General features: G+C 42.4%; 1 protein-coding gene across 1 annotated transcript; it reads left to right on the top strand.

Annotated features, from left to right (window-relative positions):
• Positions 1-25,404: 25,404 nt before the first annotated feature.
• KCNJ5 (potassium voltage-gated channel subfamily J member 5) lies at positions 25,405-47,391 on the top strand. The gene is made up of 3 exons (XM_026071719.1): positions 25,405-25,557; positions 34,240-35,186; positions 46,639-47,391. Exons 2-3 carry the CDS (start codon positions 34,247-34,249, stop codon positions 46,983-46,985), a joined length of 1,287 nt encoding a protein of 428 aa, XP_025927504.1. The 5' UTR covers positions 25,405-25,557; positions 34,240-34,246; the 3' UTR covers positions 46,986-47,391.
• The last annotated feature ends 24,698 nt before the right edge of the window (positions 47,392-72,089 follow it).

The following is a 72,089-nucleotide window of genomic DNA, read 5'->3' as shown; positions in this document are numbered from 1 at the left end:
CAATTAAATCAACTTATCATGGTCAGAGACCAGTATTCAGTACGCTTTATTCTTTGCTATTGCACAGTAAAGAGTAAACTTAGTGAGCATATTGTGCCTCAACTCATAAACAAAGCTAATCTGTCCTCATAAGAAGGCTTCTTACTGCAGCACTTCAGGAGCATAAGTGATAAAACATTGCCTAGAGAGCTCAAATATTTAAGCTCAGTTCCTGACTTTTGTGTTTTTGTGTACTATGGGACAAGTGTTCTCTCCCTTATTTCCCCATCTACTCMTAATGTGGAAGGGGAACTAGGGTGTTGTGTGGATGAGCTCAATAACTGCAAAAAGCTTTGAGACCCCTACCTCCCCCCAGTATGTGTTGCTGTGGACTGGCAGTATAGTATCAGCCTGTTGTAGCTAGAATTTTAATAAAACTGAGATTTTTAGGAGAATGCCAAGACAAGAGATGCCTGATTGCCATCTCAGTACAAACTTGCATGTTATCTAAGGAGAAGAAAAGCTTCTGGGTGCATAATATCTTAATAATCTCAGCAAGGAGTGAAAAAACAAGGGAATATACAATGGCTTTTTCGCCTGGACAGATATTAAGCTGATTTGAAGATGCTTTTGCAATTGGAAGTCTTAAGTTTAAATTTACTAAGTCTTTGGGCACTTAGGTGACATTGTAATTTAAATACAGTGGCCCATTCTGCCTCTTAGTGTTTAGCATCTAATGCATGTTTTGCAGGAGGTGCTTATATTCCAGACAACTGGACATACAGGTGAGAAGAATGCTGCATTCTTAGATGCCCTTTATAAAAAAAAACCTAATGCCTCACTTAGTGGAATATAGTTTAACCTTCACAAACATTTTTCATCTGTCGCATTTCTTTAGGAGCTCAAGTCTCACTGGAAATCTTTTCTAAGGTCTGGATTCATTCAACCAACCTGAGGGAACTTACTGAAATGCCYAAACTAGGAGCTGAAGTGCCTCAGAGTTCCTCTGCTGTTCTTAGAAACTGACAGCTCAATGTGAATTGCTTCTATCCAATTGCTTCTGGAGCTTATCTGTCTCTCCAGCTACATGAGCGGCTCAGGGTACCAAGACTCCTATTCTGAGTGCTTCTGTTAAGTCCCTAATCTTGATCTTGGGGCTAAGTCACTTCCAAAAGCCAGGCTCTTACTTCAGTTATTAACAGGCTGTTAAAAATCTTATATCAGTTCTAGTTCATGCAGAATTCAATATGCAGCAGACCTCAGGGTGTGATTTGAGATTTCCCAATTAGTGAAATGGCTTAAAACCAGGGAAGGATTCATCTTGCCTCACTTTACCCCTGAAAATGTTAGAAAAGCCCAGACAGTTTAAAAGAGATGCTAGAGTTAGCAGAGGACATATGAGGACAGGACAAGTTTCTCTTCAGGTAGTCTTATTTCACCATTGACTGCATGGGGAACTGAGGTGACAAGATTAGACAACCTCCAAATTTTAGATGACTGAAGGAAGTGAGATGAACTCCCCTGTCGTATCTCTTGAGGTTAGCAAACATTCAGATGCTGGGTGGCCATTCAGATCTCAGTAACTGTACATGTGATGTGAAAAGTTACTTGTACTGCTTTTTTTCTTTGCGACAAAGTCCTAGGGCTTCAAACAAGCAAAATTTTGCTGTTTRTTACCTGCTCCATCGTTACTCTGTGTGCACCCTTTGCCTTACAGCACAGAAGGTAGTTGAGAGTGTTTATTAAAGTATTAGCCAGCTTAAATTACTTGGCATTTACTGTGGGATATTGCACAGAAAGCAAGTTCACATGTCAAAACCTTGAGTTGTGAAATGAAGAAACAAACAAAACCATCTTACCTCTGTAAGCACTCAGTATGGACTGTACAAACTCATCAACCACCCACAACCTGCATGTGCACCAAGTTACCTGCTCTGTAGAAAAGACTTTTGAAGATATTTAGAGTGGGCTAATATTAAATATTGAATAAATATAAATACTGAATATTAATTATGAAGCTACTTCTCTGATTAGCAGGCTGAATTACAGACCTGTTTAGGGGACAGGAAATAGAGCCTCAGGGTATATAGTGCTAGTACCTCATTTGGTGGATTGTGCTGCCAAGAGAAGAGACAGTTGGCATTTCTGTAGTAACTCTGCTTTGTCTTGTAGTTACGTAAAGGAAGGTAAAGCTACATCCCTGCTTCAAGCTCCCTTCATTCCTGCTATAATCCAGAGACTTAAGGATACACCTTAGCTGCGGGAATGTTGAGATGAGTTGCTGTTTACATTTGAACCTCAAGAGACCATAGTTGTGTTCAGGTGCRGGATGCATAGAACTGCATGGCTGGAAGTGTTTTACCCCAACCATCCCCTTCCAAGGACTGCCCAGTTACCTATCATGACTTACCAGCTATTGGGGTAGCTCCACAGAACTTCGGCCAAGAAATGCGAATTCCTGCAGCTGCTCTTAGTTACATTTCTCCTGAAACAGTCAAGGACAAACAGCAGATCTGGATGGAGCTGGAAACCAGCAAGAAACTCAATGAAAGGAAATGAGGCATGAGAGCCTCTTTTCCCCAGCTGTCTCCTTCCCCCCCTCCCACCCTGCGGAGTAGCTGAGGGAGGGTCACCTGCTTGTTCTGCACGAGTTCTGAAAACAAGGTTAGCTTATGGTTGGTAGCAATGCAATTTGCCCTTTGTTACTAGGGCTGGTGGCTGAGCCAAGTGAACGGATGCCAAGATAAATATCACAGGGATATAAAACATCAGCATGAGCGTGGTAATGAAGAGCAATCTAGAAAAACAGTAGCATCAACAAGTGTTTTCCAGGAAAGGTCAAGGAGGAACTTGCCTTATAAGCCAACTTATGTACAGAGTGGACATGGGGCAGAAGCTGCCTATTTCTGAAAATGCAGAATGAACAAGTGGCAAAGAAGGGGCATGGGGAAAGGCAGGTCTAGCAAGGCCAGAAAGGGTGTGAGCCAATACAGGAAATCCTGTCTGTTGTCTTCCCCAATAATGGGAGAAGGTTTGGGGAGGTGGAAAAGAAGACTTTGCTGGCTGCATCCCCTTCAAAGAGGGAAGTAATCAGTAGAGAGCTTGCATATCCCTTGAAGGGATCTGGATTTGATTCCAGTGGGAGTTGCGGACATGAAGTGGCTGCAGAATTGGTTTATGATAAACATCAAGTATTCCCTCAGTGACATGAGCCAAAAGGAACTGAATTGCAGGTGTTTTAAAGAAGGCTGAAAGATTAGTGACACAAGAACCAGCGACACAACACCAGTAAAGAAAAGAGGCTAAAAGCTGAGAAGGGAAGGAATTAAATGACTCTTTGCTCCTGATTCACAGCTTTAAGTCAATTTGACACCAGGCTGATTCTGTTGCAATCAGATGAGTTGTACCTGCATTCAGTTTCATTGATTGTCCCTTTTGTTCATATCTAGTTAGACTATGTGGGGAAGTGTTTGGGGGAAAGGTTTTAAAGAACCCACTCCCAGATGACAGGTCAGGTGTTGGAGCCTGCAGGCTCTGCCCCAGAGTCTGAAAGACTCCTGGGAAAACCATGGAGGGCTAGAATGCATATTTAGGTGGTAAATCAAGTATGAAGAAAAAAAAGTAATTCAGGCCAGAGGAAATATAAACCCACATTTAAGTAGTCTTGCAAATCTTTTATGCAATCAAACAAGCTTTTCTGTGTGTATCAGTTACCCAGTTTCTTTTCTCTTGGATGTTCATATGCAGAATAACCTAATGCTTCCCCTCACCTTCCCCATTCCTTACCACATTCCCTATTTACCCCCTCCCCCAAGCCCCCCCTTCTACTTCACACCCAAACACAAATCCATAATTCAGGACTGACTTTTTTGCCCTTCCCCACTCCACCCAAGTCTTTGCAGACACCCCCCAGCTGCTTGCCTTCTGCTTTTTCAACCCAAGAGGCCAAACCCTCTGCTCATCCATCTGAAGCATACCCCTCTTCATCCCTGTGCTTTGTGCTGCCTCGTTCAGCTCCTGCATCCTCGTCCAGGAGCACAGCAGAGCAGGGTCAGGATCCAGAAGCCTGAGCTGCGCTGGTATGCACAACAGCAAGTTATGTCTGATCAGCTGTATTGGCATGTGTTGAGGCTCTTATGCAAAGGCACCTATAAGACTGCGCATACAAGGAGAGTGTGTTTGCTGCTACTGCCCAGCACAAGCAGACTATTTTGATGTTTGTGTAATGCTGGAGCACGTAGCACTGCTCAAAAGCCTCTGGCATAGTTAGATGTTAGACAAAAAGAATCAGTCCTTGGGCATTGCTGTAGTTGAATTAAAACTGTGCTTGTCAATTGCTATTGTATGTATGCATAATGTTTACTAACAGAAATGAATGACCAAAACCACTATTATACTTAGGTTTTATACCTCATTGGGCTTTTTAAACAGAATTTAAGAAAATGGTTGCAGTTATTAGGTAAGCACCTATGGGAAAACGTGGTGTAGGAAACAGAGGCGATCGGTGCAGAGAGGGCACCTGTTATTTCCTGATGATTCAAACCATTAGTTATTTTCTTAATTTGATTCTGTAGTGAAGATTTTTCCCTTCTTGTGTGGTGAAGCTGCATCATGCAGAAAATTGGTTTAAGTAAGGAACTCTTGGTGTCTATCATCAAATGTTCTTGGAGAACATTGCTAATAATTCATTAAAGGGGCACTGTCAGCTGGAACACTTTTAATTACCATTTTCTGACAAGTCAACCCTTAAGTAGTATGTCCTGATTTTTAAATTTATTACTAACACTAGTGCATATTTTTCTCTTTCCCCGCTGATGTTTGGGTTGAAAAAAGTGACTGAGATTAACGAAGTGATCCATGCGCTATATGTTGTCACGCCCAAAATGGAAGAGGATTTAAGTTTTTTTTCTTTTTTCTTTTAAACAGTAATTTTGAGAAACTCATTACTGTAGCATCTGAGGATCTTAAAGTACATCTGAAGGTGGGGAACTTCTGTTATTCACACATTACTGCTGTGAAACTGAAACACATTGAAGTTAGGGTCTAACTGCAAAAATCATTAGCTGCTTCTTGTTAAATGTAYCCAGTGACACATGCTTACCCTTTTGGTAACTATGAGATGAAGACAGGCTCTCCTGTACTAATACAGCCTTAAAACARCAATACTGACAGTTACCACACTAAAAGCTATTGTGCTGTGTGCTTGTACCAGCTTATCCCASTGTAGTTTGTCTGCACAGCCATACTTTAAGGCCCTTCCAGCCCCATATCGCTGTCAGAAATAGCACTCCTCTCTCCTTAGAGTAATGCCTGAACTCCTACATTCTGCCTTCTGTATCTGAGATGACTGCAGTAGATGCAGACATTTTATTTGGCAGTGCTCTTTTAAACCTCAGTAACCTTGTTTTATTGGAGTAGAAACTGTCAAGTAGGTTGCCCAAGGAAAGGGTAAGTCAGTGAGCAAGCAGATTAAAATCCAGATATCCTGTACCCCCCAAAAGGACTCTCCAGTTCCCTTGCTGTAGTCATGAGGTGACAATTTTGTGTACAGAGGGGTGAGAACACTGAGTCAAAGAGCTGCTTTGGTATGGCTGAATCCCAGTGCCTGGGAAGCAGAAGGAACAGTCTATCTGGAAGTATCATGGATTTGTCCCCAACAGCTTTCAAGAAAACAATATGGCACTGAACTTCTTACCTTGTGTGATAAGCAGTGAGGGTGACTGCAGAAGGGAGGTGGGGGGAGAAAAAAGCTGCCCGGCTTCCTGTGTTCTCTAGACCATGCAATTTCCACAGTACCTTGGTCCAACAGCTTCTGATTCAAAGGAAGAGAGCCCAAAGCCCTCTTTGGTATTTATGTGTGGCTGTGTGAGCTCAGACTGGTTGCCAGCTCATCTATATGCAAAAGCTCATTAACATTGTGGCTCAGTTTATATATTCTATGTGAAAGGCAGAGGAGTGGCTGTTGGATGGGTAACAAAAAAAAGCTTTGAGCTGCCAAAGCTGATTAGGTAAAGTACTGTTACCTGAAAAAGGTGGCATTACTATTACTGTCACTACCAGCTCACAGTCTCTTGCCCCTGATCCCTCCAGTATGACCACAATAGAAATGGCTTGACTGTTTGCCAGGATCGGGTAGCCTTTGTTTATATGGGCAGTGTGCTTTAGGAAATAACTAGGTGCCTCTTGATACTGCCCTTACTCTGCAGAACCCTTGCAGTTTGATTTATTTGATCTGTGCTCTACTAGACACACATGAACCTCTGCTCAAATTCCTTCTCAGAGTTTCTTTCCTAGATTTTAGCTGAAACCCAGAGTCCATTTGAAGACTTGGCAGAGGACTGCAGAAGTTCACTCACTGCTGTAAAGTTGCTGCCATTCTCTCTTTATAGCTGTGGTCTCAGAGCTTAAAGATATGTACCTCTTTTGCATTTCTCAGTTCTTTGGTTGAAAGAAAATCTTTGCATCAAGGTGATAAGGGATTGAGTGCTTTAAGCTTGGAATCATCTTTTTTACCTGCAAGCACTTAAAAATTAGTTGTCTAAGGTAATCCTTCTGGTTCCCACTATAGTTCAGAAGATGTTTCCTCACATTGTAAGACAGGTGTCTGAGGATGTGTTGCCTTCTAGAGGTGCCCATCCTCCTGCATCACTAGAGGGAGGATTCGGATGGCTGGAGCAGTCTAAATTTGTCTTTTACAGGCCTGCTATTGGTAAATGAGTTCTACCCTCAGTGTTAATATCTCCAGATTGGAATTTGACCTTCTCTCGGTTACACAGTATTTGGAACCCCGTGCTTCTAGCTAGCCAACAGGGGTGGGTGAAGGAGATCCTGCAGGCAGGATCTTCTCTCAGTCCCTCTGAGTCAGAAGAGGTTAGGAACAGGCTTTGTATGTAAAGAGTCATTTAACAGAGCAAGATCCATCCACACGGTTGAAACCAGCAAGAGCTTTGCTGCTCAATTCAGCAACTGAAGTGTTTGCCCCACAGCATTCTGAGACTAAAAGCACCGATATAAGGAATGAAGTGCTATTATTAGCCATCCTATTGTTCTACTAGCTCAGTCATTAACAATAAATCCAATAATACTTATGCAGTACTTCTCATCTTCAAAACATATTAATCCATTGGTTATACCTCTTAARATCCCTGTGAGGCAGGTACATATTGGCATCATTAACAGCATATAGGCTTTTGTTGCACCCAAATATGTGATGATAGAATCGGTCCAGATACTTTTATTGAGAGCTAAGTAATTGATGTGCTATATTGTGAAATAATTAATCTGATTACTTTTTATACAATACCTAGTATGTGTGAGAATCCTGTCATTGTCACATCTTGATGGCACAAATTAATTTTCTTATATCACACAACATTTTGTGGCTTGTTTAACATAATTTTTCAAAGAAAGGAGCTAGGTCTCCTGCAATGAAACTCAACAGGAATTTTTTCCACTAGCTTCAAAGAGCATAGTTGAGCCCTTAAAGGGATTTACTGCTGTTAAATATTATCCCCAAAACTGAGGAATTAAAAGCGTATGGACTTTCTTCCTTCTCCCTCTAAGACATGTCAAAAGGATATTATAAGAATTGAATAGGTTTCCACAGCTTTCAGAAACTTCCCAAGTGAATTTCAATTGCAGGTTTTTAGGAAAGAGTGTAATTAGCAACTTTAGTCTGAAGCCAGAAAATTCTTTCTGTATTTGGCACGGAAAAGACAGAGCAGGAGGAAGGGARTAAATGACCTAGATTTTCACAACTGACAAATGACTTCTAGGTGCTTTGTCTGAGACCCCTTAAATGACAGTAATTCCCATAAAGGATCGAGCATTTATGCTGCAAAATGACTCTATTGTCTCACGTTGGACATTCTAAATCACCCAAGACACTCTTGAAAAATTAAGCTATTGTGTTTGTTAGGCTGATTTTATTTGCCTAAGGTAACACTTTCAAAAATGCATCCATGATCACAGAATCAAATGCCATTTTCAGAAGTGGTCTAGGTATTCAGAAGCAGTCGTTTTCAGCAGCCAGCAGCTTCCCTAAYGCACAACAGTTTCCCCTTTTCTGAGCTACTTCATTGTTTGATGGGAAATGTATGCTTTGGGAGCTTGTCCCATAAAGAAGAAATGGGAAATAAGAYGTGACTGAACTAATGTTCTCAAAATGTACCCTGGTATATTTTCAAATTTTTATTGTTCTTCAGTGTTCTGCTTTTCAACATAAAGTTAACATTTTCTGTAGAAAGCAAGTACTCTGAAAAACCTAAGTTTGCCTAGTAGCAGTTTTTATGTGAAAATGTTGATAATCTCTATCCATTTTGTCAAAGGAAAAGACTTAATGCCTTTATCTTTAGGAATGATTATTTATAGAAGAAGAGGTTTCCCTAAGATGTAATCAAAGATGCATATTTTAAATATAGTAGGAAAGTCAGTACTGCAGGCAGTTGTTTATTCATTAACCTCAGCGTAGCTAGGCTGGCAGCTTCCCAGCAGTAATTTACTTAGTGCTTACCATGGGGAGGGATTTGAAATCCACTGCAGTTTTATTCTGGGTCCCAAGAGATATGACTTTGTCCTTCCAGTTATGTCTCATTTTGTATCTGTAAAATGCTGAGCATTTTTTAGATAGTGTAGCAATGGATGTAGAAGAAAGAGGAGGCTGAATATTCACTGCTGTGTATGTACATAGTGATTCCTTCCTAAAACTTTCGTTCCTGTGAAATAGAACTGTGGTAGCTGAGAGAAAAATGTGAGAACTGGCCTTTTTGCTCTCCATTGCAAGGAGGGCGTTGCTATCACCCTTCCTTAAATAAATAGCCACACATGCTGGTGTGCAGATAAGCTTGAAGAATGGGTAGTCCTCTAGAAGGACAAGTGATGCACTTCTGAAATGGAGAACAGCACAGATGAAGGTTGTACCCCATATCCCTTCCTGCAGCTTCGGTCGTTGCTACTAAAGAGAGCAAAAGACTCCTAATTATTTTAGCCTTCCTTGTTCTGAGACAGTAGGTAGTTGAAGTCCTTGATCTCCTCTGCTGTTAGCAACAAAATTTAAATACATAGGCTATTTAACTTCAAGAACAAAGCTGGTCATAGTGCTGGCTGTAGCAAAGAACATGGAAATCCAGAAAGGCAGAGGTCTGCGTTGCTTAACTCCTTGAAGTTATAGTCAGAAGTTGAACAGCAGCACAGGCCTTTTTTACAAGATGCTGTCTTCCCTACGCTTAATAGAGCAGTGCAGGTGGGCTTGGGAGAAGGGAGGAGTACTCCTGACTTCAAAACATGGTAGGGGAATGGTACATAAGAGCCAGTGCAATCACCTAGAGAGCCATTCTGAAATGCATCCATAGCAAGCCTTGTAACCCTGACCAATTCCGAGAGCTAACCACCAACCAAATGTCTTAGAAAGCTGTGGTATGAAATTAATGCTATTATTTTGCTCAGTTTTTCTGAACTGTTGGGTTTCTGACCCAGACCAAAGCCCCCATTGCCATAGGCATTTGTACAGTCCAGATTGAGGGACCCTGCTGCAAAGAATTTATGCAGTGGTAATGTCAGAGACTGACAAAGGAGCAGGCAGTCTCCCTGAGAAGACTTTTAGCTGTGTGAAAGCCTCCCGAGTCCTAGGATGATGTGGCTATAAGCAAGGGAGAATACCTCCTACGAAGCTGATCCTAGCAATAAGGAGTGCTAGAGTGGAAGTTCCCCTCTAGGAGAAACTTGGCTGCCTGCTGATGAGTTGTTTTGTGTCTTTTAGATGCATTCTCACACTTTTCATAGTTTTTCTCTGACTTTTCAAAAAGCAGAGAATTCGTGACAAGAGCTTAGCGCTGTCTTTAAGTTTTATGATAGAAGAACATGATTGCAAGACAGATTTCTTGGCACAGTGTGGCCTAGAATCCCCCCCAGTCCCCTGGCAGATCCTCAAGATAAAACGCCTCTGCTGATAATGCCACATGGGGAAGGTGTTTTTTCATGCAGTTCTGTTCGTGGAGGAAATAATGCCAAATTCTCGCTAGAAGGAGTAAAGCTCATTACTTACATGTACTTTAGAGAAATTTAGCTGCTTGCCAGGGAAGGCTGGTGCCAGAACTCCTTACTTCCCCTGAAAATGTAGGGCACGGGTGGACTGCAACAAAGGCACTTCTTTCCTTCCCCTGTGTAGTAAGCTGGGTGTTTAGCACAAGGATGTTTGGCTCCTGGAGAGCCAGCCTGCCAGCACAGTGCAATATGTGGAGCAGTGCAACTGGATCAGTGAACTTGACAGCACCTCCACGTAGTCTTCAGCTGGATAGAGGGCTTATAATAACCCATGCAAAATATAGTGAGGGATGGTGAGAGTCATGTATCGTTTCCCTTTTTCTAGTTACTGAACGCCCCATTTAAAAAATTAAAATAAGTATACAAAGGAAAAGGCAAGAGCTGTAGTCTGTGTCACCTTGTTGCTTCTCTTCTGCACTCCTAAGCAAAACAATCTGGGATGAAAGTGCATGTGTCTGATGCCACAAACCTGGTAATTGCCCAGAACAACAAAGTTGAGGGCTGGTTCGGGGGGTGTCTCAAACCTTTTTCCATATTGATGCTAGGAAAATAAAAGGTTCAAACACTACATACAGAGAAATATCTGTCTGATGTCATTGAACAACTGGTGTCATCAGTTAACACCTGTTAGTTTTGTTTCTACATTTTCATTAGGGTTTGTGTCTTGTAGTAACAACGTGTCAGATGTAGATGTTAGAGCTCCCATCCCTCTGTTATTTATGAAGGTATTAAAATCAGTAGCTAGTTACAACTCAATGACAATCCATCTTAATTTGGTAGAAGAACAAGTACCAATGTCTCAGGTAGGCACTGTGCTATAACAAGCTTTCTGAGCTGTGATTGATCAAATAGTACGAAGCCTTAAAATGTTTCATCCTCTGCGTGTTTCCTCTCTCCTTCTGTTTTTCCAGAAAAATAAGCATGCTTCTGTAAGCTCTAAAAAGGTATTTATAGAAGTTTAAGTTGTTCTTGACAGTATGAGATATTTTTTAAAAGTTGGTCTCGAGAAGGCGTCCCTACACCAGCCTTTGAGAGGCCCTGAGGCTCTCAAGCCTGGGTTTTCTGCGAGTACAGATGTGTCTAGCTGAAGGTGCTCTCTGGAGCATGTGATACCCTGCTTGCTTGAGCAAACCTGATTGATAAGGAGCCGGGCGGCACAGTGCACAGGCGGGCATTCCTGCATGGGGGCTGTTTGCAGTCTGCCTGCAGGCAGCCACATGGATAGGAACAAGCAGATCAGGGTATATTGTACTTATTTGCAGTTGCTTTTCTGGGGCTGTGTTAGATATTGCCAGCAAAATTCATTTTCTGATGTTCTGGAGAGCGGAATATGAACTTTGGATAAGCCTGTTATTTGTGCCTCATTTTTTCCAGCCGTTGCACTTGGCAGATGAAGGAAGAGCTCTATGTAAATACAACATAGCGCATTATACTTTACACAACAGCGACTGTCTCTTGTGCCATCATTCTTTAAAGTCCCTTGACAATCCAAGAGTTGATCTTATGGCTCACCAGAAATTTCCGTATTTTACCATACCTCTGGTGTGCTCTGAGGCAGGACCTCCTGTATGGAGGTCATTTGTCCCTTTGGGATGCATCTCTAGGGTTACTTTTTACATCAACGCGCAATTGACTGTTTTGACCTCCTTTTTACTCCAGCTTTAGGGATTCATTCCATTCTTTGTCTGTTTTCTGGACAGCACTCAGCTGCATTTTTATAGACTGTTTGTTTGTTTCATTATTATTACTGCTTTTATTTTGGACATCATCCCAGTTGCCTAGCAATGTCAGTAGGTGCTTTGAAAATAAATAGTAAAGCATAAGCTTTTTGGTAGATAGAACATTATATTCTGCTTCAAATTGAGTCTTTTATCTGGAGGTCTCAATGGACTCTATCAGCATTAATAAATGAAATTTACCCACTCTGTTTAAGAATGCAAGGGGAGGGAGAGAGGAATAAAGGGAGCAGTCATCATCCTATCTTTCACTGATGATAACCAAGGCAGAGAAAGGTAGAAGGCCTGGTCTGATATCCTGGCACGCTAAAGTCAGGCATTGATCTCTCATGGGTGTCATGAAGAAAGCTGAGAACATTTTGCTTGAAAGAATTTAAGCTTTGTTGAATTCCCTCTGCAACTAATGGGCTCACAGTAAGTATTAGGCAGAGTAAGGAAGTGAGCAAAGTTGTGTGGAGTGATTGTTTATTTAGTTATTTTCCAGGATGGGAATATGGTCCCAGAGGCAACACAGACGCATATAGGCCTAGAGATTGCCAGGATAGTGAGAAAAACAAAATATTCTCTTTATATGTATTATGCTGTTTGTTCTGTTCTTTCATGGGGAAAGGGGTTATCATTGATTGTTGTCTGAGTTTAGCTTGTAGTCCTGTGGAGCCTGGCCTTGTTGTGAAATGTAGGCAATCTGTCTATAGGGAGAGCTGGATACAGGAGGCAAGTTTGCAGAGCCGCAAGCATGACTGAGTACATATGACATGTAGGCAATGCTAATGTGAACTGTAGCCCCTGCCCTTCCCCTGCTATATCCACATCTGACTACCTTACTAGGCATAGTAACAAAGCTGGATAGTGACTTTGTCATAGCTTCCAAGGGCAGCAGAATAAGCTGATAGTCTCATGTTGCATGTATAAAAGATGGCGTTGATTTTGTGTGTGGTTGCTATTACCAAAAGAAAAAATATGAAGCATCCTTTTTTTTCCCCTAGCAGGGAACAGCAGATACTTCTACATTGTCTTTATTAAGAAGTACATTTAGTAGGTGATCCCACAAAAATCCTGGGCCTTGCTTTTGAAGGTCAGGACATCAGAAACAGCCATGTAAAGAATGACTGTTTTACAGCTGAGTGAACCCATCAAAATGAGTCGCTAGGGAGGGCAGTAATAACAGGTTTGATAGCAGAGAGCTGTTACCACATTTGGCTCTACAAAGTGGGCAGAAGTATCAGCTGTAGCCTGGCAGTTTTGCATGAGCAATGAAAATGGCCAGTGGTTTGTATTCATGTGTGTAAGGTTCAATATGCAGGCTGGAAAAAACATGGAGGGGCAATGAAATACAGTGGGCACAGCTCTAGTTGGCCTGTTCCTGGTTAGCTAGATTTTGGACAAGTTGCTTTGGCTGATAAACAGGTACCCTCAAGCGGGAGCTAGCTTTAGAGCCTCTACCTTAGTGCCCAAATAGGAAGCAGGGATTTAGTCAGCTTCGGATGAGGTTTGCTCCTTATCTCTTTTGACCTGATATGCCATAACAGATTCAATGTCTAATTTAGGTAGCTGAAGACAGTCCTCTGCTTGTCTTTGCTCGGTGTGTCCATCGACTGAAATGTCTTTTTGCTGAAGTTTCCCCCTTGCAATATGTTTTCGTTGTATCTAGCTCCACAGGGCAGCGATGTGCTTTCTGAAAAAAGGCTTGATTTATGAGTGCAAGGAGACATCTTGATCTCTTGTAGCAGGATTTTTCATAGGTTTCCATTGCCCATGCAGGGATACACCTCAAGGATGTACAGCTTTTTCTGCAAATGATAATCAGTTGTGCCAAAAGCTGCTCGCCCTGCACAGTGGCTGCCAAGTCCTTTCTAAAACTGTAAACTGGTATATAGTCCTCATATATGGGTAAAGTACTTATGATTGGCAYGTAGCATTCCCATGAAAAAGGTATGGGGAAAGACCTTATTTCAGTAAAGCTTATGGTTTATACCTAACCCTTTATTTTCTGCAAAATAGAATGCAAGGTTCAATAATGTTTGAGAGAGATGTCCTTGAGAAGTTGTCAGGATAGTAAAAGAATCAATGTGGCTGCCCATCACCCTCTACTGGCCTGTGCAGGTACCACTTGAGGAAACTGCTTGCTCTGTAGGTGATGGGAAAATGTCTTAAAATTTGAAAAAAAGAAAGAAAGGTGAAGCTCTTGGCAGAAAGTGCTTCAGTTAGCATTTCTACATCCTATTCAGCTCAGTACCACAAAGCTTCATCTTTCATTTTTAAATAGGGCCAGTGTCTTCAGTAAAAAAGTTCAAAGGCGACTGTTTCTTATATGCCAAAATGATTTTGCACACCAAACAGGTGGAATTAGAGAGGCTGAAGGTTCTTTGTGCAAAAGAGGTTGTTTTGCAGATTTTCGGGGGGGGGAAGGGGGAGTCATAGAGAGGAGGGTAGTTCTGAGCAGAAGCAAGGGTGACAGTAGCACTACATGTCCGTTGTCATCAGTAGTTTATCTCAGATTTCACATAGTTCAGATGAGAACAACATTTGGTCTAGGTACATGAGGGAATTCTCTTGGCATTGGCTCAGAGTGCTGAGTAAGTCCGCAGTAAATCACCCAAAGCAATGATCATAGCCTTTCTGGCAATTCAGTTTCAATAACTTCAATGTGTGACAAGGTGTATGCAAGCTGTCAGCACAAATGAATCAAATCCCCATGAATGGGACAGTATTCAATCTGCAAGTTTCAATGGTATCATTAGTGTGGAAACACCACAGCCTGAGGCAATTTGCGTGCTGAGATGATACAACCCAGTCATCTTTTTAGAAAACATTGACATAGAAAAGCCTGGGGATCTGGAAGAAGCTTCATCAGAACAAAGCTTTAGGATTTGTTGTGTCCATATGGCATCATTTTTTCCAGGAGGGCTTCCTTTTACTCTTTTTGACATGTCTACGATTCTGGACTTGTACCTTATTTAGATTGGTACACGCTGGGTAAATCTTGTTGCTAATACCTTGTGTTTGCAGTTACACCAGAGAACAGTGTGAATTGTAGACTTATTTTCAGTTATTTCTATGGTTGTGTTATAATGGTCTGAGACTCCACTTGTGGTCTTAATCTTGTGCTGAGATGTATAAAATAGTGGGTGACTTTCATGACTAACAGAAAAGTAAATTTCATCCATTTGGGTGAAGCAGCTTTTTTGTGTGATTTTTAGTGCTAGGCAGATCTGAATTTAGAGTTTGTGCTTGGAGTAGCAAAGGAATAAGCTCCAGGCAAATCTAACCAGAAGGAAAAGCTTCACTGAATGACTGCAGGTTAAATACAACAATTTCATCACAACCTTAGCGAGCTGTTGCTGCACAAATTACGGCATGTAGGGGAACACTCCAGTGAGCACAGTAATGTAATTGAAGTCAGCATACTTCTAGAGAAACTTGAGTTTGCAGATTGCAGAGGACCCAGTTTCTCTCTCRGTATCACAGTCTCTTCCTGAAGACCATTTGAGAGGTCCTTGACACAGGTCAACCTGGGGGTTTCATGCAGCTATAAAGCAGGTCACAGCAAAACTCATGTAGGTTGACTCTTCAGGAGGATGGAGAACACACTTTGAGAATGGAGGGCCTCCAGATTAGGGTTTCCCCAAAAGTCATTGTGCAGTTGGTGTTCCGGGCACGACAGCCCRCTTACAGACTGTGTAAGGGGACAGGGTCTGGCAGGATTGAATAGCAAGTGTCTGCATTGCTCATTTTCCTGAGGAATTCAGATGTGACGATCAGTAACGTCATCATCCTTCAGTGCACCAGTGTGCTGCCTAAATGTGTCCTTTTACGCACCAAACGGCGACCTGAGGGAAAGGAGTTGTTCTCATAGCAGGCAGCAGCAGTAGGCTGCAATCTGGAAAAGGTGTATATTTTTAGAGATGGCTGCAAATCCTGCTGTCACTGAAGCAGTACGGTATTGTAATGTTAGTCCCATAAAACATGCATCATCATAATCATTTCTGTTTTATTTGAATATGCAGTGATAATGAGCGGTAGGGAACCTCTTTCCCCATCTCCTCACAGAGTAGGGAATATGGGGGAGGCAGAAACAGAGGGACCCAAGTCAAAGCGTGTTAGCACATTTTGTCCTTGACGTTTTAGCCAGCCACTGCATGCAATTTTATATTTATGAACCTGTATCGGGGGATTGGTCGATAGGTCTTTAATTTCCTTTGGTTTTACTCTGAACAGGCCTCTCTAGGGACAGTAAGAACATTTTCAGTGTTATTGAATGTCATCTCTGTGCAAACTGAACAGAGGAAAAAATATTTCTGATAATAACTATGAATTATATGAGAGGGGTGGTAGGCTTTCAGGCTGCTGTTTTTTTCTCTGATGAGAGTTTCAAGGTCAGCTGGCTCCATAGATACAAATATGCCAAGAACAAAATGTACAGATGCGCCAGGAGTCAGGGACACAGACATGCTGGCACTGTAAACAGACCTGGACCATGTCCAGTACTGTCAGGCAGTGAGCACACAGGAGTGTTCACAAAAAGGCATTTTGTTACAGTGGTATCAGGATTCATCTTTTCTCTCCATTGTATCATTAAACATGAGTTATTTGCATTTTTGTGGAGAAGTCTAGATTCAGCACAATCTCAGAATTTTATTTGTAGGATGGGAAGTGTTTTATTCATGTACTACAGAATCCTATAGCAATAGTCTGAGCACATAAGAGACAATGCGGTTCCCTGAATAAGTGACTGGAGTAGAAACTGGAAGACTTGGATTCTGTTCCTGATTCTGCTACTGGTTTATTGTGTCAGTCTAGAAAAATCTCTCGCTGTAGCAGGTTTCCATACACTCACTCTTTTCCCTCTTATATGTTTCCCTCTGTCAATTATTTGTGTGAACTAAATATCAGGCAGTTAGGCAAAAGCTGGAAATATCTTCATCTAGCAGTATTTGGCAGACTTAATATTTTAATACATTTTATAGTGTACTTTTTTTCCTGCCAGTTGTTGCTACCAAGGCAGGGAACTCCTTTATAAATATTGAATGTTGCTGCAAGGTCTGGAAAAAAAATTCTCCAAATAGTTCCTTTAAGTTCCAAAATGATTGAAAAACTGCTGCRTATCATCCTAATGCTAGCAAATTATGTGGAAATCAAAGAGCTTGCAAGGTCCCTGATGTTGCTGGGATTTTCCAATGAACAGATGTAATTCTTGAATTCAACAGGCCCATGCAAATTGCTTTCTGGACATAGATGCTTTTGGGAAGAACTAAACAATTGGTTTTGTTCTTACAGAAACAATTGGTTTCTGCTCCCTAGAAGTCATTGTAGTAAGCTAACTTTCTTGCAGAGCAGCTCCACTGCCCTGCTTAAGAGCTAGATCAAGCAACAGCTCCCCTGGTAGAGCACTTCCAGCCTTTGCAGAGGAGGAGTGTGCAGATGGAGTCTACTGCAGTCCATACTGTCAGCAACTGCTCTGCTGCTCTAATGTGGCAGGAGGAATTCGAGTGTATTTTTTATGGACCATTCTGCTACCCTTCTCGCACCAAATGGATCCTAGTGCAAGGTATAGTCTGGTGTTTTACTAAAACTCAGCTGTTTTATATTGTGGGTTTAAATGGAGTTTGAAGATTTTTGCCCTTAGATCTCTAGTTCAGATCTAACCCAGGTTAACAATGACTGAAATCTTTAATGTCTGCTGACCTCAATCAGATCCTAAGGGACAAGGCTCTGAGCTCCATTGCAGCTCACGCTAACTGAAATAGAGAAGCCAAAGGTTAATTGCCCTGATATTACCAGCTAGTCTGTCTTGCATCATGGCAGTGTCTAGCCTCTCTAACAGACCTCTTCTGGCTCCAGAGCTGCTCTGTCCTATCACCTGAATACATTTGGGATATAACGAAAGGGCAGCACAGGGGAAACTCTGCCTGTACAGTACCCGTTTTGTGGCTAAATAGAGACCCTTTGTCCCCAGGGCTGCTAGTCTGCTGCTTTTTTCTGGTGCCAGGCACACACATGAGATTAAGCAGTAAAATAACAAGACTTTATTAGAGGCAGTGGGGGTCACTTTCTGCAGTGAAAATAGAGCTGAAAAGAATCCTGAAGTGAACTCAGAGCAACAACATATTGGACCTACTAAAACTAATTCTGAGTTGTTTTTAATTGCAAATAGTATTAAGATATGTCAGTTAAACATGCTGATGTGCATTGCTTAAAATCCTCAGGGTAGTATTTTTGCACCCTAGATTTTGCTTCCTGTTAAGTAACCACAAAATGTGCGGGAAGTGATGGTTTTAAGTTGCCAGAATCTGTGAGGTTCAGTGAATCTTTGTTTTGCAGAGGGTGACAATCCAGGATTTCTTTGAATGTGCATGCTGGTCTTTGGCAAAGCTTTCAGTGGTGCCCAAAAGCAAAATTTACTCTCTTATAGTCCCATCATTGTGAAGGCATTTGTGGAATCCCCTGGAATCAACTGAGTGTCCTGCTAGATTTCTGCAGAGCTAAATGAAAAAGTTGGTGGCTCTACTTCTTACCTGTGTAGTCCTATCTCAATGCTAGGCTTAGCCCCTACTTAACTCTTAAGGGCAGAAATTTTCGGCTGCATCATTTTAGTGATGGCTTTCCTCCCCAGAGGCAGAATTGCATGGACAAACATTACATTTGCATTTTATTCATAACATCAAGAGGAAGAGAAGAACTTAAACCAGTAATTAGAGGACTGGAGTTGAGAGATATAAGTTGTCTCCTGCCCTACCAGATATGCATTGTGACTATGGACAAGTCAGCCAAGGTGGTATTTGTCTTGCCTATGTTCAAGCATCTAATAACTAATTGCCTGATTGTGAACCAGTTCTGTAATCTCCTCTCCTTGTTAATGGAGAGATGGTCCCTGCAGAGAGCAAGACATTTTATCTTTGCTTGAGGTCAGTCACCTTCTCCAGGTCCCTGTTTTCCTCTGTGTAATTAGATTTTTAAAATGAAATGAATGAGACAAAACTTGTTCTCAACTTCCGATGCCTGTTTGTAAAATGAAGGCTCATGACTGGGTTGTACTTCTAACTGGCAGTGAGTTACTGTGGTGGCATGGTAGGTCCATTGCCAGCAAAGCACAAGCTGCAGGTGAGATCCATTTTGAATTAAGGGGCTACCTACTGGCTGAGTTTGAGAAACAGACTGTTCCCTTCCGGTTGCATCCTGTACATTCCCCATCCCTCTCTGCAAAGAAAAGGCTATGAATTTTGAGGAGGAAAGTTAATGCAAGAAGATGCCCACCTGAAAGAACYAAGAAGTTTGCTCTTGTCAGAAATCTTTTTGAATCCTGACAGTCYAGCAAGGAAATTCTGTTTTCATAAATTTGCCCTTATTAGTGCATTACAACTACTGCATTTTTTGTTTGTTTCAGAGCTTACAAGCAGCAAACAGCCAGGTAGAAGTGGTTCATCGCAAGTGTGCAAGTTTACACACATACTCAAATAGTGCCCCTTGCCAATGTTTCTTAGCCCTGTAGCTTCCATGGGAATGAGCAGGAAGCTTAGCCTCTGGGTCCCCTTCAGCACTAGGTTTTGCTGCTGTGCCTGCAGAACAAGGGATTAATTAGTGTTAATTATAATGGGGATTACACTAGGAACTGGACTAAGACACTTGTGGGCAATCCAGAAGTTAAGACAGCAACAACTTGGGGTGTGTGTTGGCTGGCTTGAATTAGTGCTGGGCAGTAGCCCTGTGTAGCTGTAAGAGGAGCTGTCTCTTTCTCTAGGTTAGCATTAGCTCTTCATTATCATATCGAAGGAGATAGCAAGCAGATTCCTCCACACATTCTCAGCAGAGGCAGGAGAATTTGGGTTTATTGCAGAAACTTTTTCTTCCCCTTGTCTGCCTCTGTTCCTACTTCCCAGGTTTCATTTTGAGTTTTGGGGTTGAATAATCCCCAAAACCCAAAGGGAACTGGCGTCAGAGCAAGCAACTGTTGCTTAATTTCGATCTAGATTGTCAGAGCTTTACTTGAAAGGCCTGCTCCAGTTCAGTTGAGCACACAGGGGAAGAGTGGAGGTGGATGAGATGATCAGAAGCTGTTTCCAGCACTGGGTTCTTACAACACACTTTTCTTATAGTGGGTTGGTAGGTTTATGGTTGACAAATGGGAAGTGACATTTCTTGTTCCAGAGATCAAATTGCACAGCAAATTAAAATACTCCCTGAAGGTACTGCTGCTCCCTCTCCTTTCGATACATGTGTAAAACCATAGACAGCCACCACTGATTTTAGAGTAACCTGCAGATTCTGTCACTGGTGCTCATGAACAGGGAGACTGAAGACTGTCCCTTTGGGTAATAAATGTCATGGGCCAGTCTGCGCTCATGCAGGTGGATGGCTCATTTATGTGCAGTGAAACCACAGGGAAGTGGAGCTTACTCCCCATTTGATTCATGAAAGTTCAAAAATTGGGCTGTGCTGTTGAGTTCTACAGGAACCAGCAAAAATCCAAAATGATGTTTGCTTTATGAATGCTTTGTATGTACATAATTTCCTCAGAGAGCTATCTAGTTCTACCAAAATGAGACTAAGTTTGTTCTTCCACATCCTGTTGTTTTGTTTGCAAAATCCAGGAACTAAGCATTCTGCAGTTGCCATAATTTCACCCCTGTAGATAGCTCTGTAGGTCCTTTGAACAGCAAAACACAGCTGCTGGAGCTTGTGAACATCCCCAGTAAAATCAAGATGTTGCATCAAAGTGATGTTTGTATCCATGCACTCCAGGAATTAGGTGATTCATCCTATTCTAACATAGTGGTCTTAATTTAGATACCTTCTGATACTACCTGTCTCTGCATCAGTTAGAAAGGAAATTGCATGGCTGTTTAGGCTTGGACCAGCATATCCTGAACAGCATTAGCTGAGATGAATCCCATCTCAAAGACTTAGAAAACTTTAATATTGACTTGGAGAAGCAATCCCTCTACATTTCCTTGTTTACCTGCTAGGTTGAGAGTACACCCAAACAATACTGTGATTTTGCATTAAATCCTGCCCTTCAGCCAGCTGATCAACAGAGTTCTTCAGCGCGTACAAACTGATGGGGCCCAATAGCAACCTTTTAACTACCTTAGCAAGGGCACGTTGATGTCACTGACTCACTAAAGTGTAGTTTCTAGGAGAAAAACTATTTTCAGATCTGGCTGGTCTTTGATCAGTACAAATTGGAAGATGTCTATGGAAGTCAGTGGCAAAACAATGCACTTTCCTTGCTCGCAGTGTAAGAGTAGGGAAGCCAAATCAAGTAATGAAACTCAACTGAGATGTATGCACTTATATGGACACATACAAAAAGCACTACCTCTCCAGAGATGAATAAAGGTGTCCCAAAAGGCTTTTAATAACTGATTGTTCTCTATGGCCTTTGCTGTGTTTTGAAATGTGTGTGGTGTATCGGGTCCTGTGACAGACAGCAGCCACGGCGCACAAGTGTGCTTAGACTGTGTGCTAGGTGACGTGTGGATTGGTGTTGCAATCCCTTTCTTTCCTCTGAGCTAACATCTGGACAGAGGTGTGAGCACGGGTGCTGCGTAATTGCACAAGGCATTGGCAGGGTGGTGGCAGAGAGGCGTGTCCTTGTTATGTGCCTGCTGATGAGCTGACGGATCTGGATAGCGCGGAGATCTCTTTTCCTAGCTGAATAGTATGGGTGAGCTGTGAGGGAAATGGGGCTTTCTGCAGCCTCATAGATTAGTGGGAGCTGTAAGAATCTGGACCCCACTTTAAACCCTACCTGTGCCCCCTTTTTTCAATGTTTGTAGGGAAATCGGTGAAAGCAGATGATGCCAGCAGATGGCAGTGCCTGTTAGAGTTTCCCTCTGCTTAGGAGAAATAGGAGTCCACTCAAAATGCGAAARGGTTTTTATTTACACGCTACTTCTCACATGTTAACAATGCCAAGGTCCAGCTCAAGGCAGGCAAACCCTCATCACAGGAATGACCATACTGTGAGCCCACTCCTCTGTGCATCTGGGAGAGCCATGTCCTCTTGGAGGCTCTGTTGGGTTCATAGCTGAGATGCACTGGAGCAGTGTGGGTGTGGGATGTGGGAAGGAAGGCTTCTCCCAATGTTGCCCTTGTCATGCTAGCTTTGAAGACTTGCAGAGCTTCTGTTCCTCCAGGCCTGCTGGCTGGGCAGCTTTTTCTAGCACAGAAGTTCATTCCAAATCTTTTAAAAGGTTTTTAGGCAGAGATGAATTAAAAAAGTGAGCTAATGTCTTGGTGAAGGTGACGCTGTCCTTAGTGATGGTGTGGAAGCAGCATCCAGGCAATTACCCTGTTCTGAAGACTAACAGCATAATTTTAGTGGGGACTGATTGTCCAGAGATGTCAACAGTTCCCTCATGGAGCACAAGGGCCCTTGTAGGATTAGAAATACAGAGATAAGCTTGTTAAAGAGAGCTGCCTTAGAAAGACCTAATAAGACAGACCTCTTTCCCACATGCAAGGTGAGATGTCTGCTGTTTCCATTAATTTGCCCCTGCTTACAGATGAGTCTTTAATTTCTGCAACATGTCTCTCTAGGTAGCATGAGCTCTACTACTAGAAGTCTGCATGATACCGACTATTCCCTGTTCTCTCATGGAGACTGCATGATGTCTCATTCAAGACTGTTCTTAGATACCTGTCTCCCATGTATATTCTTGACATCTCAGGAGGGCAGAAAAAATGTTCTGTCTTCATAGTAATTCCAAGTAAGCTGGCAGGTCAAGGTGGAAGAGGCCTCATCGCAGAAAGGACTGTGCTGTGCGCATGCTCATCTGTGTGTTTGGCAGAGCCCTGTCCAGTTAGAGGACATCTGTTTGGTTCGTAGTTAGGTTCCACTTGGAGGGCTGAGGGGGCTGCTCCTCAGGAGCTGTGTCTGGAGAGCTCTTCTGTAAGCTCTAATTTCTCTGACGAGCTTAGTTGCTAGATGAAACGATCCTTTACTTAACTTGTGCCAGTCCCATGCAAAGTTCTGAAAATGTAATCTAATAACTCTTTTACCAATTTCTCAGTCAAGACCCCTGAGTAGGAGGGATCGGGGAAAGGATGAATGACTGGTGGGTGGTATGTTTTGCTGGCTATGGTGGTTATAACTTTTAGAAAGTGATTATCGTTATACCTTGAGCAGTGCGGTGTCATGATGAACYGTGGCGATCTACACTTGCAGCCTCCAGGCTTAAGTCAGAATCTGTCGCTCAGCAGCACAGTGCTCTGGCCAGATGTAGATGGGACAGGACATTTTCACAGCACTGGCTCTTTGTGTCCCAGAGGCTGGGACCCTTTTAAGAGGCTGCTGGCAGATGCCCTCAAAGGAGGGTGATGTCAGTTAGTGTGAATGTCAGAAAGAATCTGCTCCAGCCAAGCTCCTCTGCCCCCTTTGTTTAAACCAAATTTCTCCTAAACTTTCCCTTAAGAGTTCTTGGTAAGTTGCTTTTTCAATTAGCATTTTTATACCCCCAAAATGTTGTAATTTAATAGTGCTGTATAAATTACTGTTTAGTACTTTTTTAGTAAGTTTGAATGCTTAAAAAAAAAAGCTGTTAATGTACCCCCCAAACCAGTTTTCTAAGGATACTTCGTGTATCATAGACATAGTCCTAGAATGTAAAATAAGGTCTTGCTGGAAAGAGCATTCCCAGCAATTATGAACAGGTAGAAGATCTAGTGCAGTAGGGTTTCATCAGCAGTTTATTACCAAGTCTCTACTTTCATTGAAGGTAGTTTCATTGTTTATTTGAATTAGTCCTCTGTGCAGTTTGTATCCTAGACAGAGTAGACTGATCTAATGCAYGAGAATCAGGAGCAAAACTGGCTAATTTGATCTCGTTGCCCAAGCTGCATGAAGTGCAAAATAAACTAACAACAAGTGGAAAAACAAAATTACATTTGCAAAACTCATTTTTAATAGTTTAAGCCCTGGTTTTCTATCCCATCTGTCCTGATTAAATATCCTGGTGGGCTAGATCAGAACTGTATGTGTAGATCAGAGAGCAAGATGGCTGGTAAAAAGGAGTATGCTTAGAGATGTGTTTTCATAACTCAGTCACTCTGCAATATGACTACTAATAAGTGTGTAAAGCTGTGGTTATTTCCCATTCTTTAGTGTGTCTTTTTTTTTAATTTCCTAAACAGCTTTTATTCCTAGTCTAATTTCCATAATAAGGAGTTGTGTAGATTCAAGATGATTAGGAACCAGATTTTCTGATTTACAGGAATTTCCCAAGATTTGATTTTTTTTTCTTGTTCCAAAACAAGAATGCAAACAAAGTTGCAAAATGCCATACAGTAAAAGAAAAATGTTATTCCAATTCTGACTTATTTTATTAGAGATAGCATAACTTTAAAAAAAAATTGAAAAGCAATTTCAAAACAGAGTGTGGAAAAATTGCTTTCAGATTCTAGCAAGACTGTCACATTCTTGTACAGTGTTTTGTATTTGAAAAGTTCTCATTTCCTGTCTGGAAAATTTGCTGTGAAAAAATTTCGGATGGGCTCTATTGCATGTCACCCCTGGACTAGAAAATTAGGGAGGGCTGTGGGTCAGGATTAGGCAAGAAGGCAGCTAAGCCTGTAGGTAAGCTGTAGTTGCTAGGCACRTCGATCTCATATATTCTGCTGACCTGACATTTGCTTTTCAGAAGAAATATTCTACTAAGCTGGGGAGACAGTGTGTGATATTATTGATTTTAAAAAAGAAAGTTAAAAAAAATCAAATACACAAAAAAAGCAAACTATTGAGGAGCTTTGAGAACATTCCCTGGGACTAGCTGGATCGCAGGCAAACAACGCAACTCTCTCAGCAGACACCATTTCAGCAGTTTGGTGGGTGACATGCCAGGGAAGAGCTCCAGAGGAACTGTGCTCTCCCTCCTTCTCCCCACTTTTCCCAAATTCCTTGGTCCAGCCTGGAATAGTGACTTTTCACAGTGCTGGTGAATGTGTACACATGTGCTCCCTGTTAAAGGTACAGCTGCTGTGTTCTCCCTGCCCTCCTCTTTTAGGAACTGTTCTCTGTTTGTGTGATTTAAGACAAGAATACAGCCCCTACCTCCTAAAAATATAAAAGACCATCCAATAATCCGGCAAAAGAGAACCCAGGCGAGGGAGAGGTGAGAAGCTTGCAAGGGGAGGAGAAGTAAACATAAGGCGCTTGGGGAACTGGCAAGGAGGGCAAGGACCATGTGGTTGGCAGGGGAGCACAGTATCTTTCACGTTTCCTCAAGGCGCTGAATACGCCTCTGTTCCCCCCTCCCCAGCCAGCCCTTTCTGTGCGAAGCAGCAGCTTAAACCCCTCCCCTCTGTGCTTTCACTCCCGCCACCTTTCCCGTTCCTGCTCATTCAGAACAGATGATGCTCCTCATCACATGCAGCCCTCTCCTCTCCCTCCCCTCTGCCCCAGCCCTTTAAATAGCTTTATACCACCAAGAAGAATTCATTTGTGCTGGAGAGAGCAGGAGCAAGGGAAGGGAGGGACATTTGACAGGCAAAAGTAGCACTGCAGCAGTGGAGGGCGAGGGTTTGGAGCACCCTGTGTCAACCCTGCCAGAGCAGGGGAAGTCAGGGAAACCTAGGAACAGGGGTTTGTGCATTTAAATCTGCAGTGCCACATAAATGTTTTGTCATAACAGGCAGAGGGAAGGAGGGAAGGGAGAGCCCAGGAATAAGAAGACGACCCCAGCTCTCTGGTGATGGCATGGATCGGACACTTCCAGCAGCTGTTTTACCTACCTCGCAGTCCTGTCAGCATCCAGTATCCCCGAAGTGCCAAGGCACAAGACTGACGCACAGCTGYTCTTAGCAAGTAAGTTACCCTATTGTTTGTTTGTTTTTCCAGTTCACTTGCTTTCTTCTCTGGCTGCTAAGGATTGGAAGCCCGGAAGGCAGGAGGACAAGTGGCTGAGTTAAGTCAGCCGAACACCAGGTTTCCATGCCTAACCCTGCCAGAGTGASAGCCAGAGATCTGCTGTTGTCTAACTTATTAGCTGCCTGGGAACTCTTTGGGAAGCTGGGGACTAGGCATTGATCTTGGGCAAAAGCACTGTGAGATGTAGTAAAGGTGTTGTGCAGGAAAAAGACATTAAAAATCATGAAGTGTCCACGTACGAGATTACTGGGGGTCATTGGAATACAGTGGGCAGAGAGAGACTGATCTGTTAGCAGCCCTGAAACCCATGGAGTGACTGTAGTCCTCACCTGAAGTCAAAGATAAAATTCTTTCATATTAGGATGCTTACTAGTCAGTTAAGGTTCAAGAAGTACTTGCAGTTTAGTCTCCGACGATGAATTGTCATGTTCAGCTCTTGTAGAAGAGGACAGACAATATAATGTGCTGGGAATCATTAGGGGTGTTTATGGCTCTGGAAGTAAAAACCTGACTCCCCGTTGTACCAATGCCATGCTGAATGGTTTAGAAAGGCACCTGTAGTCTTTCTGTTTTTATCAGTGCATGTTGTTTGGGAGTAACATGCTAACTTTTATATGGCATTATCTCTCATTTGTTTTTGACCTGAGAGTTTTGCGCACCCCATCAAGGACTGACAGAAACCATCCCTATCCCAGAGAGCTCACAGTCTGACTTTCTGGATCTCTGAAATCAAGCAGGTCCTTCCTCCTGTACCCTTGCACCCGTGAGCAGACAACCGCCTTAGACCTATAGTGGAGTAGCTTGGAGGAGAACAAAACTGGCCTTTCCCACTAGTTCTCTGACCAGTCCAAGCAAACAATATCCTCTGTATCATGTGGGAAGCCTGCCTAGCTGTGTGTGTTTTGGGGGAATTATTTCACTTCTGGAGTTTAGTTCCTTCCCTCATTGTTCCTCCTCAGGTGGCGATAAAGGAGCAGGGTCACATTTCTGGTCCCATTAGGGGAAAATTCTCTATCTCTGGAAGCTTCCCATTTATTTCCACACTCTAAAAAAAGGAGTRAGAGCTTTGGAGTCATGTTCTGAGACGAATCTCTTGACACTTTTGCGTTAGGGTCACCCCTTTCCTGTTTAGTTTGAGGTCCGTGGAGCCACTGGCACATCTGAGGTGAACACTGCCACTTAACCAACAGTTTGATTTTACGTAGGTTGCTTTGTCTTTCTGTGACTCATCTTCTCTTGTCTGCACAGTGGGTTCAATACCGCTGTAGCGCTTCACAGGCAGAAAGAGCCTGCACTTGGTCAGCTCATCTTTGGGCTATTTGGAGTTGCTACAAAAGTGTGAAGTGGTATTAATATCCTTTGATTTCATTTTATTTTTTAAGCCAGCTGCAGGATTCTGTAGTGACTCTCTGTGGCTAATATGGCGCAATGTCTAAATAATAGGTAATAGAAATATTAGTTCTTTGGGGCCAAAATTTTCTCTTGGGGCTGCAGTTCTGCTTACCCTCGTAGTCACTGTGTGTATTCTGCAGGTAAACAATCAGTAGCAGGAGAAACAGGGGAGTGTCTTATGATCAGGACAAGAGTGGTTTTTTGTTCAGYTGTGTTGGTTAAAAGATAACAGACAAATTTTCAATGATGCCAAAAGATCTTCCCAAAAATAGTCTGGGGTAAGAAGTACAGAGACAGAGATGCTGCAGAGAGCCTCAGGCAGAGTCACTTCCTTGGAAGTGAAGGGATCAGATTGGTCTAGTTTCAGGTTTTATTTGTTGGGGAAGCCATTATCATTTGACTATTAGAAACTGATTCAGAAGAATACCTGAGAACGCAATCTTTTGCGTGTGTCCTTTGCACACAGAATTGTATTCATGCTCACCTTTTATAATTCTCTGAAGTATAAAGTAATTAACTGAAGAGCTGCGTTGATTATATTCTCCTATGCACCCCATGCATTTGAACTGCGTTACATCAAGTGGCAGATACCCCTCCTGTTGTGGAAACTGCACGTTCTCCAGTCATTGCTCTGCAGCAAATTGTTGCAGCCTGCACATTGGGGTCATTACAGCATCTCATAAGGCATTTCCTACTCTTTATCTTTTGTTAAAAAAAAAAAAAAAAAAAAACCTTTATTCTTGTTAAAGTTTTAGTTCTCTCGCTCTTCTCTGCATTAGTTTGAAGTTAATATATTTAATGCATCCACAAACTTGTTATGTATGGGTTTTATTATACTTTAATTCCTACTGGAAAAAAAATATTTGAAACCTATAGCTGCTAAAGAGCAAATTGTGAGTAGGAACACCCCCCCACACACATGTTGTTTTTTTTTTTCAGCTTGTTATGGGTTTGAAAAACTTCTCAGTAAAGACAGAAATATTTCTTGGTTTAAATGTATGGCTGCAGCTCCCTTGAAGTTGAGGGTAAAAGAGGTATTCTCACTAGTTACAGATTTGGCAGTTCAGCTAGGCAGAGACCACTGCGAATGTCAAGTACTTAGAAAAGTTGCCTTGAAAAAGCCCTCTAACCTAGTAGCATTCTATGGATTTTAATCTGAAAGTTGCTAGGATTTACTAGAAAATGAGCTCTTATTTATAGACTTTGTGCGGTACTTAGAGTTGTCCTGTACAGAGTAATTCAGAGACCTGCTGAATTGCTCTTTATTCGTAGGCCAGCCATTGTATAGCTCTGAAAGATGCCTTTCAGTGGGCATGCATAGAACAGTTAACATCATTTCTTGCTGTGGTACTTGGGACCGTTTGTATTGGAATCTCCTCACTCCCACACAGGTGCCATCGAGTCCGGCCTGGAAGGGCAGCGAAGGGGCTCCCGGCACAGCCTCCTGTCTTGGCAGTCATGGGCTGCAGCAGTGTTTGTAAAGCACTTTAAAAATCCTTAGGAATTATAATCATTTCTGCTGATAGTTGATAGTATGCAAGTTTTTCAGAGTACTCTTTAGACGCACCTAAAAATATATTCACTACTGTTGGATTGGTGAAAGGGAAGGAGAGTGATGTGATTACAGGCACTTGCTTAGGATTTTGGAAACTCCAGGTTCAATTCCCTGCCACAGACTTCCAGTGTGAGCATGGAAGAAGCAAGCAGTGTCCTTGTGACTCWCTTTCCCATCTAAAAAATCGGAAAAAGAACAATGCTTTATTTCACAATTTTTTTTCTTTTCTTKTTTTTGTTTTTAAAGTGCATGATATCTGTGTTCAGCACTGTGAAACGTTTGGTTACTCTGGGAATGGGTACCACACAGCTTCCTCAAAACTGAGAACAAAAGGACTCAGCACAGGGATTAGAAYTGAGATTATCCAGCATTGCTGGGGGGAAGGATAGGTTGGGAGGTAATTAGCAGATAAAAGTAAAGTGCAACTGTCTATAAGCTCTGTCTATAAGCCCCATGTCATACTGACTTTCTATCCAGAGAGATTTTCTTACAAGGAAATTTTTTTTTTAAAGACTGAACCCCTGATGCAATATTTCTGAGCCTAATGAACTCCAAGCAGACAGGCCGTCATCAGCCCAGCTCTATAACAAACAACAAAGTCATCTTGCTTCCTTTGGTAGCTGCCATCAATCACCCATTTTTGTGTACTCGCTGGTGGGTGTCTCCTTCAGCTCCAGAGGAATTCCATTGTAAAATCATGCCTGTCAGTGTGTTAGAAAAGCAGTGCTGTGAATTAATGAAAACTCAGAGAGGAAATGAAAGGAATCTTCCTACTTCGGTACTGAGTGAGACTGCACTTTGAGAAGCAGTTATTTGGATGGGGGAGCTTTTGAACCASATGTTTACTAGTGAAGTGCCACGTGTCTCCCTTCTTGTGCAGTTTCCTTACATGGTTTGCCTTGTTTGCGAGTAACATAACTCCCTTGCCTTGTTCCCTTCACCTATGGCTTTCCAAGCACTTTCCAAAGAGGCAGCCATCATTATCTCTATTTATAGGTCAGAAAACTGAAAGGTGACATGATGTGCTCAGTGTGTCTGTCAGTCTTTTTCTCACGTACATATGTACTCCTTGAAAGGTAATCTTGCACTGGCACTGTTGACTGTTTAGTCCTAGTTACTTACAGGCAGTAAATAAAAGGATAATGGGAAAGCTACCTTTTGAGGGAAATCAAAGCCCCATCTGTCAGTCAGCATCTATCTAATAGCTATTTCCCTTCAGATTGTCAAAGGACATCTTCTAATGTTTTCTCCTCCTCCATCTCTCCATTGGCACTCACTGTTCAAYGATCAATGCTTTTATTCTCTTTGGGTGCCACTGCTTTAGTTTATTAGCTGCGTGACTGCACAGACTTTCCCCTACTGCTAGTGTTTGTCAATCAAAAATTTCATTCCCTTGTTGCAGTGTAACCCAAAAGAGAATATGYGCCCAGAGGAATCTGGGGACAGAGAGCTAGGCTGCATTTTGTGTGGTGTGGACAAACAGGCTGCAAAATACACGTCTAGTTTTTCAGTAACAGACTGTTTAGTATTTATTGCTGTACTGACTGCTTGTTTAGTAGTATAGAACTCTTAATCTTRGAAAACAGATGACAATTATATAAAATCCTGACTTGCGGGGATTAATTTGGGGACAGTTGCTAATTTATTCTCATAATGTAAGAATACATGGACATCAGGTTTAAAGCAAACAAAAGGAAGTATTTTTTTTGCATGAACAAACTTGATGTCAACTTTGTGTCTCTACACTCCTGTTGCCTGCCAGTTTAAACTTATCAAGAAGCAAATCCTGTTCCCATTGAAGCTTGCATTTACTTAATCGAGTTAGCAGTTATCTAAATTGGAAAAAAAAAACCCAGCATGCTAAGGGGGGGGGGAGTCTCTGGCAGACTTCTTGTTTCACCTTTTGCAATGCTTTCAACAAATTCTGTCTTGGAGCTATGAGGGGGTATATCAGCTCTGTCAGGCAGGGCTTGTAGACAGCTCTGCAAAACAATGCCTTCTGAAGATATTTAACTAACCCCAGCTTGACTCTGCTTCAGCAATTCTAAAAGCCCAAAATGTCACAGCCTGCCCCCAAGTCTGTCATCTGGGCAAAAGCTAAGAAACAGCGAGTCTGATAAAAAGCCTCTTTGCAAGGCTGATAACGCACTGACTTGCGTCTCCTTTTGCAGTAGCCTGTCCAAAAGGAGAGCGGCTTTGTACAAAAGTGACATTTTCATTATCCTGGCCTTGTTTAAGCAAAGATGGTAAATGCCAAAGAAACAGTATGGGTGTGTGTGACGATAACAGGCAATCTCATTTTGCAGATCTCTTTGCTGGAGAGAGCAATGATTTACAAACTGAAATCTAAATCTCTGTGAGATGCTTGCACATAATTACCATTATCTGGGAAAGATGTGCACACTTAGTAAGGGTGACAGTATGTTGTACAATAAAGGAGTAAACCAAATCCTTACATCAGTACAGTGCTCCCCTTTTGGTATCTTGTCATCTGTGATAGTGTCCCAGAGCAGTTAAATAGCTGAAGGAGTAATAGAAAATTTCTTAGAAGAGTCTTGTGTTTAGAATTTAACAGATTGTTAATATCAGCATCACAAATTTTACAGTTTGGGAAGAACTTTTTCCCTCGGCAGAAGGAAGAGTAGTGATTTGCTCAGAACTAGAGAAAAAATACTGAAAACATTTGGAACAGAAACTGGCTGGTCTTTAGACATCCAAACCTGTGCTCAAACCACTAGACAATTTTACTCCTTTTTAAGAATCTAATACAAAGATTCATACGCTTAATTATTTTCAATAACCACATACTAAGGCTGTGCTCCCACTGTGATGGGAGCATTTTAAGATTAAATATTAGGAGACGACGTAATGCCAGTGAAGCTGTCAGTAAAGTTCATTTGCAGTAGGAATTTTTCTGCTTTAATGGGCCACTTGTAAAGTGTTCCTAAAGGTTTCCAGAAAGATTTCACTTGACCTATTGCTAAAGATCAGTAGCATTAGGAAAGTGATGTTGCCAGTCCCCTGAGTGTTTTAGTTAAAGCAGGTTTCCCTGTACTTTCATTAATGGACAGTCCCTCTAGCCTGCTTCACCACAGTGATATTTCTAGGGATTTAGGCTTTTTGATTATTTGTATTCTATTCTGATCTTTTTAATATGTTTCAAGATCCTTGTGGTCTCTTTGGTGTGGATATAWAACATGGAACCTTACACCTGTAAGTGAATGTCTTGTAATGAACTGTCATATATGGTGTCAGTGTAAGTGAAATCCAGCTTCAGATGTAACTTTTATAACACTACTGTCTTTAACACAACTCTTTTTTAAATTGAGAACATACACTTGTGTATTTATTATTTTTACATCTTTAAACATGTAGAGATTGATGAAAAGCTTTTGAGCCCAAATGGATTAATTTTAGATTAATCCAAAAAGGCAAACAAAGATCTAAAGTAATATTCATTAGAAGGAAGCAAAGAGGGTTTCCTCTGAACCTGATATACTCATTGGATGGGATGCTTCTTTCCGTAGTGTGCGATTGTTCTGACTCACACTTGGCACGTGCTTTCACATTTTGTGAAGTTAGAGTCAATCTGTACCATTATAATTTGACAACATTTAGCAGACACTCTTCATGGATGTAAATAGATGCACACCATAAGGCAGTAGAGAACCAGACCAGTGGTCCAGGATAGTCAAAGTTGCAGTAAGTAGTAGAAAAGAGTTAAAGATTATATCTAAATATACCATCAGCTTGCTCTCAGGAGCCCTTCTGCCTTCAGAAGAGAAAGAAATAGAAGTAGGGATAAATATTCTTATTTGCTGCCAAAACCTTTGCTGCTGTTTGAGGAAGGGAATGACAGAGTGGTGGGGCTACCTATTCCATGTCCAGTATCACAGGCAGTAGGGAGTGGCAAACCCAATTCTCCCTAGCTTTCCATCCCAGAGTCATTAATCCCTACTCCTTACCCCTTCTTGTGGCTGGACCAGCTCGGCCCCGGCCCAAACCTTTCCTCAGGCCAAACAGAAATTTGCTGGCACTAAGAAGCTTCGGGACTGTGCTGTGGACAGATGGCTGGGCTCCCTAGTGCACTGAGCCAGCAGGTACGGTGCCAGCATCAGGCTCTGGCTGCTTCATTGGAGTAATGATTGATGGTGACTTATACAAGGGCTAAGAGTAATTCTTTGCTGTTAACCAGGCTTGGCTACAGTAGAATGGACATGGAAATTTGTTGCTTCATTTATTCATCTGCCTCTGCTTCCTTTCCACCCACCCTTTGTGCTTTTTAATATTGAAAAGATGAAGCTACTTTGCTCAATCTTGAAATTGTCTTTCCCGAGATACTGTTAATTGTATCTCCACACCTCTTCTGATTCATGGACGCATAAGAAGATTAAAGATAGAGGGAGCAGTAATAGATTTGGTTAGGTTTTAATAGGCTTTGCAGAGGACAATGCAGAGTTYGAATGCCATAGAGAATACTGCCACTCTATCTTTGATATCCCTAAGGCTTCTTGGATAGTCTTTCACAAAGATTCTGTCTGTGCCCTGCATTCAGAGTCAAGACTCTCATTTTTCAATAGAGAATGTGTGGATTTTTTTAAAGGAGTATCTAATCATCTCAGTAAACTGGATGTTAAATTACAATCTGCAAAAATCATTGCAGCCATCATCTTGCATTATTTGTAACTTAAGCATAGTTTTGGACATAGACAGTGGACTTTTTAATGGCTGTTTGTTATGTTTCTGTTTTTTGGGTGTCTAATGACATATACAGTAAAGGGTTTCTGATATATCTGCTTAACAGTAGGCCCGCATTCATCAGACCTTCAGATATATAATTGAAGATGCTAAGTGAAAAGCCTATTTCAAATTTGGAGCCCAGGCTCCCTGAATAATTAGTGGAGAGAAGTGGGTACTTCCAGAAGATGATTCAGCACACCTGAAATCTGAATTATCCCTGGAGGTGCCTTTCTCTGTCTGCTGACTGTAAGGGAAACCTTTGTGCATAATTTAGACATATGTGGGTTTTAAGTAGGCTGTGGTTGGTGCTCAGCATTTTCTATTAATTTCTAAGGTTTCCCTTGGTATGCACCCAAGAAATGAGGCACCAAAAAGCTCCAGTCCCATTTGAAAATATATGGTCATGTATCTTTACTTTGCTCCTATTTGTAATCTCAGGCCAATTTCTGATGTAAAAAAGGTCTGAGGACCACTGGAGAAGAAAAAAAACCAAACATACATAATGAGCTCTACCTATTTCATGACTCCCAGACCATGCTCATTGCCATATTATCTGAGGTTCCAGTAATGCATTAAACAAAGTGACTAGCAGCTGGTTCATGTATGAAGAGACTGTGTATTATGAATCAGTATTTAACATGCAGCTCAGTGCAGCATTATATTTAGCAAGTGGATGTTGTGAGAGAAGTACTGAAGTCTTTCAGTGTTTCCCAAAACAATACTAGGAGGAAACAAATGTCCCTAGTGAAAAGCTTTCCGAATGTAGAAGGAGCCTATAAAGAGCACTGTACCAGTGTGGGGCAAAGTCTTTTGGTGTAGCATTAATATCTCCGGTCCTGCTCTCTTGTAATGGTTCACAAGGTAACATGAAATGACTTCTGTCTCAGCTCTTTTCCTGATGCCTTAGACTTTATTTCTCTGTTCTCTCCCAGCCCAGCCATGGCCGGAGATTCTAGGATCTTCATGAACCAGGACATGGACATTGGAGTTACATCCAGAGAGCCTAAGAAGATTCCCAAACAGGCTCGGGATGATGTTCCCATTGCCACTGACCGAACCCGCCTCATATCAGCAGAAGGTAAGAAGCCACGCCAGCGTTACATGGAGAAAAGTGGCAAGTGCAATGTACACCATGGAAATGTTCAAGAAACCTACCGATACCTTAGTGACCTCTTCACTACACTGGTGGACCTCAAATGGCGTTTTAATCTTCTTGTCTTCACTATGGTCTATACCATCACTTGGCTGTTTTTTGGGTTCATATGGTGGCTCATTGCCTATATCCGGGGAGACCTGGACCATCTTGAAGATGAGAACTGGATCCCCTGTGTTGAAAATCTCAGTGGATTTGTTTCTGCATTTCTGTTTTCTATTGAGACTGAGACAACAATTGGGTATGGCTATAGGGTCATAACAGAGAAGTGCCCAGAGGGCATCGTATTGCTCCTGATTCAGGCTATTCTGGGCTCCATTGTCAATGCGTTCATGGTGGGATGCATGTTTGTCAAGATCAGCCAACCAAAGAAGAGGGCTGAAACCCTCATGTTTTCTAACAACGCAGTGATTTCGATGAGGGATGAGAAGCTCTGTCTAATGTTCCGGGTTGGGGACCTCCGCAATTCCCACATTGTCGAGGCTTCCATTAGAGCCAAACTGATCAAGTCCAAACAGACCAAAGAGGGAGAGTTCATCCCCTTGAACCAAACGGACATCAACGTGGGATTTGACACTGGAGATGACAGGCTGTTCCTGGTCTCGCCTCTCATCATCTCGCATGAAATCAATGAGAAAAGCCCCTTCTGGGAGATGTCCCGCACCCAACTGGAGAAAGAGGAGTTTGAAATCGTGGTCATCCTGGAAGGAATGGTGGAAGCAACAGGTAAGGACTTGTCAGAATTATCCACAACTTTGAGGGAGGAAGGGAAAAAATGGAGTGCAGTTTGGCATTAGGATGTCACCGTTAATGTCACCTGGACTGAGAACATGTTGGGGTTTGTCCTTTTCTAGTGACTGATTCATGTGGGATATTATGGTATGAAATAGCTAGCAATTATAAGGTGGGTGCTTTAGCTCACAATGTAATGTTTCACACTTTTTTAATGACCTGGATTCAGACAGATGGGTTAGACAAGGATCTGTCCGTAATCAGTTAGAATTGATCTGTGGGGGGAAAAAAGGAATGGGCTAAAGGAATTCATGAGGTCTCTTGCCATCCTATTTTCTGTGATCAGAATTCATGGCCCAACTCTTTTTCCATTTCTCCTCTGTATTTAAAATGGGCTGTAACTGTGTTATTTTAGATATTGCTGTGGTGTTACTCTTTAATAGAGACTGTGAAGAATGTGCCCAAGTATTCCTGTAACCCATAAAACAACGTGTGCTAAAACTGAATGACTTGCGTGCAGGACATACATTTTCAAAAGAAGTTCAGAGAGGAAAAATACAGAAACTGCTTTTGTGTCTCTGGTGGAATGCCGTAATGGCGTAAAACAATGCTGTGTCATGGGTAGATTAGGAGACAGACTCAGCTGATTCCCAGTTTCCTGCCATGGGTATATTTGTAGCAAGAGATGAAAGAAGCCTGCACCTGTATATGGTAAATCTGGAAAGGTCCTGTGCYTCAGCTTCCCAAAGTGTAGGAGAGGGAGGTGGCAGTGTGTCTCTCAGGATGGTTGAACAAGTGGTTACAGGGGCCTCCAGGCTTATTTCTGCAGGTAGCCTCTCTCGGTCTGGCTGGAGAGGAAGACACTTGTACTCTGGTGTCTCACCTAAAAGACATGGCACCATGGGGTCATTTTACTGCTTGGCATTGAGGAGGGGGCTGACAGGCTCAGTTCTAGCACAGCAGGCATGTTTAAGCACCCTGAGATGCTGATGCTCTCTTCAGRCTGGCTTTCTGAGCTGGAGGACTGTCAGTGTGCCTTGGTTGCTTCAGGGCCTTTAAGGGGAATGGGACTACAGGCAGCACTGAGGAGCAAATTGTTATCTAGAGATGTGGAAACACAGAAAGAGTCATAGATGCAAAAAAGCTTTTGTAAGTAGTTTTGCCCTGTGGTGTTTAAGGATTTTAGTTACGAGACAGGGCTGTGAACCCAAGGTTACTTTGGTAGTGGGTTTTTTGTCTTGATGAAGCAGGGGTACTCTGAAACACTAGCAGGGCCTTTCTGCTTGATGTGAGTACTCAGTGGTATCAGTGCATTCTCTCACAGATTTTAGCCCTTGCTTACTATTAATACTGTTGCTTTCTTGTGGTTTATCCTTGTTGGTCTCCTGATAGCCAGATGTAAGAAGAAATGGACTCTCAAATTCCTGCATCCCAGGCCTTCACTCTTAAAAACAGCTCTCCAGTGCTAATTCAGTTTCCTAGTATTTCCTTTTAGTCRTTAGGTGAATAGCAGTAGCTGAATTTTCTAGAGCTAATGGTGGTTATGTGTAGATTACATTATACCTTGGTTGGAGTACTGCACTGCACAAGTGAAATTAATTTGGAGTTACTAGGGGAATTACTAGGGCAATATTCCTTCCCAACAGAATATTGTAGAGATGCAGCTGAAATGCAGRTCTGGAGCTGAGCATATCTAAATCTCATGAAAGTTTGACCAGAAAACTTTGTAAAGAAGGCACCTCATTATGGGGGTTGCCAAAATACTGCTGGTATAATGGTGGTTCCTCCCCAGATTGTTAATTACAAGACCCTGTTGTCCACATAACTCACATCTGTGTAAATCTCAGTCGCTCCACTGGATCACTTCAGTCTGAATAGGTAGAAAATAAGGTTGCCTCTAACAACCCATTTTTGTGGGCAGGTAGCTTGGGCAGCCTTAAACTGCAGAAGAAGGGGTGGGTGGCAAAGATATCAAAGGGGAGGATTTGTAATGGAAGCTTAATTTGTAGCTTAAACAATTACTAGATACAAGAACCTGCTAATCTGAGCATGGAGTGCAGTTTGTTGTTTGTCCAAAGCCTCTTTCCTTATCACAAGCTGACACTATCAAATTCTGCTTGAGCAGCTATTGCACTGCCTTCCTCTTACAAAAGCTCAGCCTCTGCTAGAGATGTGAGAGGAAGTCATTGTCAATAACAACTTCAAAATTAAAAGCATGGCGTAGAAATCATATTGCTTTATAAATGGGCTCCTCTCCCGGAGGAACTGTACAGGCCAGTGTGTAATGATATTAAGGAGTATACATCTGTGGAAAGGAATTATTCTGGTCTCAGAAGGCAGGCTGTGAAATTCCAAAAATGAAACTCGAAGAGCCAGTTTGCATTGAASTTAGAGCAGAGTGGACCTCAGATGATGCCATTAACTGATTCAGAAGCTTTGGTTTTCTGAATGACGTGTGTGTAGCGGGGGGGTTGGGGAGGCTGATATTTTGCCCCCAAAAAAGCAGTCCGCAGAAACACAGTGTTTCTGCTTTGTCCTTAAACCTCCTAAGAGCAATAAACCAGTTTGGATATATGAATTGCCACCTTTGCACCTCAACCTTTGCTCTGAGCAAATTCTTTAGGTTCTTTCCTTCCTCTTGGATTGTTCAAGGCCCATCTGCTTTCAGGAATGGCATAATTTATTTGAAGGGTGACTTCTATTATATCATGACACTGTTGCAACCTGGTCAGATTCAGAACAGTATCAAAATGCTACAGACAATTTATTCCCTTAAAAGCCCCTATGAAAAACTGGGAACCACCATCCCTGTGTGCAGAGGTATAATTGATTGACTTATATAGCTCTGCTCATGATGCACAAGAGGGAAGTGAGTCCTGCTTGCTCTCCCAGAGGTGGCTCAGCTCTGCAGCTGTTGGCAGGAAGAAAAATTAATGGAAACTTACCCAGACTTTACAGACAGCAACAAATCATACTCTGAATACATCCTGTGCTGGGGAGAAAGACAGCTACATTTTTCATAGGACGTTGTGAAAGCAGGTCAAACCTGACTACACTGTGGTGGTTGTCAACGTATAAATGAGTAAAGAAGCATAAGCATAACCAATCTCTGATTAAAGGGATGAATTTTTTTCACTGAAGCATTTGGGACAGCAAATTTGTATCTATTTCTAATTGTTTCAATCAATTATACATATATTTCAAATGAAATACGTTGTCACCTCTCAGACAAGGAACTCTGACACTTAAGTTTGATTCTGATCCAGTTGAAGGAAAAGATGACAAATAGTTCCAAATGAAAGATGTACAAGAAATTCTGAAAAGTTGAAACACTTCAAGTCATTGTTTTTTCAAAAAACAGTGAAACATGCTGTTGTTTAAAACAGTGTTTTTGTTTTCAAGTTGACTTGAATTTCTAAAAGGGTAAATAACAGCACACAAAAAAGCAGCATACCAGGAAGCTTGAAATGCAGTGTTCTTATTTTGCCAAAAAAGAAAATAAACATTTTATTAGTCTAGCAACAGCTCTCCAGGGGCCCACAGCTATTACACTTCCTCACCCACAAAGCCAGCTGTGGCAGAAGGCCCACTGACAGGGGTCTTTACAATCAATATTTTAGTATGGTTTCAGCACTGTGACTCATCAAGAGGTTAAAAACACCAAAGGGAGACTAAGTTTCTGGGTAGATGTGCGGTGATTATTCCTGAGTGAAATGACCACTGTAAAGGCAAAATCAATACAGATGACAAGCGTTCTGACTTCCAGTGCTCTTTGTGGGCATCTTGAAAGCAGCGGAATCACTCGCAGTAYCTACTTAATGAATTGGTTGCAGAGATTACTTTAGGGAATTAATTCTCTTTTGACATATCTTAAAGGGACACTTGTCAAGATCAGCTGGCCTGAATTTGACCTCCAGTAAAAGGGAAGAAAGTGAAGGTGGAAAATCTGTTTGCAGAGTGAACACATTTTTGCTTTCAGTGCCTTTCTGCTTCCCACAGTGGCAAGAAAAAATTAGCACCATCCGGTTGACAGAATAGGGCTAGGCTGTTGTTGGCCAAAACACAGACTTCCCCTGCCCTCTTGTTGCTTAACTGGACGTAGCGTATCAAGCAAAGCTGCCAGAACCTRCAGAAGCAGTTGAGATTCACACCCCCCTTCCATGTGAATGCAGAGTCAGCTGGGTTGTGTGATGAACAACTTGGCTGATTCAATTAGAGAACATTAGAGAGTCCRATTTTTTTATTTTTTTCCGTAAGCCTTCGTTCCGTGTGATGAAGCAGTCTGCATATCCTAGAAGACTTTCTGGCAGATAATTTGAAGAGGCTCTCTTCCCTTCCAACTTTACCCTTCCACTGCTGTTCACTGACAATTAACCAAAAATTGATTTATTGGTAGCTGTCCTGCAAACCTCATTTGGTGTCTATAGTGTCCAGCRTTGCTGTTTTCTGGGCGTAGAGGCATCAATGCTGAGTACTTCACTGTTGGTCCTCATTGGTTTTCACTGCCTCTTTTTCCCACTTCCATTAAGTAAGCCATGAGAGAGAATTTCTGACATCTGATTAGTCCAGTGACTGAATAAAGTTTTAATATGCTTTTAGGAAAGGATGGGGAGGTAGCCTTCTGGCTTAGGTTCTGTGSCATAGAAGGTGGTTTAATGACAAGAAGTAATGTACTGTGAGTCAGGATTCTGCATCTCTGTTCCTCATCCTGTSCCTGTGAGACCATAGGCAAGCAGCAGCTGTTTTGCACCTTTGCAGAGGATAYAGTAAAATTTCCTGGCTGTAAATATGGGACAATAAGGAGTAGTCGCAACATAGATGTACTGAAATTAATCATGATTTTCATGGGTGATCAAGGGAAGGGTGAAATTAATAAATGAAACTTTGGTGCGTTCATCATCTGGTTAGGTTCTCTAGTTGCTTTGGTTTGTATTTTGCATATAAATATTCTTTCATTTTTAAAGCATTACATGAGTTAAATTGGTATTTTATTACGTACCACAAATAGGTGTTGTGATGCTTATGAATATCTTTGATATCCTGCATTAAAGGTGTGGGGATAAAGCAATAAAACAGGTATCTGAAAGGAAGGGCCTTGCAGAACTATTTAAGGTGCTTTTTTGGCCATCACTACCACTGTGAGGTGCCACACTATTTTTAAATACCCATGGCAATACTGATATTGCTGGCATAAAGCGGAGAGGGAAAGGGAATACTGGTTAATGTTGGTATTTTAGTTTGGATCAAGTGTACTTCTGAAGCAATTCCCCCAGTCATTTCCCCTTACCCTGCTTTGGCTTTGAAGGGCCACTAACGGGAGTTCAGTCGATGGGAYCAGCATGGAGATACTCTGAGGTAATGTGTATAGCATGGACACCGGGTCCTCAGCACCAACTGGTTCACTCTGTAGATCTGCTCCCATTGCACTGTGCTGCTTCCTAAGGTAGGTATAAACTGCGAGTCTAACTGGGTTCTTATGTAGGCACTTAACTGAGACCTTGAAGGCAGGAACTTTTCAACAAAGTTAAAGGATGGATGCTTCCAGAGGCTCAGCTGTTCTACTGGTGATCTGAATTGTCCGCCAGAGGTGGACGTAGGCAGGCTAGTCATCTTAGGTTCCTCTGTAGTCRCATAAATATTTTTGTGAGATGCCTGAAGTTGCGTGGTGTGAGTCTGGGCCTCAGGTTCTGCCTGGCAGAGGACATGGCAAGTGAATCCAGGATCTTTAAATTCTAAGGCACTTTCTAACCGTTGGTACACCTGACACACAAAAGGATAAGGAATAATAGATGAGGGCTATAGGGATTCAGAAGTAGAGTTCAGTATGAGTATATATTTGCATTCTTACCCTTTTTAACCTGTTTCACTAATTCTGATGATTCTTGCCAAACTTTTTTGCGTGTTCTGTTCCACTTTGCCCTTGCGTTTTTTTTCATTTCCAGTGCCTACGAGCTTTCCCATGCCTGGAGAGCATTCAGAAAAATTAAAATCCCATTACTGTCCTCTGACATAAAAATCAAAGTGAATCAAGCCCAGACATGTCCTCCTCTAAAGGAGACAAGCATAAATAATTGGAGAATCATGCTACTACCTTCTAATATTCCTTTTGAAGTTGGAGGAATATTAACTTTTTGGCGRTTACAGTGTTCCTTGCTCTAATTAATGCAAAGGGACTAATAAATTTTATAACTATCCAAATGATGATGCTAATCTAAAGACATGTATTGCTTAATTAGACTGATAGAATTTAAAATTTTTATAACTACTCTTTGCCATCCGAACTTTCATCAGTCTGTTACTATACCTCTGAGTCCATCAGTTCTTTCTCTGTACTTCTGTAGCGTAGGTGGAATTCAGCTCAGGGAGCAGAATATATATTGTGCAGCTGTAGTGCATCCACTACAAGGGAAAATGTCACCCTGCGTATAATAACACATGAAAACAAGGACAGAAGTGAAATCACTTCCAGCAATATCTGTGTCAAAACTGCAGAGAGCCTAGCAAATATGGCAAACATACAGTCAGCATCCACATGACACTCTGCCAGCAGATAATCACTTAGAGCTGAGCTCTGTGGCATTTAAATGAGTAGAGTTAATTTTAGGCTGATGAAAAATGTTGTCTTGACAGCCCCAGGGGTTGGGATATCTCTGCCCACTGAGAAAGTCCAGGCCATGTAACAGTACTGAAAAAGATTCGACCAACCTGAAACCCTATGGCAATTTCTTGGGTTGGTAGATCATCCTGTGTGGTCCCCTCTTTCCTTGCCCTCTCCTGCAAAACTGCCAGTAAAGGTACTGGTTATGATGGTGCATTTGACGTAAATATGCGTCCTCCAACAGCTGGAGAGAGTCTGTCAGATCATCTCTGGATAACCAAACATCTGCAAGATGCAATTAGATTTGGCCTGTGATAATGAAGTTTGATTTTTAACTGGTAACCTAAGGGTATAAAAGGCCTGGAAATCAGGAGCAATCTCCTGCAGAATTTTTCCATTTCTTAGTGCTGTGGCAGAGCCAGAAGTGTCTGTTCCAGTTGTATAATCAGTGGCGTTGCAAGCAGTGAAAGGTTCTGAAATCTGCAACTCCCATTGAGTACATTGGAGGAAAAAATAGGCTCCTTACTGAGTGAGCCATCAGATAACTGCTTTTCTTTGGTGCATATTAACATTCCTTTGTCTTTGATAAAGTGTAAGCTGCTTGATCTCGACTGATTTTGATGACAGAAAAGTGCCTTATTGGTATAGTTCCCTGACACCTATTTTACACATCAGTCTTTCCTCAGTGACTCGGCCTGTTCTTGAATGTAATGAAACGCCTGGGTTTATACACATAGCAATATATTTCACATCTTTTCATCTACTGGAAACCAGAGCTGAGCAGTTTACAAAGGCATCTATTGCTGCCTTAAATAGGAACATGCACAAACTCTGTTATTGATCCTGTGATGTAGTGACTCCAGCCAGCAGACCAAATATCCACTTCTTAGGATTCTACTATAATGAAATTATCATTAAAACTCTACGAAATGTTTATTGAAGAACTTGAAACCATGAGACAGTCCTCTGGTCTCCAGCTTTTCTTAAAAAAAAAACAAAAAAACAAAAAAACCCTGGAACTGGTTCCAGCTTTATTGAAAACCTGGTGCATCTGCTTATTCTGGTTTCAATTAAAATTCAGTTCTGTTTGCATCTGAAAGTTAAACTGCTGAATTAAAAGATGAGAAGGCTGTAACTAAAAGTTAAAAGTTGAAGATTTCACATATTTCATATTTTTTTAAATTGGCAGAGTGTACAAATTTACATTAAGCATACTTTTACATTTTTAAATCAGACTATTTAGGAGCAAGTAAAATTTTATAGTGGTCCTTCTATCTTGGAAAAATCAATACACTTGAAAAATAAAAAACTCAGTAACTTTTATTTGGAAACAAATTAGTTTTGAAACATATCTACTTTGACTTACAAAGGGAAAATCATTCTTTTCCTTATGTAAATGAGGCTTATCTAAATGAAGCCCAAGTCACCAAAAGGCATCTTTTACTTCATACCACTTACCATCTCTGTAATAGTACCAAACATCTGCATTTTTTAACCCAGAATGCGTAGTTATATCCATTTTAACAAAAGGATGAGCAGCTTCTATCAGGACCAATGATACTATGGTGTGTTTTCCAAGAAATTCTGGGAATTTGAACTCTCCCTCAGTTTCTTGCACTCTCCTGGATGTCAGTGCTTCAGGCAGCTATAGCAGGTTTGTGCAAGATAGTGCTGCTGTGCTAAAGTAGAGCAGCAGTGGCAAAGTTGCTGCGGTCCTTGATGGATGTAAGCATACTACCTAAGGATTCACTACACCCAAGATGTCCCATGGGCTTGGATCTCTAGTAGAAGCGAGGCTTATGAAATGAAACCGCTGATTTTTACAGAGAGCCCACAGCCATATATGAAAGATATTAGTCTCCTGAATTACTCAGCCCCACTGCAAGTTGAAACTTAGGCATTCAGAGCACAGAAGGCAGAGGGCTCGTTGTGTTCAAGTGGAGAGCAGCTGCATCCATGTGCTCTTAATAAAAGGAAGGTTTATTGTTTCCACACCTCCTCTGTCGTCTTTTTCCAGTTACAGAGGCAATAATTAGCCAGTGTCATTACAGATGCATTAATTAACCAGGCTGGAGAGCACAGGGCAGCCTGCAAAGCAGGCACTTAATGGAATTTGCAGCAGGGACAATGCTGTTGTTTACTGGGTGGTGTGGGAGTTGCCAAGCGGTATGTCCCCACGCAATTAAAACACCACTGCACATGTGCTAAAAAGGAATATTTGAATGGGATTATGGAGCAATTACAAGTCGTCTCATTGTGCTGGCTCTGTGTACCCCTGGGGTTACAGAAAGCAGCTACTGCAGGAAGCTGGCAGTGCATGGTATTTGGTTGATGAAAGCTTTCTATTGTTTCTTTCTTAATTTAATACTTATCATGGGAGATAACTGTGATTGTGTCTGTGGAGTTCAGGTTCGCTGCCCCCCAGGTAAAGGAGCTATTTCAGGTCCCGATGACAGGGCAGGGGTTCCCTTCGGGTGTCTCGGACCCTAATGTTGGCAGGGACACTCTCCTCTTGGTCTTGGGGGCTGTTACAGGATACCTTTATGCAGCACTTGGAAGGCCATGGTAAGATCAGCCTGTTCATTTACAGGACTAATCCTGCGAGTACTGAGTGACCTCCTCTCCTGCTGTTTTTGCTGGGCTTTGAAAACACTCAGAGCTTGAGGGAGGCATGAAGACCTTTGTGAATTCTGGTACAAAACCAGCTCTGCCTGAAGAGGAGGAGGTTTGTTTAACTCTCTCCTTACCATAATATGCGCCCATGTTGCTGGTTGTCTAGGACTCAACTCCCAGCATGAGGGAGCATCAGGTGATGAGATGCACGGAAAGGACGTTGGCGTTAGCCCTGCAAATCAGTGTTACTGACCCTCAAAACAGCTAGTAACAAAAGCCCCTGCAAATGGAGTTCAATGATATGAGTGTCAGTGACACAGGTCTCCTGAGAAAAACTACAGCAGGACTCTGAAGTTAGGACCCTAGAAGCTGCCTGTGTGTTGAGCTGCTATTCGCCAGCTAGTGTAAGGGAGCGAAGATTAAATAGTGTTCACCCTCCGGGACTGGGGAGTCTGTGGCAGGGTGCTCTCTGGATGATGGTGTGCATCATGGTGTTGTCTGAAGCATATAGTTAGCAGTGCGATCTCTATGCTGTTTTCTACTTATACGCAGCTGAGAGTTTCCTGAAAAGCTGCTGTACCTCAATAGAACAACTCCTAGAGGCAAGGACAGTTGGGGTAATTTTCCTCTTCCATTATGTTATTTTTCATAGCATCCTCTGCACTTCCTGGTTCCTGCCAGTCCAGGAAGCAGACACACTAGAACACTGTGACTAACTCTGTACTTGTTGTTCCTGCCCAGAAGCAAATACTCCTGCAAATCTCCTTGGGGGAAAAAATTGGCTTGTCAGTCTGTGAAATAGAACTGGAAATTTCTTGAAGTGCTGTATGTCTCATTGTCCCCCCTTTCCTTTTTCAAGAACTGAAAGCAACTATATACTAAGGAAAGCAACAAGAGAGAAGTAAAGCCTTCAGGAAATCTTGTTAGTGTGGGTGTCTTTTAATGGGCTGTAGCAATTATGAGAACAAAATACTCATCTCTACGAAAAGGTGCAGATTTGCTGATTATCCTGGGACTTCATTCACTTAGTTGGGCTCAACTAGTGAGAATATATGGTCTTCTCTGAAGCAAAAACGCATCCGATGCTAGTATTTTTCCCGTATGCATTGCTTTAGACTGCTGTTTGTGTACTTTGGGCTGCAGGAGTTACATTTGGAAGTATTGACTGGGAACTGGATCAAGTGCGTGTTTTGAATGTATTCCAGTCAGTCCTATCTCTCATGCCCCAAGAGAGAACAGTGGGAGGACTTGGTGAGGTCAGGCTTTCCGAATTTCACCAGAATTAATTCCAAAGCATAATGTATTGAGGACAAACAGAAGAGAAATATTTGGAAGAGAAGAGAGCCTTCAGGTTGTCAGGTGATTCCAAAGGGAGTCATATTCAGCTATGCCAAGGCTGCATACTTATCCCTGCTCTGCTGTGAAAAGATTCTCTTTAAACTTTCCCTAAGTAAACAAACAAACTGTTATCCTTGGGGCTGAAAAGAAGCTTGACAAAAATCAGTTTCATACTTCCCGCTGTTCATTCAGTCCAAAATCAATTAACACATGGAATTCAACAGGTTTATGAGCTGGACTGTGTGATGTGGGTTTTGGTTCAGCCAACCCTGTACAGTTGACTCCAACCCTCCAAAGGTATTTATGAGCCATTATTTCTTGCCATGGAAATCAGTAGGAGCTGGGGCCCTCTCCACCTTTTAGGCTATGACTTGGTACCTAACACAAGTGCAGGAGGGGAGTGGCTGGTATTGCTGTAGCTGAAGAGGAATCTGGGGTCAAAGTGGGAGGGCAGGAAGCCAGGTGCTTTGGCAGGGCAGTGGGTTCAGTCTATTTAGGGATTGTGTGGGTCAGGATTAGAGGTGTATTGGCAGGGCTGGATGTTGTTGTAGCATGTGATTAACCGGAAGTGTTGTAGTCAGTTAACAGCCATGCAAACACCGCCTCAACAGAGCAATGTGAGGACAGAGAGAAGTTGCTTAGTGGTACCAGACCTCTATCCCATAAGCACAAGGTTCAGGAAACACTCTGAAGACGCGGAGATGAGTCCATCCCTTTTCCTTTGAGTGCTCAGCTTTTTCATGAGAGGCTTTTGTGAGGCTTATTAAGCGAAGAACTTTTCTGTGTCCCAGAGCAATCAGGTACGGAGATAACAGGAAAGTGCTTTTAAATGAAAGGAGTGGTGGGGTGAGCATGTAATGAAAGCTTAGCATTTAACATCCCTCTGTTTCTACCCAGGGATGACTTGCCAGGCTCGCAGCTCCTACATGGATACCGAGGTGCTGTGGGGACATCGCTTCACTCCTGTCCTCACCCTGGAGAAGGATTTTTACGAAGTCGACTATAACAGCTTCCATAGCACTTACGAGACCAACACTCCTGTATGCTGTGCCAAAGAGCTGGCCGAGTCTCGCCGGGAAGGCCAGCTCCTCAGCCACCTCTCCAGTGCCACCCTCCCGAGCGGAGGCAGAGAAGCAGAGACAGCAAAAGAGGAAGAAGAGGAAGAGGAACAAGAGAGGGAGCTAGTGGGATTGAGCGGAGCCAATGGAACAGCGGGAGACGTGAAGGAAGACATGTCTGTATAACATATGAACTGTGCCGGACGACAGATTCTCATATACACTTACTGGGAGACTGTGGCCCAGTGAGTCAGGAACTGAACTGGGAGTGAGGCCTGAGATTTATGTCCAGATCTCTGCTGACTGCTGCTTTGCTTGGCAAGTCACTGCACATCGCTGTGCCTCAGTTTCCCTCCTCTTTTATCTATACAGTGAGATCCTGAGCTTTGCACTCATTTGCAAAGCATTTGATCTCTATGGACAAGGCTCATTAAATATGATCACGGTTAAAATTGAAATTTATGCCACTGGTTGTTTCAAAAGATATTCATTGGATGGTCAAAATTATCCCCCCTTGAGAGAGGGTATTTAAAATGTAAAAATCTAGAATCTCCCGTTACAGTAAGAAGAGTGTGGTTTCATACTGTCACKTAATTTGTGAGTCAATGTATTGTAACCATTGTTACTGCTAAATTAAAAGAAGAGGAAAAAAAATCTCTGGTATGTAGTCAAGTGTTTTGCCTTCATGATTTTTACAAACAGATTTTAGTATATACCTCCAGGATCATGCTCACTGAGATTTATTTCCTACAAACTGAAATCTCTGACATTAAGAGGACAACTTTTCCTGTGGAGGGAATTCAGTCTTTTTTCATCCTGCAAACCCAGTTAGCACATGCTTCAATGTGGTAGGCTCTCCTCTCAAACTGCGTGTCATCCTTGTGTACTCTTTTTGTGGAAACTCTGATAAATGTCACAGGATGTCTATGATTAGGAAGAGTTTAGATCTTGCAACAGTGAAATTTTCTTCTTGCCTGGATGTCCCAGTTTCAGTTCCAGTTAATGATATATAGCAATGATTTAAAAGAAAGTAAGTAGACATCCAGGAGTCTGAAATGCTCTGGAATTCCGGACAGAGTCCCAGGAGTAGGTAGACCGGGTAAGTAGCCCTTTGCAAAATTCTCTGCTTTTCCATAAAATACATATATAAAATAAGGTAGGAACTTCCCTGACTTGAGTAGGGAAAAACATCCTCCTGTGGTTTTTCAGTTAGCTGAGAGGATCTGGAGGAGTAACTCCTCCACAGCAGAATGCGCCTTATATTTGATATGTAAAAAGTGGGGAACCATATTTTCAAGTTGGTGTAGCATGGCAATCAATTACATATTTTTTGGTGATGCAGCCAAGTCCTCCCCTTTCCAAAGCATTTCAGAAGGGTCCAAGGACTGTTTATGTTCTCCTTTTCCTGAAATGCATCCCGAAGAGAGATTTAATTTATTGAGCATGTTGAACTTTTCTGAAAGTAAGAGAGAGAACCTCTTCCAAAAATGCAGTCTCTGAAAATGACATCCATTTCCCTGCCACTCCCAAAGCATGTGCAGGACAATAAACTGTGGAAATAAAAGCATAATAGGCCCACTCTGCTGTAATGAAGGTTTAAATACAAGTCTGCAGCTCATATGCGAGCTGAAATAGTTCACACATATATCCACCCACATAAATACCCAGTATATACACTATGCACTCATCAACCTCTATGTTACCAAAGGCCCGATTTCAGTGACATGTACATTCAGTACTCCACAAGAAACGTTTACACTTTGTAAGCACACTGTGTACAAATATCCATTCGTGTTTATATAATGTACCTAGCAAACAACCTAAACATACGTATCAATAACATTGCATAATTATATCTGCCTTATAAATGTATCAGTGATAAAATTCAACAATAGTATCCTTATACAATAGCATACACTTGCGTAAGCGTCTATGTACATAAAATAGCTGGCTATCCTGTCACATGCATGGCAGTAGCTCTCAGGAGCTATCCATACTGTGTGTTTACACAAAGTAGATGCATTTATTCACAAACACACCTACACACAAACTTGCATACCTGAATCCTGCATATTAAAGCACCACCTGAGAGCCATTTTATTCATCCAGAATACATGTGCCTTCATACAGACATAAATGTATATCGTCTAACAGGCAAATCTACATGTTCAAATGCTGTTCTACCACCAAAAAGCCAAACCCCTGCATGTGTAACGCAAACACATCACGTAACCTTCAGCAGCGCACAGTCACTAAGTAATAATTTCAGGTTTCTGTTTCCATTCTGGGATCATTAATGAGAGTTTTTGAGCAAACAGAAGCTATATTTTTTGTTCCTTCTCCATTTTTCTCCTTGTGGCAAGATAGTTGGGAAACACCTTTCTAATGCAGGAGAGTTAATGAGCTGTGAAAGGAGGCATGATGGGGGAACCGCTTACAGTAAAGGCTTTCTTGTTCTGCTTGGTTTTGTTTGAGAGCTTTGGAATTGGGGTGGAGGGGAGGCCTGCAAGTCAAGTCATCTTATTGTATCAGTTTTTCTTCCAGATTCAGTTTTTTAACAGTTCTGTTCTTGTCCTGTGTTACCAGTGCTCACATAGACAAGTCGACCTGTATGCCTTTTATGCTTTTTTCTCCTATATAAGAGTTTCCATGCTTATGCTTATTAAGTCCATTAGTTTTGGCTAAACTATGTTTCTCAGATTGATCTGAAGATATCTAAGAATGAAAAATCCACTTCTTTCCTTGTTAGTTGGTTGCAGGGGCTAATGAACCTGGCTGTTAAAAAATGTACGTTTACTTTTCATTTGAGCTTGCCTGGCTTTAACTTCCACTCATTGCAAGATCTGTCACTCATGTTTAGGATTAGATTTGCCCCCTCATTGTTTTCTCTCGTTTGTTACTGTGAATATATTTCCATCAGAAATAGTGGATCATGAAGCTGAGATAAGAGGGAATGTTATTTATGCTCAAGTAATTAATAGCCTATGATAAGCTCCATGCATTGCCTTGCCATATCTCCAAGAGTACACGAGAGGCATGTTGCCAGAATGTATTAAGCAGCCGTTTGGTGGAGATGGAAAGGATGGCAACTGAAGTTACAGGGAAGCTAGATGAGTTTCCAGTCCCTGTATAAAAGTGGCGACAGTTCCATTTCAAGGCCAATGAAACAGTGATAACTACTGAAAGTTTGATTCTGATACATTCACTGATACAAGTCAAGACTTCGTTTCCAGGAATGCCCAGTCCGACTGGCGTGAGAAATAGGGGAATCTAGCTGTTAGCACTCTGTTGTATAAAGAAGTTAAGGCCAAATTCTGATCTCAGTTATGCAAGGGAAATGGAAAGATACTGCAGTGGAGCCCAGTGGGTCCCTTCACTTTGCCAACACCCAGCAGACCAGAATTCGACCCTTAAGTATTAATAGTTGTGCTTTGAGGGCACGGAGCGGGTGCTTGCGTTTTCAGACTTTACTGCACRTAAGTAAATGCATACAGGGGTGGCTTGTGTTGAACAACAGGTGCTGGTGGAATCACTCTTGTTAAAGTAAAGCCTAATTCTGCAGTTTTACTGGAGTAAGTTTGTTATTTATATTACAATAGTGTCTAGACATCCTGTTTAAGCCAGAACCAGATAGCGCAAACATGCAACCACTGCCTCAAGGAGCACAAAATCTAACCGGTCCCGCTGAAGTCCGGGATTCACRTTCTGACATGAGCTGTGTGAGTGAAAAAAACTTAGCCTGTCTTACTTAACTCCAATAAAATCAGGCATAACTCTTCAGAACTAATGCTAAATTTTGGTTGGTTTAGCTGAGATCAGAACCAGGATTTCAAGTGGTAAAAAAAAGTTGTACAGCTCTGCTCTTTTATTCACAAGTTACTTGAGTCACAGTCCATCTCTAAATAGGGGCAGAAAAGAAAATCAATGACTTTTCCATAGCTGGAAGTAGAAATGAGATGATCAGGACAGCACAGTATTGTTTACTACTCTCTAGGTAACTCTTCAGCCCTCCTAGAACAAGACTAGCTTTGTGCATGTCTGATATACAGCCACTATTACTGCTTCTGATACTGAGTGGGGGCAGGTGAAGCGCTCCACAGCAGAAGGCTGAGCCTTTAAATTAATACTAAATAAATATTGGAAATAATAGTGGGCAAGGGAGAGGGGAATGGCCTTGGCTGAGCCATCTGAATAGGTTCTCTTTGCCAAAGGAGATGGCAACAGCTCAGTGTCTCTGAAGTGAAGCTGTGGTTTTTCTATTCAAAGCAATAGTGGGAGGGACAGTGAGGTGGTCTAACTCAAGAGGTCCCATCATTACTCACTGCACGCAGAGGGGCTGTTGGATATAACTGAGTCTAATTTAATACCAAAAAGGGCAAGTTATTTAAGGAAGGGTGATTCAAAATGGAAACAATTCTATTTTTTCAAGCCTCATCTTGCAGTTGAAATATTTATAAAGCTTCTCATTCAGCATGAGACCATTGCAGGAATATTTTGGGGATTTCATGCTTTTCACAAATTCAGCTGTGCAAATTCAGTAACACCAGCCTGCATTTACTGTGTGCAAATGTACCTTATTTTTGACCTATAGCTCTTTCAATACATTTTCCCTTACAGGATTTTTAATCAGATTGAATTATTATTGGTTTTTTTTATAGCATGCACAACCAGCCACTAGGAGCTAGGCTGAGAAACCACTAAACTCATTGTGCTGGTCAGAGAAGGCATACTGAGGTTCAGGTTACTAAAACCTAGTCTTAAAATGTGTTCTCTTTCAGTAGTACCACAGCCTGCAAATCCTGCAAGGATTTAGAGCTCACAAAACTAAATGAAGAGAAAGGTAAAGGTTAATTAAAGACCCCATGAATCTGTGTTTCTATCCAACAGAGGAAGCAAATGCTTCCCCTTTTCTGCTTTTGTTAACCCAGTCGTCCAGTAGTGCGTACAAATCCTTGGGTGCAGCTGACTAAGCAGTGAAACTGAGCTATTCCCCTTGCCCAAAAGTGAAAGAAATCCTCCATAGGACATCATAGAAATAGGACAGCCTGACAGATAAAATACCTGAGGACAATCATGATGGCAACCATAACCCTCCTTGTTTTTCACAGAATTGTCATTGAATGAGAAGAAAAAGTCACAGTATCAGGAAAATTTATGAAGGTAAACACTATTAAGTACTCATACTCCCCCCCTCATGTTTGTTCTTGGTTGTTCTATCACGTGTCCGTCATTTTTATGCCAAACAAATGAGCAGTACAATCACTACTGAATTCACGCCCCATCTGCCTCCCTTGCATACGGTAGCAGAGCTCAGCTGTTTCTGTTCCTCCCAGAATAGAAAGAGGAGAGGCAGATGCCAGGTGCAGGCAGAGAGAGTCATTGCCTGATGGACCCTTGAAGGAAGGCCGTGAGGGGTTTGTCCTTCCCAGAACGATACTTCCCTTCGCTGCCAGGCTGAATAAAGAGACGGACTACATGGTTGAAACAGCAATTGGAAAGCAAAGGAGCCCAGATTTTGGGGGCCAGTTGGAACAACACTGCAAGTACCTTTTGATAGCAGAGAAAACAGTATTTTTTTCACATATAATTACACAATGTGTGTTTTTATTGAATCATCGTTGTCTCACTGCCCTGTGCTTCTCCTGCCTGTTTTCTCTACCTATCCGCTTTCAGCCTTCTTGCAGTGTGATTGCAAGCTCCTGCGTGCAGGGACTGACTGTCTCTTTGTTGTGTCTGTGGAGCGGTTAGAGCAGTGGGGCCGAGTCTTGCAGTTATTCCTGCAATACACATAATAGACAATCATAATAATGGACTGAATGAATAACTTGTCCTCGCTGGTATAAATGAATAGCCAGCCAGAACAGGGTGCTGTGCTTCATTGTATACAGTATTGAAGAATGCAGCATAATTGATGGCTAGGGCACTGGGCTGTGGTTCAGAAAATTTGCGTTTCAATCCTGATTTCCCCTGACCCCTCTACAATTCTGTGAGAATTGGTGCTTACATATGTTGCTTTGTTTGCCGTATCTGTTTAGGCTCCAGTTCAGGAAGACCCATGCACACTGAATTTGAAGCCGGTTGTTTTTCTGAGATGGGTTTTTTTGACTGTGCTTTCTTTGAGACAGGAACTGTTTCTTGCTCTAGGTTCACACAACAACCAGCAAAGTGGGACACTGTCAGAGGGCATCAAATAGCACTTCAAGGAAGGGTAGGTCATCATCCCTGTGATTTCTCTCTCTGATCAGTATGATCGCTTTTGCCTAAAAGGTTATCCACCAGGATAACCTGTGACCGATCAAGGGGGCTGGGAGGAGGGCATCAAATCAGGAGGTATGTGTTTGACAGTGCCAGGACACAACTGGGGAAATGACYTAGGCTTGTGTTGTGAAAAGAATCCCTTTGGAGGAGAGGGTTATGGAGTGGAAAATGTCCTGATATGAATCCTATGACTAATATAAACAGAAACAAAAATGCAGGTAAGAGTTCCCCTTATGTCTGTGCCTTTGGGAGTGGTGTGATCAAGGAARAGGAGTTGACTGGTGTTTAGAAGGCTGGAAGCCCAAGGAGGAAAGGCCATGCCCGGTAATTACCTACCTGGAAGACTATAGGTTTTGTGTATTTCTTTCTTCATCTCATGAAAGGACTAAACTGTGGCTCATATGGAGGATTAGCTCCTGTAGGTGGGATTAAGCACCCAAGCTCCTAGCAAACGTAATGTCACTCCCCATAAGACTGTAGATGACAGAAAGAGGGGAGAGTGATGCAGTGAACAGGTTTGCGTCTGACCATGTAATCACACAGACATTTAGAAGGGACTATTTAACAGTTGTAAAGACTCAAATGCAGTGATTTGCTAACGATTGCTCATCGAGCCAAAGTGAGCCTTGAGTCGTGGCTCTGGCTCTGCTGGTTGTCACCAGCCAGAGCCCTGCTTTGTATCTTTGTCAGGCAAAATCAGCTAGCGCTTTTGACTGGTGCCATCGCGCAGTGTGTGGTAGTCAGAGGGGCCTGGAGCAGCGTTTGTCGCGGTGCGGGCCCCGCCGCCGAGGCTGTTTTTCAGTACCTCGGACAGCATTTCCGTAGTCGCCCCTACGCCGCCTTTCCCCTCAACGCTGCAGGCCAACGCGCCTTCCGCGGCAAAGGTGGGGGGCTGCCAACCGAATCYGAAAAAACCCAAACAGTTTCCATTGGGCAGCCTGGAAGAAGTGGGAATTGCTCTTTCTCACCATGACGGAGCTGCATCCCTGCACAGTGCAGGCCGTGCAAGGAATGCGAGTGGCTTATGCCTTGTTTTGATGGTTGACGTGGGGTGTATGTGGTGTTCAGTACGGTTTCTGTACCTAAAATGATAATTGCTCCATTTACCTAAAACATATATTCATTAAACTGCCTGAGCGGTTGTACTCTTCTGACGAGCTTTCCTCCCTCCATAGTTCTTGTCTGTTTTAGACTTTATTTATGGCTCCCCCAACCTTTTCATTACTCTAAGTCTTTCAAGGATCCTGTCCTCTATATGTTATCACATCAATTTTTTTTGTCCTCTTTGACATTTAATTTTTATTAACTGCAGAGTAGGTAAAGCTGTTTCTCTTCCTTTTCCACATTGTGTTCTTCTGCTCTCTAAGCAGTAGAAACTTTCATTCCAGAAACAGGTGTGGGATTTTTTTTTCCTGAAATCTTAAGATTTTCCAGCAGGAAATGGAAAATTAAAGCTGGGTTTGAGGTTAATAGCGTCTCCTTGAGCTGATGGCAGTTATAGGGTAGGTACATGGTAATAAGTCTCTGCTGATCTGCAGGGCCTAAGTGTGTTCCTCAGTATCTTGTGGCACACTAGAAAGTTTCCAGYGGTCACTGGAAAAGAGCGTCTGTACCTCCTACTTCTTGTGTGAGCAGAGCTCCTTTTGATTTGTGCAAAAAATGGGAGCACATGGTTATCCTTTGGGAGTGCTGGAGAGACACAGTTTGAAGTTTCCCAGCCCATGGTTAACAGATTTGCCATACCCTTAGATGAGGAATCTCTTGTTCTAACTCACTTAACTGAAAAATCACATTAACTTATACCGTGTTAAGCAGGAATACAAGTAAAGGCACTTACTCATAACGACATCCAGAACAGACACGCAGTTAGGAATATTTATGAGAGACATAGATGAAGAAATTAAAGAAAAAACATGCTTAATCCACTGATACACAAGTTAAATCAGAGGAGTTCCTTTCTCTTTCCAGCTGCCTTCCTGTAGGTTGTCCTGACCAGCTGGTTTTTGGGGTCCCTGTTTTGTGTATAACTTTTGCCTTGGTGTTGTTTCCATTAAAGAACAATTCCATCAGGAAGCATGCCATGACAGTAAAGCAGATCCACTTTTTATAGTTCATTTCCTTGTTAAAGTCTTCCAGGAGGTCAAGATAGATTTAATTTTCTCTTTCCCATTTCTCATGGGACACTGGTATTATTTGATGAGCAATAGTATTTGCTACTCTGTGTACAAGGGAATATCAAATGTCTGGAAGAATTAATGAATGTTCAAGGAGCACTGCCTTGCAATGATCTTCAGCTAATAGCTGTATTCATCCCTACACATTTAAGTAAAACCTAGATTTGCTCATTTTTCAGAAGCCTTCTTTAAAAAGGAGGAAAACAATCAGGCTGTGCTTTTATAGAGTGAATTTGAAATTAAAATACGACATTTAGGTGTCATTTCAGTTGTTAAGTAGCCCTTAGTTCTGATGGGTGGGGAAACAGAGATTGCAATTATGTTTAATTTGTATGCGCAAGGCTTGCTTAGCAAAAGCRTTAAGGATTCTTCGTTGATCCTAATTTTTCTATAGTGTTCATGGCTTTTCAACACCATCACCAAATTAGTTCTTTGGAGCAGTTGTTCACTATATTAATGTRATATATCCCACACATAGTAAAACAAACTGTTTGGCCTTCCAAATGAAAAGGACCCCCAATCTTCATAAATATTGAATTATAAAATCCCTGTATAGGGAATACAAGCTAATTCTTTTCTTTTTCACCAGCTGTGAACTGCTACATGTGATGTATGGTACAAACTCTCCAGGAAAGAGGAGCAAATTGAAAACACTACCCCTGTGGGTTCCCTTATTAGACTTGAAGTGACTGTGAAATTCACAGGACACAGCTCATTAAAACAAGGCTGCCAATCTGTGACCTCCTGAGTAGGAAGATAAAATCCGTGCTGAAAAACAGGTTGTTGCCTTGATTGTGGGATAATTCAGCTACAAAGGAGAAGAACTTGTATAGCTGCTTATTAACCCGCTCATTACCAGGGCACATTGCTCCTTATAAAAGGCATCTTGAGGAGAAGAGAAAGCAGAACTTTTTTTCTGTTAAATGGTTTTTATTTGGAAAGTGCAGATTCACTAAGCTCCTTTTTTGTGGGAATATATTAGTTTTGACTGACATGTTCATCTGGCAAATTTCCTCAAATGCAATTTCTGCTGAGAATTTCACCCCCTAAATTGCCAAAAGTTTCACAGAGAGGAGTGAGGGCTTTGGAGGAGGCAAATAGAAAGGAAATTGGGCAAGTGAATCACTGCTTCAAAAACWCACCAGCAGTTGGACTGTGGTCTTTTGACCCTGTTCCCCCACAGAGACCATGTTTCCCCCCGTCAGACTACATCTCTTGGTGTGCAGCGCCAGTGGGCCGGGGCTGCCGGGTGACACAGATCCCTGGCTGTCTGGAGGAAGCGGGTAATTAGGGGGCTGCAGTGACAGATCACGGAGAAACAGCTCGAAATGAAGCGATGGGACCCCTGGATAAACGTTGTCATTTTGCGTCACAGCACCTGCTCTCTGAGGTCTGTTACCCTTCTTGGCCACATTAAGAATCTGATATGCAACTCATAAGGTAATGAAAATGTCAACACCCAAGTGGAGACTCAGTGCACTGCAGGGCCATGAGGTAGTTGCTTTATTCATTGCTGAGATGTTTAAACTGTATTTGAGGATATGGCCTAATTCGTGCCCTGGACTCCCTGACCCAGGGTGAATGTATCAACAGGAGGAAGGTTTCACTGACAGCCTGGACTCCCCCATGAAATAATGCTGTCCTTGGAGTGTGTGGTATTGAATTCTGGCCGTTTGATAACTGAGCTTTAAGAGCACCAYGCTTTGTATGTGGAAAATTTAAGTTGCAGAAGGAAATGTCCTGGCTATTGTAAATCAGCATAGCTTTATAGAACTGTCTGAAGCCAGACAAGGCTGTAGTCTACAGTAGACAATCTGATTTGTCCTCAAGGATAAGTCCTTTAAATTCATGTGTGAGTGTACACTACCTAGGGTGCTTTCTATTATGTTAGTACCAAGGCTGGTAGAGCCCAGTTTGGTACTGAATTTTCAGTTATAAGTTGTTTGCACAGAAGAAAAGAACAGGATGATTTTTCCGGGAACTCACTACAGGTTTTAATAAATGCCATTCTCTTGCCRTTAGACCCCAAGGAAAAAAATACAGCAAAAATGTTAACATTTGCTACTTGAAGAAAAAAAGCTATCTTGGTAGGTAGGTTCAGTCCCTGAAATGATCATCTAATTCTAGTCTGACATTTTCTGTAAGTGAATAAACCTGCATCTTAATTCTATGCCTGTCWAAGATTAAATAATGCAACATCAGCTCTTTAACATGATTGATCCAAATAAAGACCATGAAAAATGTAGCCTGGTTGGAAACTTTCAATGAAATAATACATTTCAAAGAGGGTTTCCCCCCCACACCCATTACAGCTAATATGAAAGAACAGAATTGTGGGAGAAGAAAAAATAAGATGAGAACACTTTAGCTGATGTTGCYCTGCATGAGGGAGAGTAGAATCTGAATACAAAGTGGGTTCAATAACTGTGAGTGAGATTCATGCTCTAGTGAACTAGGAGAGAACTGCTCTGATGCCTTATGAAAATCAGGCTCATTTGAGGTGCATCAGACTGGATTTCCAAAATGACGACCAGTCAGTCACATCTGAAAATTTTGGTCCCACTTTCCATGGCAAAGGAAAGAAGAATTAGCAACCAAAATTGCCATATTTTTGACATAGTTGGGGATTGGTACCCAACTTGTAACATTGCCTTAGGGAGAATGGGAAGTGGGAGTTCAGGAAAGAGTAGTCTTAAAAATTTCTCATGCCTTTTGTTCCAATCTTGTTATTTTTTCCAGGAAGATTGAGGGAGGCAGAGATGTCTGGCTTGAAGAAACAATGAGGAAAACACTTTATCCTGTCAAACTTCAATACTGAAAGCAAAGAGGATCTTAACCTGCCAGTTGTCCATCAACTACAAGCAAGTATTCTGTGTTCTCTGAGCCACTGAGGGTTTTTTTKTTTTTTTTTAATTGAAAATACRTTCTAAATGTGTCCTGGTTTAGTTCTGACTTGACAGAAGCAGCCTCTCCCTGATCCAGACCAATTCARTGATTCATTTCTTGTATAGCCTACTAATTGTTACAAGGATGAACTTATTTTTCCTTTACAATATCAGGCCCTTGTTTTCTCAGAATCAAAGGGGATTTGCTACATGCTTTGCTTTTCACTAAATCATGCTTCTGTCCATTTAGTAATCTAACAACAGTTCATTTAACATCTTCCAGGTTACAGACTTTGTAAAATGATTGTGAAACAGAGACTTACCTCATAAATGTTTTGTTCTTGTATAAGTAATTTTAGTAAATGAACTTTACAGTAGGTAATCTTATGTGCTGGATGGCCACTAGCTTAAAAATGCCAAAGAGAAGAGGTCTTTTTGAGTATTCAGTCCACACAAAGCRCAAAAAAGAAGGCAGATAAATACAAAATTAGGAAAGTCGAGGTTTATTTTTAGGAAGTGGTTATTCTTAGAAGTGGTAAGTCCCAGCCAGATTGGACTCGGCAAAACATTTGTACACGACGTTCTGATCTGGAGGCATCCAGATACCATTCAAGARCACAACATACACGGTACCGGCTGGCCAACTCTCCACTGGCATGGTTCATCCCAGGAAAAGTGTCTGATTTATTTTGCACCTATGCTATTAATAACCAGGGTGGAAGGGGAAAACTGATAGGTTTTAAACACTAGGATCATTCTTTACAGCCAGATTATATTTGGCATAGACATTTATTTCTGTCCCAATTAAATATAYGATCCTCTTTCTCTAAATAGTGTGTGATCCAAAGATGAAGGAGGAAGTTACTGGAAAGACTCTAAACTGACATCAAGAGGATTCATATTTCATACCTAATTGTTACTTGGATGCTTTAGGAATATTTCCAAGACCACGCTTGGGTGAGTAGCCACCCTTTGAACACAGCTGACTAAAGTCATAGCAACTGTTGCACGACAGGAGTGATACCAAGCTGTGTCCTGCAAGGCAATCCTAAAGACTAGGATGACCTGACACAGTCTGGCCCTCTGTGCCCCTGGTGATTACACAGTGAATCTTCAGCACATTTGGCAATGCAAGAAAGATTGTTCAGAAATTAAATTGCTAGTTTGGGATTGTGAGCCTTAAACTCAGTTCCTAGGAGAGTTGCTCACGTATCAGTGGCTGGCAGCATTGACCCCTTGCTGGAAGGTTGTGCTCCCACTGTAGTAGAGGGCAGAAAATTGCTGGAAAGTTACAGCTTGGATGAACTAARTACAAAAGATACAGCCCCTGGCTGAGAGGCTGCCCTTCTTAAATGGCTTTAACTCCAAACTGTTTAGAAAGCGGGAAGGGAGAAGCTGGACAGCAATTGCGAAGGACTGAAGTGAAGATACACTCCCTTGTCACTTGTAAAATCAAGTCAGAACAAATGGGGCCTCTCTCGTCCCCCCTCTATAGCCATAAGTGCTGACAGCAACTCTGGTTCCCATTTGTTTTCCCCTTTCCTATCAGAGCACATGGCTGTCCAAAGGAGGAATCCTTTCACGCCTATCTGCAAGGTCCTTGAGAGGTGTTAAGAGTAAACTAGGTGTGAACAATGCATGAAGTAGGCACACACGTGGAAGCTGAGGTGTGAAAGCATTTGCTCAATAAAAATAGAACTAGGCTGTTGGCAGAAAGAGGTGTCTCTAGCAGATAAGCCCAGCAGTGACTGACAGGCGTTTGGTTTATGTTTTATTAATGTATGAGTGTGAGTCTCTTGACCTTATGAGGAAGGAGAGGAAGTTTACTTGGCTAAGCTCAGCCACCCTGTCTGTCCCAGAATACACCATCCACCAACTCYTGGTTTTCCCCTTGCAGCCATAATTCCCTTCTTGCTAGAGGTGAGCCCCAGAGAAAACACTGAATCCACTTACAGCTGGTCTTTGGAAAAGTTTGGGCTCATCTCCAAATGCATGCTGTTTTTAACGGGGTGGTTGTATTGCGTCTGGGGACAAGTCTCCGTTGTTACGTGTTGGCCATGTCCAAATGCTGCAGGCTTAACAAGTGTCACGAGCTGCTTTTGGCAGGACAGGTGAGGTCATAGTTTCTTAACACTGAAAGAAAAGCACCTCTCTTGATCCTATATAGAAGAGCCAATACCAGGTTTTGTTCCCTGCCTATCGCATAATGTGCTTAGTTGGAATAGAGGATAAATGATGGATATCCAAATCTAATTTATCCCTTGAAAAAGTGTGAGCTCTATTCTCTTTTGAATTTGGTGGGCTTTTTGTGGGGGAGTTGCAACTCTTGATTCCATAGGATCCATCCAGACAATCCTCTTTGATCATCCTTGGCACTGGAAAGCTTGTCTGTGTGCTTGATTTTATCGTGGGAGGATTCTCTTCAGGTGAAACATTTATAAATCAAGCCTTTTGTTGAATAAGCAGTAAATTGCTGTATGGGTTTGATATGAGCAACCCTCATGTATAACCGTCATGCTACAGATTGCAATACTGCCTTCAATCCACAGTTCTCATTCATTCACATCCCATAGAGATCAGCATATTATAAGCAGAAAGAGGTTTACCAGGCAAATTGCAGTTCCTGTCTGTATTATTATTAGGTGTGGTGTATGGCACATTTGATGTAAATATAGCTGGAGTGCAGTCGAGAAGCCTGTCTTGCAAGGCAAACAAAGAGTATTAGACTAACAGATCCGACATTGAGAAGATGGATATCTCCTTTGGATTTACGCTATTTGGCCTGCTGTGTATTTTGCTGTCTCACTCAACCAGCTACCATGCAAGCTCTAACCTTTCTTCTTTCCTGCCAGAAAGGCTAAAGCAGAAAATGGAATTACAAGTATCGACAAATGCACGCTATCTCATGTAGGCGTATGCAGCAGTCTAGTGAATGGGCAACCAAACGGGGAGGGAAAGGAAAAGGGAGTCAAGCACTGGGCCTGTTGAAATCAATGGCGGTTTTGCCACTGGCTTCACTGGAATTCAGATTTGGCCTGCTGGGAGCAAGCACTGTGAATGAAACTTCAGACACCCCATGGCTATAGATGCACTTAAATTTTAAAAGCACTAGTAGTGCATCTAAATTCAGAGTGCTGCACTTCTGTTTCATTAAGAATTCTGCTTTGATTCCAGATAGACTCCACAGAATCTGTCCCCAGAAAAGACCCACGCTCCACTCTGCCTGATGCGCAGTACAGCAGGATCTTTTATTTTTAAAATGGTCTCATCTAACCTGCAGCTGCTCAGAACTTGGCATCTTTTCTGCTTTTGTTCTTGTTCTTGGAACGTGAACCTCTGCCACCCTCTATGCTTTATAGGGCATAGGGCAGATGTTGGGCTGGAACTACTAAAAAGAGACTGATTTTAGCCTAAAACAGAATAATGAAGCCTTGAATAGATGTCTGCAAAGAAGAGAATCACATAGTTTGCAAACATGACTTATGTTTCAATTTCTCTTTGCCGTCATCTTTGGGCAAGCAGTTAGATGCATTCCTGTGTGTTTTACAGACTGGGAAGCTGAGACACAAAGATGCTGAAAATCCCAGTCTTCAAATGAATGGCTTTGCTGAGAATGCAAAACAGGCTTCCTACTTCTGAACCTCCTCACCCCTTCTTTAGGCACTGAGCATCCTACTTCCGCTGTCAAGCGTCTTTCTAATGGGTCATATGCTATCTGAGAGCCAGCAGAAGCCTCTGGGGGAAACTACCTTAGGCTTTAGAAAGGACAGGTACTAGTGTCACAGCTGGGACCCTGACCCAAGCCTTTGGAACCATGGGCAATGATTTTAATAGATAAGTGCATAGAAACGCTACAGTCTTCAAAGGGAATCCGTTATTTTCAGAACCCAAAAGGCAAGATCTTTGTTCATGAGAGGAAGGAATAATTTCTTTAGCTGTAAATAGAGGGCTCTGTCTTTCTAGGGCTGGCACTAGGGAAAACCATGATCAAATGCTTTATATCACAATATATTTTACTTCCCCAAAGCATTCCAGTAATAGAGAGTATTAATGCCTGTTTTTGCTCTTTTTTGTTAAAATATACCTCAGGGTGGACCTATCTAAACACCTATGAAATTTTTTAGCCTTTTATTATTTTTAAAGGATCTAACATCTTTTCCCCCAGGATTTCCTAAAAATCTGTTTTTTTGGCTGATATTATATGTCACTTTTCGGCTCAGAATGAACTTGAGCAGATGGGCTTGAAATCCCTATTTTGCATCTTGCTTTTTTTTTTCTGGCCTCATTTGTTAAGGGCCAGTAAGATTGTTAGACCAGAGGCACTTTTGTGATCTCATGGGAGATGATGCATGTGACTTTCTATTTTCCATGGAAACCAGAGTAGGAAATAGTTAACAAAAAGCTCCCCAGCTCTCCACTGTGAGAGAGCAGGTTAAGAGGTCCTGGGAAAAAAAATGTGAGTAAGAGCATCGTGCTCAGAAGCAGTGTTCTCTGAACCTTCTGGTAGAGCATGTTCCTGGGTCAATCAGTTTCACTAACTGCTCTCCAGAGCCTCATACCCCTTGCTGAGGACTGCATGGACCTTTCTCTCACTTGCCCCACTTGCACTGCGGGCAGCCAAAGCAGCTGCCGGAGAGCGAAATTCTGAAAATCCATCCCCGAGGAGCTCTGACTAACTTTGGGAGCTCATTTGGTCTAAAGCTTGCAAAAGCGCCTACCTGACGGGAGTTCTCAAAGCAAGACAGCTCTATTCCTCCCCTTTTTAGAGGTGATTAATTCCAGCACCTCTTGGACTCCGGGCCACCCACATTTAATCTGAGATTCTTGGGAAAACAGGGGCTTCCCTTGCTTTGGGACATCAGCTGCCTGATGCAGTTTGTCGATCTGAGCCACGATCCACCAAGCAGTTGGTGCATGGGGCTGTAAAGTAGCAGAGAGGCCACAGAGCTGTGCTGCAGCTGGAAAGATGCCACTTAGGAACAAACGCGGTGCTGCCTCATATCAGGGAAGCACCCGCTTGTGAAGTTTGTGGGGCAAACGCTTCCCCATATACTGACCGTTACCATCTTGTGTCTCAGTTTGTCCTATGCTGTAAAATGGGATATCTCCCTCTCAACACTATTCTGTGACTTCACTGATGCTGGTAAAATGCTAATACTTGTAAAAGAGGCATTAGTGGAACATTGTTGTTGGTTAAGCTTTTTCCTTGTGTATCTGGACAGTGACGAAAAATCTCCCTGCCTCTCTCTCCCTTGGTATTTTTTCATAGCCAGTCACGTCCCCTCAGCTCGACAGCTTTTCCTTGGGGAGCAGTCGTTGTCTGCCTTTTCCCTGGCAGGCCATGCAGGAAAGAAGGGCTATGATTCAACAGCAAAGCAAAGCACTCAAAGCCACACAAACACCCGGAGATTAAATGCCTCCCTCCCCACCTGGCTTCCCAGGTAACTTGCAGAGTCTCAGCATGCTGTTTCTGAAATACAGTTGTGTCTGGAAAGAACCTATCTGAGTATTATACAGCACAGGGTATATTTTTAAAGTCCTTTTTTCCTCTTTTTGCCCCTCTTTTCAAGGTCTTTCTCTCTTTGATTTATGGATTTGGAGACCATCTTTAATTATCTCCCTTGAACAGCTGCCTGAAGCAACATTCGCTAGGAGTTAGACAGATGCTGTGTGCAGCCCCCCTGGGTTTTGCATAGCAACGTGCTGTGTGGAATGACCATTAATACACGGTGTGAAGGGCATAGTTTCCTGTTGCCATGCTATTTGGGGTACGAACATGTTCAGATCTGCTTGTGCTTGCACACGGACTCTGTCATGCACACATGCCTGTACACGTTTTCTCTCTGCTCCATAGCCAGAGGACTCCATAGAGGACTGTTACAAGGGGTACAGTAGTCGCAAAGATGAATAGCAATGATGAAAATCTATCAGAGTGCAGACAGGCCTGCTCCCATTCCCACTTCACACTGTTTTGCAAGCACCCTGTGGTGCAGTTTGGATCTGGGCAATCAGCTTTCCCTGTGTTAAGCTGTTCTATAAGGCTCTGTCAAATTTACAGTCAAAGGAGGGATTGCCGTTTCTGTGTGTGAGGATGAGGAGGGCATATCCAGCTTTCTCAGGCTCTGTGATGTTGCAGCAGCATATATTTCCAGCTCATTCAAGACCTTGGATACATAGTTGTCTGATCAGTCCAAAGCAAAGCACGGACTGCCATAGCTTCACACCAGTAGCAGACTAGTGTCTTTACAAGCAAAATTAGAGGTCCCATGTGTTTACACACATTGCAGTCTCACCTCTCACTGAAGTCTGTCTCCATCACCATCCTGATGTACTCACTGGAACATCTTTTGAGAGCCTGTTCTCTAGGCTGAAAGTGCCAACTTGTGCACACCATCACAGATGTACATGAGGTTCTTGAGTTTACTATATCCTTCCATGCATCCTGAATTTGTGATGGGATGAAAATACATCTGGAAGACTCCCAGCCAGCTGGAGGAGTCAAGAACTTGATTTTTTTCAGGGCAGTCCTGACTTCAGGTGGAGGAGGGCAGTGTAGTCTCTTCCCCGTTGACTGTAGGTATCTGCTGTGCATGGTGGGATGCAAAACTCTAGTTTCTGCCTTTTCCACCTGTGAGTAAATCCTATTTTAACTCCCTCGAATAATTTCGTACAAAAAAGCTTGTGACAGCTTTCCTTTGGAAGCAGGTGGATTGTTGTCAAAGCCTCAGGAAACCCCTTTGATGTGGGGCAGACAACTGGGAGAGATGGTAATGAGCTGCTGGGAGAACTTCAACCACTGGTGAGGGAGATGAGCATTTCTGAAGCTGACGGAGCAGCACATTGCAAGGACTATCATGCTGTCAGCTCCACACTCACAGACCACAGGGGTAGGGAAATTGCTGATAAAAAGGTTACAGATGCCCCGGTCTTTAATGCTCAGGGCTCACCTTGCAGCCATGCAGTCCTGAGAGCTAGAAGGAGCGAGGACTGCAATGTAATATTAACATCCCTGCCAAACTGTTCAAACCCTTCTTAGCAATCGAAGGAGCAGACAATGTTCTTCTGTCCATCTGACTCTGGTACTGATACACTGCAAGGCTCTGCAGAATCCCTTTTTCCCCGTGTGGCAACCTGTTCACATTGTAAATGTTTGGGGCAGGAGCTCTCTCCTCCTCTTCTGGYGCAGCTCAAAATGGAAAGGGGTTTCTGTCTTGGGTGGAGCATGTTGATACTGCATTTATACATAAAATGCTAGCGACTGAACTCTCTTGTAAAATGGCTTTGAGCCCAACCACGTTAAGTAAGGACCTTAAATTAAGCAAAAGATATAACAAACTAGATCTAAAGATTGCAGATAGAGATTATTTCCTGGTCCCACTTATTAACATTCAGCTTTACCTCCCCTGCTCTTACCAATCCAATGCTACCCCTGTGGCTCCTGCTGCAAGAGCGTACATGGAAACGTGGTTTTAGGGATTTATTCTAAGCTATTTCACAGCTGGAGAAAGCAGGAACAGCCAGCACACCCACTGCAGCCCAAGAACTGATGCATTAGCCACTTCCTGATATTTAACCTGACCTTTCCCATCTTTTGTCTCTTGCATAAATGCTCCTACTGCTATTTGTTTCCGGGGCAGATGAATGCGGTAAAGTATCCTGTCACTTGCAAATCCGGTAGTCCTGAGACAATCTGACATAGTTGTATTGGCATGAGCTTGACATAAGTATTCTGTTAGCGTTGTGTGATGGTGAATGGTTTGCTTACCTTCTCCTAGCATCTGTCTAAACTACAAACTTTCCAGGTCATGGCTGCCTTCTGYGTAGCTACTTTTCCTGGTAGTAGCTACCATCTGCATAGCTACTGTAAGAATAACAAAGATGATAAATTAATTCCCTAAGTCAAATTCCTCTTTGGCAAAACTGCAGGAATCACAATAGGCAGGATCACAGTTCAGTGTCCTTTGCTGAATAAGGCAGAAAACCACAACGGAGTTTTGACCAGGGCTGGGTCTTGAAAGTATGGCTGTAAACCCGAAGTACAGATTATATGCTGGAAAGATTTTTTTTTTCTTTTTCCTAATAGGGCATCAGCTCTTTGTGCATACACTTTTAGAAGACAGATGTCAGAGGAAAAGAGAAAAATGAGTTAGTCCCTCATGTGATATAACGTATTGGCACTTCTGCAGTACTGCTGGTAACTGAAAAGTATCATCAGGAAACTTTCCTGTTGCAAGTGCGGGCACTGGGGAGAATAACAGTGAAAATTTGTTTGTGTGGTTGGGATTGCTACTTGGTAAAATTCAAGAAGGGAATCCAGCTTCTCGCTGAAGGGTACCCTTTTATCTTTTTATTTTTTTTAATGAAACCATTTTTCCCTGAAAGAAAAGAGAATTGCCTTTTTCCTAAGTGAACATTTTCATGAAAAAATAATTTACAAGTTTTCATTACACTTTGAACAAGAACTCAAAAGTAGAACAGCTTTGTTTCCTGCCCTGCTCCACTGCCTAGGAGAAAAAAAAGAGAAAAACCTGAATTCTCAACACATATTTTTGTGGACAAACAAGGAATATGTAAAAACTCACTCCTTTTTGAGATTCTAGGAATTAGATTGATATTCTCYTAATTTATCAAAAATCCCACTGAATTTTTCTGGAGGATTTCAGCTCTAACTCTGCAGCAGTGCAGCCAGGGGGCTAAGAGGCAAGTAGGAGCACTGTGGCTTTGCTGGCAGGTGAACCTCATTACCCCTCCCAAGCACTCAGGAGGAATCTCTTAAGCTGCTGATTGCTGCTGAGTGAGCARGGGCTAGGGAGGAAGGTGTAGAAAGTGTTGGGTTGTTTTTTGTTGTTTTTCTGTGATGAAAAGTATGGCAAATTTGAGAGCAGAGGGTTTCTGAGTATGTTTCCCTATCTGTGCTGATGAGAGCTGAAYTTGGGTTTTGCTCTGAGAAGAAAGCAGCTTTGGCTGGGTTGGAGCTCTGTGGCAATGAAATCTACTGTTGTACATGATGTGCTCCTGCTCCTTGACTTCTCTGCCACTCTGCTTGCTGCTTTGAGGTTTTGGTGCACTTCTGAAGGAGAGTTTAGTGCTGCCTTCTGTCCTGCTTCTTCAAGGAGAAAGAGCAACAGCCATGGATGAGAAAGGAGGTAAGGAAAGGTGGAAGGAGTTTGTATGCTGTGCTTGTGGTAGTCTATAGAAAAGAAAAAGTTGGCATCTTCCTGAAGTTTCAAGCCTCTGAGGTGTGCTTATTTTGTTCTTGGGGTATCCAGTGATGGTGTCCGTCTAGAGGCAGGATTTGTGCATGCCYTGTACTGTGCTGCAGGTAACCAGTAGGTTATGCTGTTACAGTAGCTGCTCAGAATTGTCTGCTGTGTTTTAGAGCCCGGTTATGCTAACTTTTGTTAGTCTGAATGACTCTTGCATTAGCATCAGGCAGTGATAAAATGCATGCTGTGTTCATAGGTGCTTTTTGGTTTGCTAAGTGATTCCTGCTCCTTGCATTGAAACATGTAGTGTGTGGAAATCTGAAACAGCTGTACTCTGTGCTCCATGCTCGTGGTATTTGCTAACAATATTAACTTGTTGGCCCAAGAGCCCCTTTTGCCCTGTCCCCTAGCTAGGAGACTGTACGTTTCTTGGAGTATGCCTCAGTCACAGCATGCAGTGATGATGTTACTTATGTCTAATGTACTCTTCAGCATGTCTGGAAGTATTTCACGTGGGTTAAAGGTGGAGAAACTGAAGCACAGAGCAGTCAGATAATGGGATTAAGGCCTCAAAGCAGCTCTCTAGGGGAACCTGTAGTGGTATTCCTGCTCTGAGTCCCATGCTTCCACTAAGCTGTCTGACCTCTTTCTCAACCTCTGACTAGGGCTGTGATAGCACAAAAAGTATTAATTAGAAGTGGCTCTTCAGGTGCTGCAGAAACAAATATATGCCTGGCCTGYAGAGCTGTTGAGGTATGGCCCTGCTGCTGGCCCTGCTCTGAGCCCGCCTGGCCTGCTTGCCTCTGGTGCCCCAGCTGKGTGGGGGAGCTGGGGCCCCCAGTAAGTGGTTCACCCTGGGAGCCTGCTCCTGCGAACATCAGGCAGATGCCTGCATGCTGTAAATCGTGCAGTACACCTCATGAAGATACTGGGTGGCAGAGTAGGTCCTTGCTTGTGTCTTAGCATAATTGTCATTAAAGTGTCTTGAGGGTTTTTTTCCTCTGGTGCCAAAAGGGCAGCACCTTTCAAAGGCTCTGTCTCTGCGGTGTCTCCTGTGTCTGTCCGTCCTATTGTCCTACTCCAGATACTCAGAAACAGTCATCTCTTCTTCTCCCTCCTGAATTCAGTGCGAAGCTACCTTTCATACTGTCAAAATCCCTGACACTGCCTCCTGAGATCATTAACCTTTCTGCTTTTCCAGTATTTGTAGTTAGTAGGGGTTCCCCCGCCTCAGTCGCAGGTAGCATTAGCAAATGCAGACACCTCTGGTCTGTTACACACCCACCCCAAGCAGGCAGAATAAATCCTCTCCTGTGCACTAAGGGAAGTGACTTTAGGTCCTGATGGAAGCTGTTGTTTGTTTAACACTGGGAGGAGCAAATGCCTCTACAKGAGGCAGAACCCTGCGCTTAGCTTTTTTTTTTTTTTTTATAAGGTTAAATCCAAATATGTGCATGTTTCCTTTCATACTTGTAGAACTTGCCTGTGGTTAAAACACGATGGGCCCTGATTCAGAACAAGGGGTTCGGGGGTTCCCCGCTTGCCTTTGCTGCAGGGAGAAGGGCTGGGGAGGCTGCTGGGTGCTGGCACAGTGAGATGCTCCTTCAGTCTGAATGCAGGGAGGTTTGGGGTTTAGCAGGACTGACCCAAGATCTGTCACTAGCCAGTGATTTATGCAGTGCCACAAAGTGATTGCTAAGTAGGTCAAATGCAGGCTTCTTGAAAGTGCCAGAAATGCATCTGTGCAAGACAGAGGAAGGGCTGCTTTACTGGGATAATCACGTGCCTTCCCTTTACTATTCAGTAGGGCTGAAGTGCCTTTGGGTGCYTCTTCTGGCCCCAATATGGGATGCTTTCTGCTCGTTCAGGGAGTGCCAAACACCTCTCCTCTGAAAACAGCTGCCCTCAAAATTACCGAGAAGGTCAGAGAATTCTAGGTCAACCTGCCCTTTCCAGTCCTCTGATCTTTAGGAAAGAGTTAACAGCAGAGCCAGCTCTGCCATGAGATTTTGCTTTATGAAATTATTTCAAGTTGATCACAGTGCATTATGAAAGGTTTCTAGTCATTAACGGGAATTGAATTCCTACTGTATGAAGATTAATTTGCTGCATCAGCCATCTATTGGGTGAGTGAGACATGTGAAGATGCAGGCACTCCAGCTATTAGCATGTTTATCAGGATAAATAGCACGCTGGGAAAATGCCTGCATAGAGAGTGGCGGCTTGGATTTCTTCGCAGATGGTAGAATACACACAAGCAGGATTTATGAACACAAAGTCTCTGGCCAGGAGCTAAACTAAGAAACAGGGTCTCTAAACCCATGTGTGGGATTGCACAACACGACGCAGGTTGCTGTCGTTGTAAATATATGACTTTAAAAGACTGCGGTTAAAGCTGCCAAGTTGTGCCGTGAAGCACAGGGCACCTCTCCCTGTCCCATGCTCAGTCCTGTCTCTACCTTGCCTCTGGCTCTGTAGCTATTTCCAGTCTTCAAACTCCTTGTTGCTGTCCAAGTTTCTCCCTCCAGATTTAATGTCTACATTTCCTCTTCCAGAGGGAATTAGATCTGTCTGACTCCCTGGTTTCTTTTGCTCCTCCTGCCTGAATTCCCCATACCAGTGACTTCCCATCTGACTCTCCTTTTGTAGGCTCTTTCCCTGGCTGTGCTCTGTGCCCTGTTTCCTTATCCTTGACTCTCAGCTATTTGCAGTTCCCTCGCTTTCCCCGTATATTCTGTGGTTCCTCATCAGATCTCAAATATTCCTACTCTGTCCCTACCACCAAATGCTTCTCCTTGTTTTCCCTTAGGTGTGTCTCTTTTCCTCTGTCTCCGATCAGATCTGTGCAGGGAGGTTCCCTGTTATCTTTTCAAAGGTTTTGCTCACAGGGGGAGAGGTTTATTGGCATTGCTATCCTGAAAGTAAGGAATCTGATGCTATTTTGGAAGCTAATGGAGAGCTGAATCCTACTTTAGGATGTATTGCTTGGTGTGGGTGCAGCAGACAAGTGGGCAAATCTGGATGCAGGATGAGGAAGCCAGCGGACATTATTTCTGCGCCTGAGAGAAGTAATCGATCTTTGGCTAATGGTTGAGGCTTTGTTAGGGAACTGGGCTGTACTCTCTGGATGGGCTGGGCGGTGTCTTCTGTGTGCCTCCTCAGTTAAGGCTTTATGGAAGCGTCGTTCTGTTTAATGTAGCTGTAGTTGAGTTATAAATTAATAATCCTGGCTGCCGGGACTGCTTGTAGCAAGATGGCTTTCCTGAATGTATCTGTAAATAATTCATGCTATTAAATTAGTTGCGTTCCCTGTCCACAGCTCGTTTACCTGCTGTGACTACAAATATTCCTCTATACAGTTAGAGCAGGTGTCAGAATCTGCTGAGCGTGAGAGGTTCGTGTCCATCAGAGAGAGGCTCTACCCTCTTGTTAAAGAGACCAGGGAGCTCTTTCCACAGAGCACCTCTGCACTAGAAAACTCTGGCTTGTTAAACGTGACACTTGTTACAGAAGTATATCTGCTAAGACCAAATTTTCATCCTGGGTTTTTAAATCATAGGGAAATTCAGGTAGCATGAGATGGGCTTTCCTTGAAAACCACAGCTCTGGGTCCTTTCCAAGCTTTTAGCTCTTTTAGAGCTTTTCTTGAATGACTTCACTGGTTTGTGCCTCGGTTTCCCCACCTGTAAAATAGGGTCAATAGGAGCTCTTCCCTGCTTCACAGACAAATTCCATAGGTTTTAGAATTTGCTGTTAAAATTTCCCCAGTGTTTCTTTGTAAAACAGCTACTTCAGAAATAGAATATAGTCCTGTTAGTGGAAAGCAGCAACACCTATATATTATGAACAGATCTCAAAATTGGGAGCTTGGTATTTAGGCTTGCACAGAAGAGTAATATTATAAATGTAGAGTTTCTCCTTTTACGTGTGCGCTCCCCTGGTTGTATTTAGCTATGTTACTGTTTCTTCAGTGCTGTGCTCTTCACTCTCGGGCTTGAGTCGGCCACACAGCCACCAGCCATTCTGTGCTCCAGCAAACGGAGCTTGCTAACGCTAGTCCTTCACAGACAAAGTAAAAAAGAGCTCAAAGGAAAATGCGGGGGGATGGGGGGGACACACACCCTTGGGTCCAAAAGTTACCCTCTAGTGTTTTTGCACACAGCCTCTAAAATGTTTGCAACTCCGGCAATAGCTGTTGTCGTTCCCAATGGCTTTGATGATGCTGTATTGCTTCTGTGTTAGCGAATGATCTTGGACCACACTAGCAAATCTTTAACATGTTCTTGTTGGTCTAATGTTGTCAATTTTTATTTGTTTTCCCTCAGCTCTCCTGCTGCTCTTGTCCACACATGATCATCCAGGGCAACACTTGAAGGAATCGAGCAATGCCTGCGCTGTAATGTCTTCTGTTTTCTCCCTACGTATCAGAAACTTGATCGTCTGCCAGTGAGTAATAAATATATTCTTTCATGCATCATACATCACGATTAAAATTGTATTGTTAACCACCATATATGATCTGGGAGCAGATTAAGAGTGTTGTTTTAGCTGTATATGTAAATATTGACGAGAAATCTGAAGCATGTTTTCATGTAGAAAATACCTAGATTTGTATCAGACTTAAATATATGTGGAGAAGATGGTTTTTCTTAAACTCCTGCTAAAATATATTTAGAAGATGTCTCAAGCATGGACGTCTCTGTATATAAAAATATTACTAATTTGGGACCAGTTTGTTCACTGAAAGGGCTTCTGAAGAAACATGAG

The sequence above is a fragment of the Apteryx rowi genome, unplaced genomic scaffold (assembly GCF_003343035.1).
Source record: "Apteryx rowi isolate R43461 unplaced genomic scaffold, aptRow1 scaffold_33, whole genome shotgun sequence".
Lineage (NCBI taxonomy): Eukaryota > Metazoa > Chordata > Aves > Apterygiformes > Apterygidae > Apteryx > Apteryx rowi.
Note: the sequence above shows the minus strand (reverse complement) of the source record. Positions and strands in the feature narration are given on the sequence as shown.

What these genes read in the sequence shown, in the direction of transcription:
- KCNJ5 (XM_026071719.1), top strand. Translation starts at nt 34,247, where the DNA reads ATGGCCGGAGATTCTAGGATCTTCATGAACCAGGACATGGACATTGGA. An exon ending in AGGAATGGTGGAAGCAACAG is followed by an intron (nt 35,187 to 46,638) that starts GTAAGGACTTGT and finishes GTTTCTACCCAG; the next exon opens with GGATGACTTGCCAGGCTCGC.